The sequence below is a fragment of the Perognathus longimembris genome, chromosome 1 (assembly GCF_023159225.1).
Source record: "Perognathus longimembris pacificus isolate PPM17 chromosome 1, ASM2315922v1, whole genome shotgun sequence".
Classification (NCBI taxonomy): Eukaryota; Metazoa; Chordata; class Mammalia; order Rodentia; family Heteromyidae; genus Perognathus; species Perognathus longimembris.
This window is the reverse complement of record NC_063161.1, coordinates 20,681,663-20,753,400: the sequence shown is the minus strand read 5'-3', so window position 1 is coordinate 20,753,400 and position 71,738 is coordinate 20,681,663. Positions and strand designations below refer to the sequence as shown.

General features: G+C 42.2%; 2 protein-coding genes and 1 non-coding gene across 4 annotated transcripts; 2 read left to right on the top strand and 1 right to left on the bottom strand.

The window, feature by feature from the left end:
* Window positions 1-21,726: 21,726 nt before the first annotated feature.
* LOC125347458 (formin-like protein 5) lies at window positions 21,727-53,524 on the bottom strand. Its single transcript, XM_048340567.1, has 2 exons — window positions 52,945-53,524; window positions 21,727-21,971 (listed from the first exon to the last, which is right to left on the bottom strand). The coding sequence occupies exons 1-2, from the start codon at window positions 53,522-53,524 to the stop codon at window positions 21,964-21,966; spliced, it is 588 nt and encodes a 195-aa protein (XP_048196524.1). The 3' UTR covers window positions 21,727-21,963.
* Window positions 41,934-42,040, top strand: LOC125341967. The gene has a single exon (XR_007209117.1). It is a non-coding gene; the product is annotated as a U6 spliceosomal RNA (small nuclear RNA).
* On the top strand, window positions 53,311-65,081 carry Nudt4 (nudix hydrolase 4). Of its 2 annotated transcripts, none has more exons than XM_048358335.1 (5): window positions 53,311-53,730; window positions 62,124-62,234; window positions 62,479-62,523; window positions 63,971-64,055; window positions 64,538-65,081. In XM_048358335.1, the coding sequence occupies exons 1-5, from the start codon at window positions 53,632-53,634 to the stop codon at window positions 64,738-64,740; spliced, it is 543 nt and encodes a 180-aa protein (XP_048214292.1). In that variant the 5' UTR covers window positions 53,311-53,631; the 3' UTR covers window positions 64,741-65,081. The 2 variants fall into 2 exon arrangements, with proteins under 2 accessions (XP_048214292.1, XP_048214287.1); XM_048358330.1 differs by having other exon boundaries at window positions 63,968-64,055.
* Window positions 65,082-71,738: the final 6,657 nt, after the last annotated feature.

The window sequence follows — 71,738 nt, the reverse complement described above, 5'->3', positions numbered from 1 at the left end:
CACGTTTTTATAGCTCAAGAAATAGAGTGGTTTTGACTTAAACTTGTGCCCAGTAATCTACTCAAAACCTAGTTAGAATTGCTAGAGTAAAAGTTCAAATTGAAGTGTGGAAGATTCCAGAGCCTAGACTCCAATCAGCCTGTGGTGACCTTCAATCAGATTTATGGCAGAGGAAAACAAATATAAGCTAAAGCCCAAGCCAAGGCCAACACCTACATTTGTTCACTAGCAACCCTTGGTCCTCACCTTTGCCCACTAAAATGGCCAATCCCAAGGCAGCCTGGAGTGAAGAGGGCGGGGCCTTTGATTGGGGGAGCCACAGAAATGGGTCAAACAAACTCCCCTAGGGTTTGAATGGGATTGTTTACCACTCAGGAATAACACTGAAGGCCACTACAGCCAAAGACAGGAGAGCTCGCAGCTTTCTAAGCAAATATTTCAGATCTGCACTGCATTCAAAGGCTGCCAGGCTGGCCTACCTCTCCATGCACTGCTGGCCATAGCCCTCAGGCAACAAATTTCCCAAAGTCCAAAATTTCCCCTTGGAGGGAAAGAATGTCAGTGACTGACCCATTTAGGCCATTCCAGGAAGAAACTCCCCAGGGGGTGAGTGAGCATTAGAAGCTGGATCTGGCTCATGACATCTTTATGACTCCTCTTTGACATTTTTGTCTCATACTCTGAACTCCAAGTGCCATCTTCAAGACAATCTGGGAGTCCAGCCAGTTACCAAAATGGAAGATAGGAGACCATTAGAATGTGCATACCAGAGCACCACTGGTAAATTTCCTAGGGGAATAACTATTGATTTCATGACACATTGCTCAATAAGCTGACTTTAAACTGTAAACAAAGTCATTAGACTCATCTCTGATACACTTGTCATTGAATATTATATATGGTATCTTGAAAAAGAAGTGGTGGGTTTTTTCTTTTTCTTTTATTCTTTTGCCAGTCCTGAGGCTTGGACTCAGGGCCTGGGCACTATCTCTGAGCTTCTTTTGCTCAAGGCTAGCTCTCTACCACTCAAGCCACAACACCACTTCCAGCTTTTTCAGTTCATGTGGTACAAAGGAATTGAACCCAAGGCTTTTTTTTTTTCAATTTTCTGTGCATTGACAAGTCAATTACTATAACTTTATTGTTACTGTTGTTTTGCCCAGGCTGATCTCAAACTAGCAATCTCCTACCTTAGCAATCCTCCTGCCTTAGTCTCTCATGATAATGTAACTATGCTTCACCATGCCCAGCTTTGTAACTGTAATAATAAAGGAACGTAGAGTTAAAGAGGGAAAAGAAAGAAAAAACTCCCCTTAATATGGGAAAAATACTTGCAACGAGTCATTCCACTAACCCCTGAGGTTGGCACAGTAATATACTGAGGATTTGGGCCCAGTCCAGAAGGATGTAGAATCAGCTCCCTCAGTCCTAAGTGACCTTGGGCAGGTTTTATGAGCTGCCTTCTTTTGTCTGCAAAATGAAGATAAGAATATCCATTTCTGAAAAGACAAAATAGTACATGGCAAGAGGCTAATATTATGTACAGCTCAGTCTTGACAAAAAAATACTTTCTTTTCTTTCTTCTGAACTCCATCTCCTCTTAGATATCTGCCTCCAAGACAGAATCAGTTACTCACCTTCACCCCCATCTCTACCCGCTGCAGATTTGTTTAGAGTTTAGTCCATGGTATGTGCTTGGTAAACATCTGTTCTTTTGGAGCTCCCCGAGACAGGAACCATGCCATCCATGTCCGCACAGTGCCTGGTACCTAGCCTATCCTGGGTAGTGTTACTAGCCTGTGTTTGTTTTCCTCTGTTACAAATCTGATTGAAGGTCACCACACTAACACTAATGGTAGTGCTACCCTCAACCATTGTGCAAGGTATCCCCCACATATATTTGGCATCAGCAGTCAGGCAGGTAACACAAATTGGCTGGATTACAGCAACAATTATGGTAAGATCTGTGACAAACTGCAGAGTATCCACTTATAAGGCAATCCTATGCAACTAAACAAACCATAGTTTTCTAGCCAAATAAAACAACTTGCCCATAGGATCTGCCTCTCTAGCCATAAATTTGTCACCATAAACAAAGGTATGTGCTTCACAATGCTTTTTTAAATATATTATCTCATTTGATATTGCAGCAGTCCTCTGGAGAAAGGACTGCTGAACTCATTTTACACACATCTGACAGACAAATAAACTGAGGCTCACCTGGCACCAGTGGCTCACATTTATAATCCTAGTGACTTAGAAGACTGAGACCTGAAAGTTTGAAGCCAGATGGGACAGAAAATGTGTGTAAGACTCCATCTCCAATTAACCAGCAAAAGACCAGGCTGGAGGTATGGTTCAAGTGGAAAAGTACCAGCTGTGAGGGGGGAAAATGCCAAGTGAAAACTCAAGGGCCCTGAGTTCAAGCCCTTGTACCATTAAAAGAAAAACAGGAAGGAAGGAAGGAAGGGAGGGAGAGAGGGAGGGAGGGAGGGAGGGAGGGAGGGAGGGAGGGAGGGAGGGAGGGAGGGAGGGAGGGAGGGAGGGGAGGGGAGGAACTAATAAGGCTGGGATAAAATGTTTGTCCAAACTTAAACAGAGGCAGTTAGTGGATTTAAACTGTTCACAACGCTGAGGCAAGAGGATGATGTGAGCCCAGAAGTTCAGGGCCAGTTTGGGCAACAGAAAAAGATCCTGTCTCTTTAAAAAAAAAAAAAAAAAAAAAAAACTTCTAAGTCTATGTCCAGTTTACACTCCAATGAGTGTCATGGGTCAGAATCTATCCAGTGCACTCTAGTACAAGTGAGACAAGTGTCCTCAGCAGCGACAGTGCCTTCTTTGCAACTAGAGGCACGTTTCACCTGAGCCACTAACCTGGGGAGTTAGGGCAGAGAAGTTCTAGGCAGCATGATGAACTCTGCACCCCAACAATGAGGAAACGAACTCCCAATATCAAGACAAAGAATCTCTAAAGGAACTTGAGTTTATTGAGATCAAGAAAAACAAGATTAGAATCTTAGCAACTGGAGTAAACAAACATCGGATTTTCTTATGCCATTGTTATTTAGTAAAAATTAAATGAGAGCTGTATAGCTGTAAATGTTCTCGGAGTCCCATTAATGTGAAAAAAAATGTTTAACATGCAGTACATTTCAGCATGTAATCAATTTAAAAATGCATTCATGGCTGGTTCCAGTGGCTGGCACCTGTATGTAATTCTACCTATAGAGGACGTGGTGATCAAGGTTCAAAGCCAGCCCGAGCAGGAAAGTCCACCAGACTATTATTTCCAAGTAACCACTAAAAGGGCAGAAGTGGAACTGTGTCTCAAGTGGTGGAGTACCAGCCTTGAACAAAAATGCTAAAGGGCAATGTATACACCCTGAGGTCAAGCCTCAGTAATGGCACACACAAAAAAAATTAATGAGCTATTTTATACCTTTTTTCATACAAAGTCTGAAATTCAAAGGGTATTTTTACCTACAACTCAACTCTGTTGCACAGACCACATTTCAAATGCTCAGCCATTCACTACATGTGGTGGTGAATGGCTACCATCTTGGCCAATGCAGATCTCTCATAAATCTGCTAATGGTTTCTATTTCCAGCCTAGTGGAACCAAGTGATGTGGTGCTCCTCAAGGTCACCGAGAGCCCTCCTCTCCAACTCTACTAGTCCACTTTCAAGACTTGCTCTCTGGGGCCAACTTCAAACTTGGCTACCCCCTGGGGCAACTATGTCACTTTCCAGCCAGTAACTCTTTGAAGCCAATCCCACGCCATTGTATTTGGCTCCCTGTGTTTGCCTTTCAGGAGTGCAGTCCTCAGCACGTTCCCTTTCAAACACTGATTATTCTGGGGTTGATTATTCTGTTGTCTTCAGTACTGCCATGACTGGCAGTGATTAGGGTAACATTTTTTTATGTGCCTGAGTTCAGCAGGCAAATTACATGGTGTGAGCGGCATGGTGATTAATGGCTATGTGTAAAGACTAAAATCGCTACATTTGCATGTCTCTGAATAATGAGATTCTTATCTCCATTAAATGGCAATGAGGTAGAAATTGATAGCATTATTAACTGTTTACACAGTAAGCACAATTTTCTATTCTCTCTCTCTTTCTCTCTCTCTCTCCCTCCACCCTTTTCTCTCTCCCTCTCTTTCCTCACTGGTTTCAAAGAAGCCACAAGCTACTCCAACAACTTTCCTAACCCAAAAAGCTGAATTCATATTATCCATATAACATATATAGATAATTTTTATACTATCTATAGATCCAATATTATCTATGAATATTACCTATAATATATTTTTGTTATTTCTGAATCTAATCTAACCTCTTGGTTCCATAGGGAAGAATCTGCAATTGTAGATAGGTAAGGTTTGTCCAAGGTCACATAGATAGAAAAGGGGATAGAAGACAGGACACTGGACAAAATACATTTTTCCTCTGATTCTTATCTTCTGGCACCTGGTTGAATCTTTGGAAAGATTGAGCCCATCTCCCAGTTTAATTACAAACTGTGCATTCTGATCACATACCCATTTTTTTTTTCCTGCTGCAAAGATGAAGAAACCAGCTGGAAATTATGATAGAATTTGCCAAACACAAAGGCCTTTTCAGTTGAGGGTAGAAATGAGCCCTAACTAAACAGTGAACCAACAAACACCAATTTTTGCAGCAATAAAGTAGATATGTGGAAAGATAGTCACAGTGATGGTGGGTTATAAAACAGGGAGACAGAAAACTGTAATTAAGTGTTTATGTGGCTCTGCTCCTAGCAATGAAGCATTCATCCATCGCCATGTAGCAGTGACAGTTTTGATCCAAGGGCAAGAACAAGGAAATTAATATCTAAAGAGGCCCTTAGAAAATAGATCATCAGTGCAGCAAACCAAAAATATATACCAAGGAAGGTCTCACTAGAAATACTGCAGCGTAGGGAGAGAAATTCTCTTCAATTAAATTCTAACACATCAGTGCTTTAGTGCTGTAGTAAACAACCATGACAGCATGAAGGTTAACTGTCTCTGTAAAAAGAGGAGACTGAATGAGAGGATTTGTTGTGTAGATGATGGCATAAGCTTAACATTTATGGGAGTTAAATACATGCCTGACTAGCTGCAATGCTGATGTTCATTAATAAATACGATGGTGAAATGGCCCAGAGTAGAGCATTACTATTTATTATGAACTAAAATGGACTGTTTGTGATGTATCTTAAAAGCACCAAGTGCCTTATAATAGCTGAAAGAGTGCATTATCATTAATAATCAAAGGTCTTGTCCTAGGCATGGAAGTTGTAGGAGCTTCTGGGAAGCATAATGCACATGAATTTGGATCATTTTCACCAGTGAGATGAAAGACAGAAATCCACTAGGTGTCTCCAATCAAACTTCAAGCTTTCCCCTGAATCCAATCAACCCTAACTCCTTAGCTAAGTTACTGCACTTGGACATATAACAGGAGCACTTAGTATTTGAGTTCTTCAAGATAGGAAACTCAATAGGACAGGTGCCCAGCTGCCTAGCACCTGCTAGGAAGGTACATCAGGCTAGATGCACACATTCCAACAGAGAACAGGATGATTCTGCCATCCTGTAACTGCTTTTAGATAATAGCATGTGCTTTACATGCATATACAGCATATATGTGTGGAAATGTCACAATGAAACTCCCCTTGTATAACTGATGAAACCTTAGACAGAGAGGCTGAGAATGTGGCTTAGTGGTAGAGTACTTGCTTAGCATGCATGAAGCCCTGGGTTCAATTCCTCAGTACCACATAAACAGAAAAAGCCAGAAGTGGTACTGTGGCTCAAGTGGTAGTGTGTTATCCTTGAGCACAGTGAGGCTCAGGGAAAGAGATGAAGCCCTGAGTTCAAGCCCCAAAACTGACAGCAAAAAAAAAAAAAAGAAAAAGGAGGGGGAGCAGACAGACAGACAAGATAGGCAGACAGATACTCCAGGCAGCTGGTGAAGTAAATGGAAAGGCTTCAGGTGGAGAACAAGTAGCTATGGCTGGAAAGCTATTGAATGGGCAGGAAGAGCAGGCCAGCGAGGCACAGTAGGGCTGGACCATGCACCTACATGGAGACTACTCAGCAAATACCTGTTGAGTGAATGGATCGATGGGCACATGTCATCTAAAAGGGCTGGTGGCATGTCATTTTTGCTGTCTTTTGCAAGAGTACAGGTGACCTGAATACAAATGTAGATGCTAGAAACTTGAAGCTTCAAGTGAACTAGGACTCACAGACTATGACAGTGGGCAATTCAAGACAACTTATAATAAACCCCAAGTGTTGCAAAGGAATGTAAAGGAATGTTGCAAAGGGGTGAGGAGCTAAATGCAGGCTGACATTATTTAGGGTAGGCTCAGAAGGCCGGATGTAGATGAGGCCCTGAATCATGCACAGGAATGCATTAGGGAGAACTGGGAAGGAAGAGCACTCTAGGAAAACTGGTAGGGATCATGTTAATCCAGTGGAACTACTGTATTTATTTCTAGAACATTATGTAAATCCATGCTTGTCCATACAAGCAAGACAGGGGAGGATTCAATCACATAACAGAGCACAGAAACTGGGTCAAAATGTCTTTACTGTCAGTTCAAGCTGTCTCCTTGAATAAGGAACTAGCTACTTTTAGCTAACTTTATACTGGAATTGACAAGAGCCGGATCTATGAGGCATGCTCTAATTCTCTCACTTTCTGGAAGCTTACTAGCTTGCTATTCTGGTTGTGGTGGTTTCGTTCCTTTTTGGTATTATGTTAATTAAAACCTTTTGGAAGCTGTCCAAGAGAATTCAACCTCCTATTATAAGGTTTGTAAGCTATGAGTCACAGCCTCACCACCCACCCAACAGCCCAGCCAGGAACCAGGTTGTCATTGTCACTCATTATCTTTTCCTCTCGTTATCCTCACCTTTGGCGCGATCCATGAAATTGGTCAACGCTAACTTAATTTCCTCAAAAATCTGTCTTTTCTGATTCTTGCTCATTACCATGGCATTCTGCAGCCCCTTGTCTTTTCTTGTCTGAGTCCCACTCCTTATGACACATTTCCTTCTTCCTCTCTCTTCTCTATTTATCTATGGCTTTACTTATTTTTGTGCTAGTACTGCAGTGTGAACTCAGAACCTGGGTGCAATCTCTTAGGTTTTTGTGTTCAAAGTTAGTGCTCTATCACTTGAGCCACAGCTTTACTTCTGGCTTTTGGGTGGTGAATTGGAGACAGAGAGACTCATGGACTTTCCTGCCAGGCTGGCTTCAAACTGTGATCTTTAGAATTCAGCTTCCTGAGTAGCTAGGATTATAGGTATAAGCCACTAGCCCCAGGATCTATCGACCATCTATCTATCTATCTATCTATCTATCTATCTATCTATCTATCTATCTACCAATCACACTGCTGGAGATCAAATCCAGGGACTCTGACATTCTGGGCAAGAGCTATGCCAATGAGTTAGATGCCCTGCTCATCATCAGTTCTTTTTTTCTTTCTTTTTTTTGCGGTCCTGGGACTTGAACTTGGGGCCTGAGCACTGTCCCTGAGCTTCTTTTGCTCAAGGCTAGCATTCTACCATTTGAGCCACAGAGCCAATTCTGGCTCTTTCTGTTTATGTAGTACTGAGGAATTGAACCCAGGGCTTCATGCATGCTAGGCAAGCACTCTACCACTGAGCCACATTCCCAGCCATCAACCAGTTCTTTTTAAACATCCATTTCCAGTCCCCATAGCCTCTCTGACCAAAGATACATCCTTTACAATTTGTCTTCCTGCTCTTCCAGCCTCATCTCTCTTCATGCTTCCTAAACTTTACGAGTTCCTATAAACAGATCAGGTCCAAATCTCCTAAGGTCCTATGTGTTGGAGGCCTCCATTCCTTTGGGGAAGAGTTCTCATGCTCAGAATATCCCTGCCCAGTCCTCTACAGACCCCTCTCATTCATCCATTAAGACTCAGCTCAGGGTTGGAGGTGTGGCTCAGGTGGGAGTCATGTGCATAAAAAGCTGAGAGCATGGGGCTGGGGATATGGCCTAGTGGCAAAGAGTGCTTACCTCGTATACATGAAGCTCTGGGTTCAATTCTCCAGCACCACATATACAGAAAATGGCCAGAAGTGGCGCTGTGGAGCCCCAGAACTGGAAAAAAAAAAAAAAGCTGAGAGCACAAGGCCAAGTCAATCCCTGTTATCTTAACACAGCATTAAGGGCTGGGAATATGGCCTAGTGGCGAGAGCTTGCCTCATATACATGAAGCCCTGGGTTCGATTCCCCAGCACCACATATACAGAAAATGGCCAGAAGTGGCGCTATGACTCAAGTGGCAGAGTGCTAGTCTTGAGCAAAAGGAAGCCAGGGACAGTGCTCAATACCTGAGTTCAAGGCCCAGTACTGGCCAAAAAAAAAAAACACCACAGCATCAGTAAATATATGTCAACCACAGTGACTCTGCCTCATCCGTGGCTTCAATTTCTGTCTTCAACCAGCTAGTCACCTTTTGCTTGAAAATATTAAACAAAAAATTCCAGAGGAGCTGGGGATATGGCCTAGTGGCAAGAGTGCTTGCCTTGTATACATGAGGCCCTGGGTTCGATTCCCCAGCACCACATATACAGAAAATGGCCAGAAGTGGCGCTGTGGCTCAAGTGGCAGAGTGCTAGCCTTGAGCAAGAAGAAGCCAGGGACAGTGCTTAGGCCCTGAGTCCAAGCCCCAGGACTGGCCAAAAAAAAAAATTCCAGAAATCGGGCTGGGAATGTGGCTTAGCAATAGAGTGCTTACCTAGCATGCACGAAGTCCTGGGTTCGATTCCTCAGCACCACATAAACAGAAAAGGCTGGAAGTGGCGCTGTGGCTCAAGAGTTAGAGTGTGAGCCTTGGGCAAAAAGAAGCCAGGGACATTGCTCAGGCCCTGAGTCCAAGCCCCAGGACAGGGAAAATAACAACAATTCCAGAAATCATGTTTTAAATAACTTTTATTATATTACATTGTGATGTTTGTTCTATTTGATTATTTGTTATTATTAATCCCTTACTGAACCCAATTTATAAATTAAATGTTACTATAGGTATGGTGGCATAGGGGAAAAGGCATTGGATATAATATATGGCTATTTCAGTATCCAGAGAACATTTTGAAACATATTCCCCTGAGTTAAGGGGGAGGACTATATTGACTAAATTCATAAACTGTTTTTGTATTTTGGGTTAATTTTTTTTCTTTTGCCAGTCCTGGGGCTTGCACTCAGGGCCTGACACTGTCCCTGGCTTTCTTTTTCTCAAGGCTAGCACTCTACCACTTGAGCCACAGTGACACTTCCGGCTTTTTCTGTTTATGTGGTGCTGAGGAATCGAACCCAGGGCTTCATGGATATACTAGGCAAGCACTCTACCGCTAAGCCACATTCCCAGCTCCTGTTTTTATATTTTAAGATAATATTATGAGTATATATGTATATGGTTAGCTTTCCAGGAAAGAAAATAAAACTGGACAGAGAAGTCATTGGCCCAACTTCCTACTGAGATGCCATAAAACCTGAGGTTCCTTTGCAACCTTTGCCCCTTGTTTAACAGGGCAAAGCCAGACACAATGGCCCAGCTTCCTTAGCTGTCTTTGGCAATGAGTGCATGGCCATAGGATATTTTCTATGCATGACTATCCCAGCTTCCTTGGTCACTGACCAACAGGAAGTTCCCTGTGGTAGTCTGGACATATATACCACTCTGTGACTCATAAACATCCAGACACTTGGCTCAAAGCACTGTGGCATAACAAGAGGCAAGAGACCACAATCCAAAGCATGAGACATAAAGCAATGAGAACAAGTTCTTACTGTTATTTTGAAACCCAGGATTCCAAGTGTGAGGGACAAGACATTCTCAACATCCTAAACTACTCTAGAATGAAAGGATACTAGTGATTTTGTAGGATGGGCTTTGCCCTAAGTATTTTGTGAGTAGCTAGACTTTATGTGAACTGACCATGTGGCAAGTATTATTCTAGAGCATTTCATGTATAATACCTTAGTTTGTTCTCACAATCCGACTTCATCTATTACCACTACCACCGCGTGCTCTTTCAGCCTCACTTCTGTCCCCTGCATCCAAACTGAGTGTGTCTCTCTGCCATCAGCAGCTATAGGCCTTATACACACATCCTCCAGGATGCGGCTCCCCTCCTACTTTCCCTACAGCCAACATCTGTTCCTCTTTCAGACCCCAGCTTTGGCCTTGTGCTCTCTGGAAAAGGGAAGCTCTTTGACTAATCTGCCTGCGTTGAGTGCCCTTCTCTGTATAAGCTCTCAGAATATACTCCAGCTTCTCTATCACAGACCTATTGCACATAGAAAAATCATTTACAGGGTAGACTGTCTCCATAAACTCCATGTAGTCATGATAGTTATCTTTCACCTAGAAAAATATCTGATAAATGTTATAACTAAACATGTGATGGAAGCTGGAATTTTAAAACAAACAAGTTGAATACATGATTTTCATTGTTCCTAGACTGGCTACTTTGAAGAAAAGGTCAAAAGCATTTCTAAAATGTCACCAAAAACCAGCTATGACATCTCCCCTAGCTATGATAAGAGGCCCGAAGACCAAATACCAATGCTTTATGAACTTATTCTTCCTAATATTTTTAGTTCTGAACCTAAGTATCAGTTATCAGACAATACTTGAGATGCCGTTGATCATAGGTCAGGCTCAGAGGGGAACTTAGTCTTGATGTATTTTCCAAAATGTACAGGTGTGGTCCTGCTTTGGGCTCACTAACATGTTAATTTTCATCTTATTTGCATAAAGAATCCTCCATCATTGCTGAACTAGGCAAACAAGCTTTTCATGATTCTTGATGAGTCCTCTCTTATTCTAGCATAAGACATCTCCCAGAAGGATAAATATGAAAAGAAAACTTTCCTAGAAAGTTGAAATTCTGAGAAACATGCTTTGTGTAATGTTACACATCTTCCTGGAGAAAAAAGGTAGGAAGTACAGTACATGACATTTTAGGGTAGCAATTCTTAATATTCTATGAGCCTATAAGGCCATGAAGGAAGTGTGTAAATATACAAGTATCAAACAAATGTTAGGGTGGGAAAATGGTTGAAAAAAATCAAAAGAAGAGGGCTGGGGATATGGCCTAGTGGCAAGACTGCTTGCCTCCTATATATTAGGCCCTGGGTTCAATTCCCCAGCACCACATATACAGAAAGTGGCCAGAAGTGGCGCTGTGGATCAAGTGGCAGAGTGTTAGCCTTGAGCAAAAAGAAGCCAGGGACAGTGCTCAGGCCCTGAGTCCAAGCCCCAGGACTGGCAAAAAAAAATTAAAAAAAAATGAAAAGACAGAAAATTATATAAATTTAAAATGTCACTGTCTATAAATAATGGGTTCTTTTTTGTTGTTTTGGTCAGTCCTGGAGCTTGAATTCAGTTATTGGGTGGTGTTTCTGAGTTTTTTTGCTCAAGGTCAGTGCTCTACCACTTTGAGCCACAGCAACACTTCCTGTTTTTGAATGATTAATTGGAGACAAGAGTCTCATGGACTTTCCTTTCAGGGCTAGTATCAAACTGTGATCCTCAAATCTCAGCCTGAGTAGCTACGATTACAGGTGTGAATCACCAGTGCTCAGCTTGGGGGTTTGTTTGTTTTTTGTTTGTGTGTGTGTGTGTATGTGTGTGTGTGTTGGTTTTTGTTTTGCTTTTTTTTGTTGTTTTGTTTTGTTTTGTTTTTGTTGCCAGTCCTGGGGCGTGGACTCAGGGCCTGAGCACTGTCCCTGGCTTCTTAAGGCTAGCACTCTACCACTTGAGCCACAGCGTCACTTCGGGCTTTTTTCTATATATGTGGTGCTAAGGACTAGAACCCAGGGCTTCATGTATACAAGGCGCACACTTTACCACTAGGCCATATTCCCAGCCCCACTTTTTTTTTTTTTTTTGAGGCAGGATCTCATTACATTACCTAGGCTAACTTTGAACTCTCAATCTTACCTCCCAAGTGCTAGGCTTACATATGACACAGTGCCTAGTGACAAATATTTATTAGGACAGTCACACTCATCACTGAGATACCACCTCTGGTGCTTTTATCCTACAATTGTGGAGTTGAGTGGTGTAACAGACACTGTCTTGCTCATAGAGGTTAAGCTTATCAGAAAAAGGTTATGAGGACTGGAAGCATGGCTCAAGTGGTGGAACACTCATCTAGCAAGTGCAAGACATGAGTTCAACTTCTAGTACTAAAAGAAAAAACAAAAGGTTTCTGGGCGCCAGTGACTCATGTCTGTAATCCTTGCTACTCTGGAGGCTGAGATCTGAGGCTCACAGTTCAAAGTCAGCTGGGCAGAAAAATCCATGAGACTCTTATCTCCAATTAACCACCGGGAAACCAGAAGTAGTGCTGTGGCTCAGAGTGGCAGAGCACTAGCCATGAGCTGAAGAGCTCAGGCACAGTGCCTAGGCCCAGAGTTCAAGCCCCACAACCAACAACAACAAGGCTATAATATTCACAACTGAACTATCTTTATTCTTCAGATTACATAGTATGATAAGTACTAACTGTCCAATTCGTTGGCAAAGATAAAGATAGAGCAAGTGGCATATATGCAAAATGTGTACTATACACCACTGCCTCAATAATAAGGTAAATACAGAAAATGAGAGTAAGTCTTAGAAACTAGAATATCGGTGGGATAATTTTATATCCATCTAATACTTAGAAAACAAGGTTTGTCTTTTATGTCTTTGACCATCTCCCCAGCCCCTGATAATACCATGCCTAAAAGGCAGTAAGCTTCTCCAAGTCCCTGGGGAGGCTGAGGATCAGGAGTTCAAGGCCATCCTGGACTATATAGTAAGTTATAACCTTAGAAAAAAAATCTAAAAGAAAACAATGTCCACAAACTAAGTTTCCAGCAGGAATTATAGATATTAATGCTACAAAGGAAGTTACAGACTCAAAAGCATATAGTAGCTAAGTAGGTCATATAGTAGAGAACAGACAGTCTTCTAGGGCTTGACAAGAACAGCAAAGGACAAGTTAATCAAAAGAGAAGTAACGCCGTACATAGCTAAATAAAAGACTCCTAAAAAAAGAGAGAGAGAGAGAAGACACTCAGTACAAGCTGGCTGTCCAAAAGGTATATGTGGCCTGGTATGCCTCATTGGTTCTTCGTTTTTGTTTGGCTTTGTTTTGTTTTGAGACAGGATCTCACAATATATCCCACTCAGGCCTTGAAATTGCAATCCTTATCTGAATGCTGGGATTATAGGTATACACCACTATGCCATAGCAGGTACACTTTTATACTACCATCAACAATACCCCCAGGGTTCTATCTTTTCTATATCCTTTCTGACACTTGTTATTTGCCATTCATTTGAGAGTAGGTATCCTAACACGAGCTGGTGCCCCATTGTGAGGTTTTGTTTTTGGTGATAGTGGTGGTGGTTGATTGGTTGTCATAGTTTGTTTGGGAGGTTGTTTGTTTGGGGGAGGATTAAGACTTGAGTCTTACTATGTTATCCAAGCTAGCCTCAAATTCTCTATGTAGCCCAGGCTAGCCTCAAACATATTTTTCCTGCTCAAGCCTCTCAAGTCCTGGGATTATTACTGCCTTGTTGTGGTTCTGATTTGCCCAACTACAGTAGTTCACCATTGGTGTATCTTCTATGGAGGAGTATATATTTATACCCTTTTTGATTCAGTTGTGTGCTTTATTGCTGTTGAATCCACTTTAAAATAACAGGCCTTAACTCAAATTTTACAAAACATATGATTCTAAGCAAACAAAGTATATCATGCCCAATATGCTGACATACATCCGTAACTGTAGCACTCAGGAGGCTGAAGTAGAAGGATCATGAGTTTGAGGCCAGTCTAGGATACATAGTGAGTAATTTAAGATCATTGTTAAATTAAAATCACAGTACATGCAATACAAGTAGTCTATGGCCCAGAGACTCCCAGTAAGTGACAGGATCTGGGTGGAATACCATCACCTTGAAGGCAAATAAATGGAAACCTAGATCATAAAGTCATCACATCACAGTTGTGCATGCAGTCTGGAACAGTGTTTGCCTCTAAGTCAGGGGCTAGTGGCACACATGTTAGAACACATAGCACATCCAACACCTCAGACGTGTAAGAAGTGCCAGCTTACCAAAACTTTGTCTAGAGGTAGAAATGGACAGCCAGGATCCATTCACTGTCAGTTAACAATGGACAAAGAGAAGCCTGTCTGCTCTGCTAGTCATTGCTTGGAGGTCCTGGCCTTCCACTACTCCCTACCCCCAAAGCCATTTCCCTTTGATGCTATTTATGAGCTGGAATGTGACTGTTGGCTAGGAAGGGCCGAGGGCATGGAGAGGACAAGACTAGGATATTATAGCTGTATTTCTGCCTGGTCCTGGCCAGCATGTGGAAAATATATGGCAAAGAGAACTTGGTAAAGTTGTTATCTGGGGAGACAAAGAGAAACTTTCTTGAGAAGAAATGGCGAATGTCAAGCTATCTGGTTTAGAAAAGGGGATGGGCTTTCTCCTTCTGGGAGAGATTCACAAGACTCTGTGATCACTCAAGGAAAGAAGTATTTCTAGCCCTAACTTTGCTGTGTGCCTTTAGGCAAAACTTCTGGACTTCTACCCTAGTTTGTCATTTCTTAATGTTGGGGGAAATTACACAGAGTGGGTTTCTTTTCCTTCTGGCTGTGGCATTTAATCATTCTATGAATCGCATATCTATGTATACCTGTTTGCTCTGCTTCAATTTTGGCCAATTGGTGCGCACAGGAACTGAGAGTCTGGGGATCATTTGAGTAGAGCAGCCACAGTCAGGAAACACATTTATTTATTTCACAGGACCAGCTTGAAATTTCTGGTCACCTGGAATAAACCAACAGCTGGTAAGAGCAAGCTCAGGGCCTGTGTTCTATCACTTGAGCCAAGCCTTTAGGCCTTCTGCTGGGTCTTGTTTTTGTTTTGTTGAGTTTCATTTTGTTTGAGATAGGGTCCCTTTGATAGTCAAAGCTGGCCCAGATTAACTTCAAACTCTGAATTCTCCTGTCTCACCCTAACAAGTGTTGGGATTACAAGAGTGAGCTACCATTCCAGGTATTCAGGCATGTGACTAGCTTTGAAAAATGTTTAATGTAACAAGTAAATGGTCCAGGGAGAAGCACCATTAGGGCTGAGGGTGTGACTCGGTGGTAGAAGCAACCATAGATGACATGGGGGTCTGGGAATGTGGCTTAGAGGTAGAGTTCTTGCATAGCATGCATGAAGCACTGGGTTCGAATCCTCAGTACCACATAAACAGAAAAGGCTAGAGGTGATGCTGTGGCTCAAGCAGTAGAGTGCTAGCGTTGAGCAAAAGGAAGCCAGTGACAGTGCTCAGGCCAGGAGTTCAAGCCCCAGGGCTGACAAAAAAAAAAAAAGTCACACATACCATAAATGAGGCCTTGAGTTTGATGCCCAGTACCATGGGGGAGGGAGGGAGGCTAAATTTTTTGTGAATTTCATTTTATTATTAAAAATGATGACATCTATTTGTGCATCCTGCTTTTTTTTTTTTTTTTGGCCAGTCCTGGGCCTTGGACTCAGGGCCTGAGCACTGTCCCTGGCTTCTTCCCGCTCAAGGCTAGCACTCTGCCACTTGAGCCACAGCGCCGCTTCTGGCCGTTTTCTGTATATGTGGTGCTGGGGAATCGAACCTAGGGCCTCGGGTATCCGAGGCAGGCACTCTTGCCACTAGGCTATATCCCCAGCCCCTGTGCATCCTGCTTTTAATATAACTCTAGGTATTAAAATGGTGTAATGGCTTCTATAGTCATGCTGACTGCAACAGAGAACACAGAACGTGCCTGCAAACATAAGAGGCCTAACTAGGAAAGAAGGAACCACATTAAGGTGCAGCGGGGGACATTTAGGCTGGTCCCTAATGGCTTCAGAGCTGTTTTGGGAAGAGGGTAGCTTTTGTTGTTGCCGCTGCTGTTGGTTGTGCGGTTTGAACTCAGGTCCTGGGTGCTGACCCTGAGCGTTTTCCACTCAAGGCTAGCACTCTAACACTTGAAGGGACACTTGCAATTTTCTGGTGGTTAATTATAGCTAAGAGTCTCACAGACCTTCCCTGCACCGGCTGACTTAGAACTACAATCCTCATATCTCAGTCTCCTGAGTACCTAGGATTACAATTGTGAGCAACAGTGCCCAGCTGAAAATGATAGCTTTTTAACTTACAAATTTATGTTGGCAGATATACTATCAAAATTTAGCCTGAAGTAAGACTTTAACCTCCTAGTTTAGGGCAAAGGCCAGGTCCCACTCATCTTTGGCTTGCCTGTGTCCATCTAAAGTCCAGCCTGCAGCAATGCTTCTGGGCCCTGAATTCACTCCTAATGGCGCTCATTTGAATGCTGATGGAACACAATGCCATCACAGTGTGTCCTGGAAGTAGGGGACATCACTAGGTCCTTGCCCTCAGGAAATGCATGGCCTTAGAACCTTCACCCCTTGCTGGAATCCTTCCTTTGCCCCATTCCCTCTTGGAAAGGACCATGCATCTATCCCCAAATCCATACTTACCACAGGGCAAGTTCTCAAGTCACCAAGTCAACACTTAGCACAGGATGCCTTCATTACCCAGTCCACATTTACAACAAGGTGTTCTATTCCCCTATTCACACTTAGAATAGCATACTCTTGAGTCCAGAGCTCAGAAGGTGTTTCTTAAATGCTTATGAATCAACAAGTGCATACCTCCTCTCATTTCCACTAAGGCAAGCCCTAGAGACTCAGAATCCAGTGTGAAGTGTGGCTTGTTGCATCTACTCTCAGGCAAATTGCCCATTTACTAACCTGTTTTACAAAGCTACAAGTCTCCTGAGAACAAGAGCTGCACATTATTGGACTGTAGTACCCCAGCACACGGCAACAGTAGGCGTTCCATAGAAGTTTGCTAGATAGTGAACAAAGAAGTGAACCATGAATAAAACATTTTTTTAATTTTTATTGTCAAACTGATGTACAGAGAGGTTACAGTTTCATACATTAGACATTGGATACATTTCTTGTATTATTTGTTACCTCCTCCCTCATTCCCCCCTTCCCCCTCCCGAATAAAACACTCTTAAGTAAAAAATACAATACCCAAATACAATGATCAAGTCTTAATAGCGATATAAAGTCATTCTGCTATATTGCTCTGTGGTTAGAGAGACAGTGATAGTACTTCTGACTTAGAGTGCAACCAACCATACCAGAGAACAGACAGAAATCTGTCAACAGTGCAACTAAATGGTTTCTAGTATCCAGTCATGACTTGATCACACTTCACCCAATCTTCTCTCAGTTAGTGGGTCTGCCTGTACTGTAAAACACACTGATTTGCCACCAGATTCCCAATGAGGGGTGTGTGTTTCTGTTCCATGGGTGAGCTGCAAGCTTACAGAGACGTAACTGAAATTGTTCCCACTCCCACACACGTACTTTGTACTTGTTATAATCTTGAAATTTAATTAAATATTATATAAACTGAAGAAATCAGAATGTACTGCAAGGACTACTCTTTCTATAGAAACTAAGTTGAATAGTTTGGGAAAAGTTGAAAAAATCATTAATAAAACTGCAAAATTAGTTGTGAACTAGAAAATTCTCAGTGTCTATGGGAGAAAAACAATCTACTGTGATTCCATATTTAAAATTGGAAAACGGCTGGGCATGGTGGTATCTACATGCAAACACTGCTACTCAGGAGATGGAGGCAGGATGGTCATAGGTTTAGGAAAGCCCAGGTAAAAATCTGCCAGACCTTAGCTCAAAAACAAAAGGTCTAGCAACATTACTTGATAAACTGAAGTGTTAAGCCCTGGGTTCAGAAAGAAAGGAAGGAAGAAGGAAGGAAGGAAGGAAGGAAGGAAGGAAGGAAGGAAGGAAGGAAGGAAGGAAGGAAGGAAGGAAGGAAGGAAGGAAGGAAGGAAGGAAGGAAGGAAGGAAGGAAGGAAGGAAGGAGAGAAAGAAAGAAAGAAAGAAAGAAAGAAAGAAAGAAAGAAAGAAAGAAAGAAAGAAAGAAAGGAAAGAAGGAAGGAAGGAAGGAAGGAAGGAAGGAAGGAAGGAAGGAAGGAAGGAGAGACAGAGAAAGAGAGGAAAAGAAAGAAAGAGAAGAAAGAGAGAGGAGGGAGGGAGGGAAAAGGAAATGTGAACAATGCTTAATTAAAACAGTTTGTACAAAAGAGACAGTAGAACCTGAATGAGCAAGCCTACATAGAAAGAAACAAACATTGAGGCCCAAACTTAAACTGGGCAATGAATTTTATATTATATGCCCTGAACTGTGTACAAATATTTAAGGCCTAGGAGCTCTGCCCATGTGAGGCTCTGGGTTTAGTTATCAGCATATATGCATGTGGGGAGGGGAGGCTGTAGGTTTCACAACATTCCTTATGAATATAATCTTTCGCAGAGGTTTTTGTTTGTTTCAATTTACTAGTTCCTGGTCTATGGACTAGGCAGGGTTTTTTTTTACTATTTATGCAGTGTGTGTGTGTGTGTGTGTGTGTGTGTGTGTGTGTGTGTGTGTGTTCTTTTGGCCAGTCATGGGGCTTGAACTCAGGGCCTGGGTACTGTCCCTGGCTTCTTTTTGCTCAAGGTTAGCACTCTACCACTTGACCACAGGGCCCCTTCCATCTTTTTGCATTTATGTGGTGCTAAGGAATCGAACCCAGGGCTTCATGCAAGTTGGGCAAGCACTCGACCACTAAGCCACATTCCCAGCCCTGGAATACCTTTTTTAACCCACTTTTCTAGAAAGAATCTACTTAGAGCTCTGAAGCCTGGTCTCTCCTCCTAATGACCAGAGATGCAGGATGATTCCAGCCCCTTTTCCATCGTGCCATTTTCTTTCACATTCTGAGTAACGTAGGGATGGCTAACCAAACGCGAAGCACCCAGATATCGCCTAGCACATCTGTCTCAAAGGAAGTTTTACTCTAACATTGCAATGAAAACAAAAAACTGAGTTTCCTCCCCTCTCTAGACAACATATTTCCAGAAAGTGAAAATGGGGAACTGACTGCCTGAGAACCTTCTAAGGTGCCTGAGAACCTTCTCTGCCTGAGAACCTTTTCCTATCTAATCTAGCTGTAAGCTGCAGCTCAATGCCCCCACTTTGTAGATGAGAAAACTAAGCTACTAAGTCCCAAAATTACCTCTGATCATTTGGCCTTTCAAAGCTGATATTTTTCCCCCCTCAGAAGTAGATTTGTATTATGGCTTTCCAAGGTACTTCAACCACTTCAAAAGTACTTTTGTTGTTATTGTTGTTTTGTTTGTTTCATTAAGGCACATATCCAACCTAAGAGACTCCACTGAGTTCCTTCAATATTGGCTGATGCTGCAGAGCTCCTATAAAAAGCCCCTGTGCTCTCCTATACTGTATCATGGGTCCTAGCTGTTCTAGAAATTCTCCAGGCCTCTCACTATTTCTCCTCTCCTCTCCTCTCCTCTTCTCTCTCTCTCTCTCTCTCTCTCTCTCTCTCTCTCTCTCTCTCTCTCTCTCTCTCTCTCTCTCTCTCTCTTCTCTCATGGGTTGAATTGTGACTCCCTAGAGATATAGAAATCTGTGATTGTAACCCTATTTGGAAATAAGGTCTTTATAAACAGTGATGTGAACTCATTTTGGTTAGCCCTAATTCAATGGAATAGTCACTGGAGAAAGAGAAGGGGCCAGAGGACCAGGGTGATCCCTGGATAAAGAGAAGAGAAATCCTCATCTCAGTTTCCCAATTTCCATGTATATCACAGCAACTTGAAATCCACAATGAAAAGCATTCCAAAGGGTTTCACACAAAAAAAAGATAAATTCACCAGGTGGAAGTTTAGCAAGGATCTCCTCAGTAAAGCAGGGAGAAATGGAAAAGGAGAAGGTAGAAACAACCTTCTGATATACAGGAAGTGTGAGTAGGAGGCTCAAAATGGCAGTCTCCATCCCAGGTATATTTATATCTTCTAAATTCTTTAACACAAACATGCAGACAATGGGTTTAGGGTAGCTCTATAATTTGTTTTGATTATTACCCAAACATGGAGACCATGGCTTTAGGATGTAGTTCTACAAGCAAGAGTTTTGAGACATGAGCCTCTTCTCGTCTCTGGCCAAAGACGCCAAAGACTTACTTTGCTATTCTTAGACTAAATTACTTATCTAGAAAGACTATAAGTCACCATCAAAAGAAAGGGGTGTGGTGGATATTTAGGTTTGGGGGATTTTTTTTAGATTAATTTCAGTTTTAAACCCAAGGACTGGCAAAAAAAAAAAAAGATTTCCATTACCAAGAACAACTCTCCATGGAGTGAGTGGTTACTATTATAGGATGATGTTTTATTCTTATGTAAAATATTCAAATCTCTTAGCGATTAATTTTAGTCTTTGTTCCTGACTGGCTTGCTTTTAGATGTTCTCTGGTTTCCCCATCATCTTGTCCTATCTATCCTGCCTTCAGAAATTTGGACATGCAGACTGACACAGTGTGAAGCCACAGGGAAGATACTGTCCTGGAGCCAAAGGCATCAGAAGCTGAGTCGGCGCTTCTCCCTCACAGAACTCAGAAGGAACCACCTTGATTTCAGACTTCCACCTCCAGAACTGTCAGGCAATGCTTTTCTGTTACTTAAGCCACCCAGTCTGTGGTACTTTTGATACAGCAGCCTTCGACCCCCCTAATTATCTCCCTGTCATCCTTTTTCCCTTCTAGTCTGAATCCAATAGTTTTTTAGACTTGCTTTACTACTCGGGTTCTCTTGGCCAGGTTTTGGTGCCCATTAGACATGGGATCTCTCAACCTACTCTCCTTGAAGTGCAATCACTTGGGGAAACCAGCAAGCCACAGTCTCAGCACAACCAAGTGTGACTCTAGTCCAGCCACCCAAGTTCCCATGGGGAAGAGCAGGACCAGGGCAAGGGGAAGGAAAACTGGATAGTATTAGGACAATCATGCAGTGTTTGATTTTGTCTTCATTGACTTGTTTTCAATTCACTAAATAGAATTGCAATATGAGGCAGACATGCTATCTAGAATGCCCCTTTCTCACACAGCTAAGGCTCTTATCAAAGCTGTTCCCCGGGGCTGGGGATATGGCCTAGTGGCAAGAGTGCTTGCCTTGTATACATGAGGCCCTGGGTTCGATTCCCCAGCACCACACATACAGAAAACGGCCAGAAGTGGCGCTGTGGCTCAAGTGGCAGAGTGCTAGCCTTGAGCAAAAAGAAGCCAGGGACAGTGCTCAGGCCCTGAGTTCAAGGCCCAGGACTGGCCAAAAAAAAGCTGTTCCTCACTGACCTAAGATCTGTTTGTGTCCTCTACCTCCTTATGGTCAGGACCCAACAAATCTTTCCCTGAAATTGCCAGAATCAAAAAATTAATCCAAAGCTGCAAATAACAGGTGTTAATCACAAAATTCTCCAGTGTCATTGGACCACATATCTGACATTCTAATGTCAGTTCAAAGTGAGCCATGAATCACTGTCAACGTGTCGCAAAAACTGGGGTTTAGTATTAATCATTTATCATTTGACTAAAGGAGAATAATTTTAATGAATTTTTAAGCATATCAAATTTCCTTGGCTTAGCTCTTTTTTTAATTATTACTAACATAAACTGCACAAAGGGGGTTATTGTGATATTTACAACATGTGCATGATATACTTTGATCAAATTTACCCCATTCATCCTTAGTTCTTTTAAATGAGACCATATAGTTCTAGTTCTTTCAGTTAACCAAAACTTTATTGTATATCTCAACTTGTTCATTTATTTATTATACATTTTTTGAGATAAGTTCTTACCATGTAGTTTAGACTGGCCTTGAACTCACGTAGATTCATGATCCTTCTGCCTCTGCTTCCTGAGTGCTAAGACTACAGGTGTGCACCACCACAGAAGGTTCCAGCCAACCAACATTAATCAAGTACCTGCAAAGTAGCAAACACTGTTCTAGAGACAGTGGCAAATAAAGTTAAGTCTCTCTCTACCTAGAACTTATTTTAGTCTAAGAGATGTAGACACTAAACAAAAGCATATATAATTGAATTTCCAGTCACAATGAGTACAACTGGGAGAAAATAAAGCTATAATACCTGTCTTTTCTTTAGGTAGCAATCTCACAGTCATGACAGGTCACATGTCTGCCTCATAGTAGTTATTTGATAAAGGCTATAGGATGGATGCATGCATGGATAAGCAAATGGACTGATGGATCTTAATAGGCACCTATGGCTCATTTCTGTAATCCTGGCTACTCAAGGGGCTGAGATCTAAGGATCACAGTTCAAAACCAGTCAGAGAAGAAAAGTCCATGAAAGTCTTATCTATAGTTAACCAGCCAAAAGGTGGAAGTAGAACTGTGACTCAAGTAATAGAGACCAGCCTTGAGTGTAAAAGCTCAGCAATAGTACCAATCAGGCCCTGAGTTCAAGTACCAGGACTGCCACTAAAAAAAAAAAAAAATCATTCCACATTCCTGTCTTTCAATGAAAATTCTTTGGTTCAGGACTGAGGATATGGCCTAGTGGCAAGAGTGCTTGCCTCGTATACATGAAGCCCTGGGTTCGATTCCCCAGCACCACATATATAGAAAACGGCCAGAAGTGGCGCTGTGGCTCAAGTGGCAGAGTGCTAGCCTTGAGCAAAAAGGAAGCCAGGGACAGTGCTCAGGCCCTGAGTCCAAGGCCCAGGACTGGCAAAAAAAAAAAAAAGAAAGAAAATTCTTTGGTTCAAATAGACTTGGCCTCCATTATGTGTCAGACATAGTGATAGACTCTGGGAAGATGAGTAAAAGAATCCTGGACCTCAGGGAGTTCATATGTATATTTCTAAAGAAATCATGACCCTCTCATAGAAGTGTACATTCTTACTGTGTGCTTAGTTGGTGGTAAGGAGTTGGCACAAGAATATAGCCCCACAAAAAGTTAAAATATGGGCTGACTCTTGAAAAACTTGCCTGGTCCATTAAAGATGTGGCTGAAAAGAGAAAGAATCTAGGCTCAAGACTGAAGACACAGAAAGCTAGAGAACACCAAGACATCTAGACTTCTTAATCTTTCTTTAAGTTAGCGTGCTGTTCAAGCTAGCCTCAGTCTTCCAAGTAGCAGGGACTACAGACATACACAATATCTGGTTTACCAAGACACTGTTTTGCTACACAAAATAGGAGGTGCACAGATAGGAAGAATGAGATGAGATAAAAAATAAGGCAGCAGCCAAATGCTGACCCACCTCATCTGCACATATTACCTCTGTCACTGGGGAATCTGATGAGCTGTCTCAGACTATTTTTTTTATTTTTATTTTATTTTTTATTTATTGCCAGTCCTGGGTCTTGAACTCAGGGCCTGAGCACTGTCCCTGACTTCCTTTTTTGCTCAAGGCTAGCACTCTGCCACTTGAGCCACAGCGCCACTTCTGGCCGTTTTCTATATATGTGGTGCTGAGGAATGGAACCCAGGGCTTCGTGTATACAAGGCAAGCACTCTTGCCACTTCAGAGTATTTTTTAAAGGTTGTGGAAGCTGAATGATGAGGGACTCTGGAAGTAGTTAAATAAGTTGTTGCTTAGAAACCTTGTTTGGCACAAAAGTGTCCTTTTCCACCCCTGGCTTTGTTTCTGCTCTGCGGTGTCTAGTTGCCTGTCCTGCGGTGACTGAGAACCTAAAAAGACTGTACATGAAGCTGTGTCATGTGCAGTGCTTGTCAGTTTGTCTGTCCACAATGTGCTAATCCCAGGTTTACATCTCCTGTGCTTCCACACACTTTTACAAACCTGCTCTGCTGGTTTCTGCTGGCTTCTTCCAGAAACTCTCCCTGTCAGACTGAGGACAGGGTTCTTCCTGTCTATTGTGCTGCCCACAAAATGCAGTGTGTCCTTGGCTCCCTGTCCCTCACCATTCCTCTTGTGAATGATAAGGTTCAAGGAAGATTTTTGACTGGAGAGCGTCCAGATTTAATTATGACCCACATTTATAAACAAGACTACTTTTTCCAACCTAAAAGATATATATATGCCCTGTAGAAACTATGGAAATTAGAGAATATACAACAAATAAGACTCAAATGACTAAACCATGTAAAGAACATTATTATTATATTTTCCTTCCAGTCGTGTGTGTGTGTGTGTGTATACGTGCCAATTCAGGGTCTTAAACTCAGGACGTAGATGCTGTCTTTAGCTTTTACCACTCAAGGCTGGTGTCCTACCACTTGAGCCACAGCTCCACTTCCAGCTTTTTTTTTTTTTTGGTAGTTAATTGATGTAAGTCTCATGGACTTTGCTGCCCAGGCTTGGCTTCAAACTGCAATCCTCACATCTCAGCTAAGATTATAGGCTTGAGCCGCCAGATACATGCTCGGTCTGGGTTTTCAAACCCAAGGTCTCACACATACTTGGTGAGTGTTCTACAACTGAGCTATACTTTCAACCCAAGAATAGACTTTAAAAAATTGTATTAGCATCTATTAATTGTACAAAGGGGTTTCATTATATCCCATATATACATGTATATGCTATCAAACTCACCCCATCAAACTCACCTATCTCTTCCTTCCTCCCTTCTCCAATCTCTCTCCTCTCTCTTCCCTTCTCTCCTCTTTCTTTTCTTTCTCTTCTCTCTCTCTCTCTCTCTCTCTCTCTCTCTCTCTCTCTCTTTTCATGTATATATACCCCTTTTCTTTTTTATGGCATATTAGGCATGTTAGGGATCGACCACATGGCCTTGCATTTGTTCTGATTACTTGTTTAATTGGGATTCTACCACTTGAACCATATCTCCAGCCCTGCTTTTAGCTGGTTATTTTAGAGCTACAGTTTCAAGACTTTTCTTGCCTCGCTGGCCTCATACCATAATCCTCTGGATCTCAGCTTCATGAGTAGCTAAAGTTACAGAAGTGAGCTGCCAGCACACAGCTTGATTGGTTGTTTTTTAAGTAGGATCTCCCTTTATGCCCAGGCCAACCTGGACCTTGACTTTCCCACTTGTGCTGTCCCATGTTACTGGGTTACTGGAGATGACAAGCCCAAACTGCAACCATTGGTTGAGATGGACTCCTGTGAACTTTTATACTGGGGCCAGCGCTGAACCACAATCCCCTGATCTCCATTTCTCAAGCAGAGTTAGACGCTTAAGCCATTCTACCTGGCAGCTGCTGTGTTTTGTTTGGCTTTGCTTTGTTTTGCTGAGTGTTGAGGTCCACCCTAGGACTGTCCATGTACCAGGCAAGCACTCTCCCACTGAGCTGTAACCACAGCCTCATTTTATAATGATTAAATTCCTGCCTTACATAATTCAGGTTCATTGCTATGACGTCTTTGCCCAAATGCCACTTCCTGGGAAGCTTTTCTATGACATTCTATTTACCTTGGCAGCTCTCATTTGGCTATTTTGTTCAAGGCTGTCTATCATTTGAGCTACATCTCCACTTTCAGCTTTTTCTAATGAATTGGAAATAAGAGTCTCAGAGGCTTATCTGCCCAGGCTGGCTTCAAACCTTGATCTTCAAATCTCAGCCTAATGATTAGCTAGGATTACAGGCATAAGCCACCATTAATTCTTTTTCTTAGCATTCTTTTTCATAGAATATCACCACCTCACTTTAAAATTTTACTAATCCTACTAGAAACCTAACCATGACAGAGTTGTTCCTTCCTTTTTTCCTTCCTTCATTCATTCGGTCATCCAATATGAACAAACACACCTCCAGGTGTCTAGGATTATACTTAGCCTGAAGTAGAGAACTACATAAAACTATGAGACTGCCCTCCAGGACTTCCATTAGAACTAAAAACATCAAAGAGTAAAGCAAACCTATAGAGCAGAGTATAATTTTTAACACTAAAGTAAATGAGGCAGCATGAAATAGGTGTGTTCCTGAGGAAAGGAAGTTAACAGACTGTCTCCAGTGAGGGTAAAGCAGTAAGAAGTGAATGAGGTTTAAAGGCAGGCCAGAACTTGATGGAAGAATTCAAGGTAGAAACGTTTGGCTCATTTCTAAGCAGTGCAGATTTCTGAGCAAGAGCATGGAAAGATTTTTTTAAGCGATTTTAAAATTATAAAAACAAACCAAAAAAGCAATTTATGAAGATTAGTCTGGTGGACAAAAAGAAAACATGACATACTGATAACAAGTAAGACAAATGGAACCCTGCTACACTGACCTGAGAGGCTGCTGGGCCTAAGATGAGGACAAACCACGGGGAGGGACAAAGGAGGATGTATGGGAAAGGGAGATGAAGGGGAGCAAAACAAAAAAACAAACCAACAAAAAAACACTGGCTCAGAACCAAAGTCTTAGCCTCAAACCCAGCAGTTCTCAGTTCTCAAAACAAAATGCTTAAGATCACCCAGAATTAAAGAGGAACTGCTACATGGGTCACTGGAGACTTAGAAGTTTGCTGCCTAAACTGGGGAGTGGGAGAGAGGCACAGAAAGCCTAGGGTATCTTTGGTTAGGAGCTCCATTCAAAGTTAGACAATTTAAAGAACCAACTAAAGAGGAATAAGAATGACAGGAAGAAAATGGGAATTGCTATTTTAGATAAATCCCATATGGCTTGGGCTCTTAATTTACTTAAAGCAGATGGTTGGGCCCAGGACCGACTCATTTATTACCATCCTGCCATTCAGAGCCTGAGCCTTCCTTAGGTTCCTAGGCAACTGTGAAGGGAAATGTCAGTCTGCATGGAATTTCCTGACTAGATCACGCAAGCCATGGACATCCCACTGAAAATGCTTCCTCAAATGATTCCTGAAAATCATATATTCTCCATCCCAGCTGCTAGCTCTGCTCTCCAGAGCTGGTGGCAGATGCTTGGGCCCTCCCCTTGCTGGCCGGCAGTATAGCAAGAGTTTGAGGAATTAGAAGGACCAAAATAAAAGAACTGGGGAAGATTTAGCAGAAAGCTTTAAATTTTTATATGTCAGATTCCTTCTCTCTTTGCTATGTACTTCCCAAATTTTTCTCTAAAGAAAGGAAAGTAGCTAAGCATTGTAAAAAGAAGCATTTAAACTCCTAGGAGGATTCAGCAGCAGCTTCTGAGTTACCAAGCTCCATCTAGCAAAGTGAATAATGCCTGAGATAACAGGAGAGGATTGAAAATAAAATAAAACAGGAGAGGACTGGAATTCATTGAGAGAATCAGGAGTAGACTGCCAGATGCTCTAGAGATGGAAGTGTAGGGATGTAAGGAAGGCAATCAGTAGCCATTTGTGAGGAGAAGCCATGTAGGACCTATCTCTCCCCCACCCCTCCACCATCCTTGTCTCATAGATAGGTAAGTAGCACTGCTAGAGATCAGTTTGTATGTCTATCACAATGTAAGAAAGTGATTTATTAAAAAAAAATCTGAATAGGGCTGGACACCTCCTGGCTCATGTCTGTAATACTAGCTACTCAGGAGGCTGAGATCTGAGGGTGGCAGGTCAAAGGATGCCTGGGCAAGACTCTCCATGAGATTCTTATCTCGAATTAACCACCAGAAAAAAAGTGGCGCTGTGACTCAAAGTGGTAGAGCACTAGACTTATGCAAAAGAGTTCAGGAACAGCGCCCAGGTCCCAAGTTCATGACCAGGGGAAACAAAACAAAACATAACACTATTAACCAACCAACAAACTGGGTGTGGTGGTTGGTGGTATGTGCCTGTGATTTCAGCTATGTGGGAAGCACAAGTAGGAAGATCAAAGTCCTAGGCCAATCTAGGCAAAAAGTGAGAGCTTACCTGAAAATTTCAATTACAGGGGGAAAAAAAGGCTGGAGGTGTGGCTCAAGTAGCACAATGCTTGCCTAGCAAGCAAATAAGTAGCCCTGAGTTCAAGTCCTGGTACTAGGAGTGTTGGGGACTGTTTTGGCCAAGAGCCAGACACTGCCCTTCCCCCAGCCCTGGGACATGTGGGAGGGAGCCCCTCCCACCTTTCAGCCTCAACCGGAAAAGAAGCCCCCCCCCCCCCCCCCGCCCCTTGGGAGGCGAATATGTGCATGCCACCATGATAGTTGCCCAGCCCAGAAAGGAAGTTCCAGGATCACTTGAGTGGCAGCACAGTCAGCCAATCAGTCAGTCACCCCAAGTCCTTCCCCTTCCGCCTGTGTCATCGTAATAAATTTCTCTGGCCCGCCCTCGGCAGCTGAGATGCATCCCACCGCATCCCACCATCGCAGCGTGTCCCTGATGCCCTTTCTGCCCCCCACTCCTGGTAACATGTGAGGGGACTTGGGGGAGGGGAGGCTTCAGCAACCTTTCCTCAACTTAGCACAAGTCCACGAGAGTACGCCTTGGCCTTCTGCCGGCGGAAGGCAAGGCCGAGTGCTCTTTCATAGATTTTAGGGTCCAAGCATTCTCCCCAGGAGATCGGGGAGAAAGGGATCGTTCAGATCCCAACAAGGAGTGCCAAAAAGGTTTTTAAGTATAGTGACTCAGTGATAGAGCACCTGACTAGCAAGCATGAGGCCCTGAATTCAAACCTTAGTACTACAAGATGGAAGGGAAGGAGGGAAAGAGGAAAGAGGGAGTAATGAGAGTTGAAAGAAGGAAAAAAGGAGAAAGGGGGGAAGGAGGAAAAAAATCAAAAGAATAACAGGCCTGTATCTGAACACAAGTACCAAATATAAACAAGAGGTACAATGAGGGAAACTGATAACTCCCAGGAACTAGGGGGACAAAATCCAGATTTTCTTTGGGATTTGATAACTACAGCTCTAGACCAGACAACTTCCATAATGGGTATATAGGGCTCATGGAAAGGACAAATCATACAGATGGCCTTCTATTGACACCCTGAAAAAAAGGGGTTTGGATGGGAAGGCTGATGGAAGCTCATCGACTTTCAATTCAACACTAAAAACCTTGATTTAGCACTTCTTTAGGGTCAGCATAGACCAAGTACTAGGGAAAGATTAAAAATTGAAAAGACAGCCAGGGACTGGTGGTTCACGCCTGTAATCTTAGCTACTGAGGAGGCTGAGATCTGAGCATTAAAGTTCAAAGCCAGCCCAGGAAGTCCGTGAGACTCTCATCTCCAATTAATCACAGAAAAAGTCAGAAGTGAAACTGTGACTCAAGTGGTAGAGTGCCAACCTCAAACAAAAAAGCTCAGGGACAGTACCTTGAGTTCAAGTACCTGAGTTCAAGTCCTAGGACAAAAGTTCAAAAGATAAAACAATTGCTACTTTCAGTGAGTTTCCACCTAGTAGTGTATTCCAACAGAAAATGAGGCCAATGTGGGCTAGTGAGCCTCCCACACCTCATAGTGCTCCTACCACTACAACTCTGCAGTCCAGGCAGTAAGAACCATAGCAATAATTAACCTGTGCCAAAGGTCCAGGCTGACATGAGGTATCTATTAAGACGTCTAGCCCAGCAATAAGCCCATTTCCTTTTCCTTTCTTCCTCAGAGACAGGGAGAGAGAGAGACAGAGAGACAGAAAGAGAGAGAAAGAGAGAGACAGAGAGACAGAAAGAGCGAGAGACAGAGAGACAGAGAGATCCCTGACTCACATCAGCATTCATCCAACTCTTTTTTTTTTTTTCTGAGCCCACTAACGACTTCACATATACTAGGAAGCCTTCTGCTCTGAGTTCCATTCCCAGTCCCAGCTCTTCATTTTACACTGGCCTCAACTGTCAAGCAGAAAAGCTAAAAGAAGGGCTGGGGATATGGCCTAGTGGCAAGAGTGCCTGCCTCGTATACATGAGGCCCTGGGTTCAATTCCCCAGCACCACATATACAGAAAACGGCCAGAAGTGGCGCTGTGGCTCAAGTGGCAGAGTGCTAGCTTTGAGCAAAAAGAAGCCAGGGACAGTGCTCAGGCCTTGAGTCCAAGCCCCAGGACTGGCCAAAAAAAAAAAAAGAAAGAAAAAAGAAAAGCTAAAAGAAGTCCTCTGTTGGTCTGTCTGACTTGAGCCTAGCATCCCACACCAGTGCTTTACCACTTGACCATGCCCCCTAGCCCTGTGTTCTGTTTTTGAGATAATAATCTCCTTAACTGTACCCAATATAGCCTCAAACACACTGTCCTGCTGCCCCCACTGGGATTGCAAACATGTGCTATCACTTCCTACCCAGATCCTCACCACTTTGTATCTTACCCACCTTCTACCCCAACCTCAACCCAAAGAACAGAATTCTGAAATCTAATTCACATGTTACTCTTATAAAGCTGTTTCAACCCTGAAAAGGTAAGTCAAAGTCCTCTTCTAACCCATCTGCCCAGATTCAGAGCCACTTCTTATACTCACAAAAGCAAGCACTGCAGTGGCCTGCCCCTCCCACCCCACACCTGCCAAAAAATGTGCCACTCTTGCATTTTTTCATCTAAAACAACAACAAAAACCTGAAGGTCTGGATTCAGAATTCATTCATTTTTTTCCCCAACAAATATTTACTCAGCCCCTACTGTGTGCTCTGGAACATTTTCTTCTCCCTGGATGCCTGGGCTACCTTGAGAATCTCTAATTCCTCCCTTGCTGAGCCTATAGGTTTCCGGTGTGTCATCTATTTACTGCTCCTCAGCCAGGGGCCCACCTCTGTTGTGCAGGGTTGCCAACCTGCTCCTCCAGAATGAACTGTTCTGTTCCCTCCAGCCTTTCTCTTCCTTTCTCCCTGTCCCTTCATTGTCCAGCTACTCTTGCTGCTTTTCCCCAACATCCTGTCAACAGTGTCTGATACTGGCTAACCCATGCAACAGCCCCTGAACAGAAAGAGTGGGGCAGAATTTATTCACTGAGGGAATCCAACTAGTGACCAGCACAATTCACCAAGCCCTATGAAATAGTCATAAGAACAGTAATAGGTATCACTTAAAATTGAGATTATGAACCCACTGCAGCAATTAGGAATGATTGCATCATGATAGGGGGCTGGGAATGGCTCTTGGTGGTAGAATATGCACAATCATAGGTAAGACCATCTTCAGCACCACAACACAAAAAAGAAAGTCAAGTTGAGTGCTGGTGGCTCATGCCCATAAATCCTAGCTACTCAGGAGGCTGAGATCTGAAGATCATGGTTCAAAGCCAGCCCAGGCAGGCAAGTCTGTGAGACTTTCATTGCAAATAAACTACTCAGAAAAGGCCAGAAATAGTACTGTAGCTCAAGTGGTAGAGTGCTAGCCTTGAGCAGAAGAAGCTGGACCAGCAAAGAGAGAGAGAGAGAGAGAGAGAGAGAGAGAGAGAGAGAGAGAGAGAGAGAGAGAGATCTACAAGGATAAAAACAGTCATCATGATGGAGGATGGTAGAGGCCATATGGGTAAGAGAAATCTGGAGCTAAAATCTTCAGGGGATGAGGGTGTGTGATGGTAAAGGTGGTAAAACCTAGTAGGGACCACCTGGTAACAGAAGATGAGGCATGGGAGGGAAGCACTCCAAAGGGGCCAGTGTTCCTGCAGGAGCAAGTCTCTGTTGTAGCAAGTAGAGAACACTCAAAGCCCCAAGTTACAGTGAGGATGCTGCTGAGGTCACTGTGGAAAGGTTTCAGAAGTTAGGAAGGTGGAACATGGGATCAGAAAAGGGGATATTTGGGCGGGAAGGTAGGTTAGTGGTAGAGTGCTTGCCTAGCATGCATGAACTCCTAGGTTCAATTCCGTAGTACCACATACACAGAAAAAGCCAGAAGTGGAGCTGTGGCTCAAGTAGCAGAGTGCCAGCCTTGAGCAAAAGAAGCTCAGAGACAGTGCCCAGGGACTAGGACTGGCAAAAAAAAAAAAAAAAAGTGGGGGGAGGGAATGAGTGGGAATATTCAAGGCCATGTTGGAGTCAGAATCTTAAGAATAGGAGATAAATAACCTGGAAGAGCAGCAGGACTGACCCAGCAGGAGAAAAGACTTGGTGGGATTAGGCCTGAGACTATTAGAGTCAGAAACGAGATTTATGTTATCATTATGAATAGTATTCTCACTTTTCGTGTGCTGGTCCAGGGGTTGAACTCAGGGTCTAGGCACTGCTCCTGAGCTTTTTTACTCATGGCTAGTACTTTACTGCTTGAGCTACAGCCCCACTTCTGGATTGTACTTTATTGGAGATAAGAGTCTCATGGACTTTTCTGTCCAGGCTGACCTAAAACTATATCCCTCAGATCTGAGCCTCCTGAGTAGCTAGGATTACAGGCATGAGCCAACGGCACCTGGTTTGTATAATACTCTTGAATTAGGTCCCCTATAAACACATTGTCCTTTTATTGGCATACAAAAGCTGTACAAAAGGGTTCCGTTGTGATATCTTTATACATGCATATAATATACTTGGATCCTATCCATCCTTTGTATTACTCTAAAATTATAAACTCGTATGCTTTAATCCTGTTGAGTAAAATAATACAATTCCTAATTGCAGTTCAATCAAACTAAATTTTGTTCATAGTATATTCATGTTAAAATGAAACCAAATAGGACCCATAAAATATGTGGTTACATACTGACATTGTCATAGACTTACCACACCCAGCATCTAGCCAAGAACCTGGCACAAAGTAACCACCAAACAGTTGCTGAATGCAGGAGTGAATGAATTCCATAAACATGTAATGTTCCTCTATTATCTTCCTAGAGGAATATTGTTTCTTTCCCTCCCACTTGCCCACTCCTGTTCTTCATATGACTGCACTTGTCGCTTCTTCCCAGTGGCTCCTGTGATTCTGAATCTATATGCATTAAAAGCTACAATAGTGAGATTCCAAGATCTATGTTCAGGAATTGCCTGTAAGTTATCCTATTGTTTCCTATGATTTTAGGGAGTAGCTGCCAGGTGACAAAAATTATAGCAAACAATTAAAACTTAAAGAAAAACTGGTCATTTCCCATAGCCATGGCTTTAGAGCTGAACTTGTATTTCTCCTAGTTCCTTTAATGGTCACTTTATCCAAGTCATAGTTCTCTATCATCTCCCACAACCTGATTCCATGCACTATTTGCAAAATGATGTGGTACAAAGGTTTGCTGCTTGAAAACAAGGACATATTTACTTTCCTCAAATTCATCTCATTCAGTGGCTGGGAATGTGGCTTAGTGGTAGAGTGATTGCCTAACATACATGAAGTCCTGGGTTCAATTCTTCAGTACCACATAAACAGAAAAGGGCAGAAGTGGTGCTGTGGCTCAAGTGGTAGAGTGCTATCCTTAAGCAAAAAGGAGCTCAGGGACAGCACCCAGACCTTGAGTTCATCAAGACCCAGGAGCAGCAAAAAAACAAAAAACAAAAAACAAAAAAAAAACCATTATCCAGGTCTAAACACCCAAACACTGACCAAAGGACATGGGAAACTTCAGAGTGAACCTAAACTGCATCTCATATAATCTTTCTTTTTTGTTTGTGTTTTATTTTTTGCCAGTCTTGGGGCTTGAACTCAGGGCGTGAACACTGTCCCTGGCTTCTTTTTGCTCAAGGTTAGCACTCTACCACTTGAGACACAGCGCCACTTCCGACTTTTTCTATATATGTGGTGGTGGGGAATTGAACCCAGGGCTTCATGTATACCAGGCAAGCACTTTACCACTAGGCCATATTCCCAGCCCCATATAATCTTTATTAATGTCTTACAGCAGAGTTCCTGTGGTTTTGAAAACTCAGTCCTAAAGGATGAGAAACACAATTATGTCTCCTAATTTCAGTAAGACTTACTTTGGAAGTAGCTAGAAATAAACTAAAAATAAGATTGCAAGCCAATTTCTGCTGTTTTAAAAAAAAAATGTAGCCTCTAATCAAAGCAGAGATTGGTTTCAAAAGAAATGTCATTCTCCTTCATTGAATCTCATTTAAAAGAATCACTAAGATACACCCACTGGAGAACACAGAACAGGAGTTAGGGTCTAACTAAATGAAAGAATCTATAAGAAACACAATAAATAGCACACCTGAAACTAGTTTTCACCTTCTGCTTTGTGTGAAATTCAATTACAGAGCAAGCAAACAAGTGGAGCAAACAATGAAAATGACACATGGGGTTTTTCTCAACCACTAGAAATTGCACTCTCTTAAACAAAAAGACCTTGACACAGCAATTGCCTTTAGTCATGTTTATTGTTCTTCCAGAGCGGTTCAGATCTTAAAAATGCTTTCTCTGGGAGCCTCACATCACTGAACCCAGTCTTTTAACTCTGTTATTTAAAAAAATAATCTCTCCTCATTAATGCAAAGTGAAATAATATTCTTGCTCTTAAGACTTGCCTGTCAAAAAATTTTAACTTTGACAATGCTTAAGAAAGCAAGACAGTATTTACATGTTTTAGAAATAATTTTGAGATAGAGAATAGATAGGGGATAGATGATAGATAGCTCATAGATAGAGCACTTAGCTAGCATGGGGAAGACCCTGGGATTGACTCCCAGCCCAGTAAAATAACAAAAAAATAAAGATTTTATTCAGCCTGCTGTGATCTTCTAAAGCAAAACAAAAACAAAAACATATGATGTCTTATTGCTTTAACATAACTACCAATATACTGCTTTAGGAAAACAACACATACTACAACACAAAGGAATAAACCTCATATAAATACAAAACATTAACAAAATGAATACCAGGAAGCAGAAACATGTTGGGGGAGGGGGGCAGGGGCAATGAGGGAGGATACATGAATGGAGTAAGCAAATGCAGTCATTATATGGAATGTACAGTCTGTAAAAGCGGAACTATGTAACTTCAGGGTAGGAGGCCATGGTAGAACAAAGCAACCCATCTCATCACAGCCAGGAAGTGAAAGAGAGGGAAAGGAAGTGTTCAGAGTCCCATTATTCCCTTCAAGAGCATTCCTCTGTGACCCGACACCCTCCCACACCTTCCCACTGTGGCTCTCCTCTTAAAGGTGCTAAGCTTGGTACCAAATTTTAATACCTGATCCTTTTGGAGATATTTAATATCTAAATTATAGCAGGTGTGTAATGCAGAAATGACTTGCCACAGAGGGTCTCTAAATTCAATTGTTTCAACAGAGAACAATCTCTTGAGCAAAAAGAACATCAAGAACAAAGTGGTGGTGGGCTGCGAATGTGGCTTAGTGGTAGAGTACTTGCCTAGGATGCATGAAGCCCTGGGTTCAATTCCTCAGCACCAGAAAAAGAAGTACCGTGGCTCAAGTGGTAGAGTGCTAGCCTTGAACAAAAAGAAGCCAAGGACAGTGGTCAGGCTCTGAGTTCAAGTCCCAGGACTGGCAAAAAAAAAAAAAGAAGACCAAAGTGGTGGTGATGCTTAAAGGTCTTTGATACTCAAAGCACTCTACTAGGCAGGCACCAGTGGCTCACATGTATAATCCTTGCTATTCAGAGGGTTGAGATTTGAATATCAAGGTTTCCAGCCAGCCCAGGCAGAGAAATCCAAGAGATTATCTTCAATTAACCACCAAAAAAGCTGGAACTGGAGACATGGCTCAAGTGGTGGAATGTCAGACTTACCACAAAGAAGCTGAGCAACATTATGAGGCACTGAGTGGAAGGCACAGTACCAGCACAAAAAGGAAAAGTAAACAAACCACCCTGCCTATTCCTCAAAACAGCACTACTTAATTGTGATTGTTTTGGAGTTCTACCTTGAGCAATGGTACAACCACCGGCTCCCAGCCCTCTTTCTGGAGACAATACAGTACAGGATGTTTGAGTTAAAGAAGCCTGGAATTCAATGTATTTGCTTAGGTTCTCATTTGTAAAACAAAATAAATTTTAAAATAAAATAAATTTATACTAGCTTCCAGGACTGTAGTAAAGACTGCTGGTTAGCCTGTCTAGGCCCAAGGTAGAATGCATGGTAGAAAGGCACAAAGGAAAGGTCTAATGGGGAGAGGAGAGCAGGTTCTAAAGTTTAAAGGAGTGAAACTAAGTATTTGTAGACTCTCTAAGCATCACTGTTCAGGACAGAAACTGTTTGTTTATACATTCCTTTGGCCATTAGGTACATGTAGAATGCTGAGGTTTTCCTACAGGATAGTCAAGGAGACAGATCACATAGCACTGACTCCTGCTCTTAGAGAAGAACAAAGAGAAGGCTGGAAACTTTATTTATCCAGGTGCTGTGCTAGAAGTAGCCTTCAGGTGGAGTCACCTATACTCAGAGAGATTAGGACAGAGCCACACAAGATTCAGGATGATCTCTCTAGGAGCACACAGTGAGGAGCAATCGTTTTGCTCCCAGGGGAGATGGCAGATGGTGAGCTCCATGGCCATTGTAAGTGGGACTGACAAGGGTAGTGCTCTGGGAAGTGGATGCATTTAGACCATGAGGAGTTCTAGACCTTCCAGGCCAGATGGGCCACCATAAGGTGAATGGCTTTAAACACCAGCAATTTGAGAGAGCAGATGAGTTAGAAGAAAGTATTATCCTCTTACATGGAATGAGAAAGTCAGATTCTTTGTATATTTGAAAACATGAAGAACCGGATTCAAAGTTTCTAACCTAAAACAAGGTAGAAAATGAGTCATAGAGTGGTGGTTTCTTCCATTACATCCTATACTTTGCTGGTTGTGTTATGGATAATAACCATAATAATAGCTACCCAGTCTGGTAGTCAATATAATACACAAAAATCTTTTTTTTTTTTTGCCAGTCCTGGGGCTTGAACTCAGGACCTGAGCACTGTCCCTGGCTTCTTTTTGCTCAAGGCTAGCACTCTGCCAACTTGAGCCACAGTGCCACTTCTGGCCTTTTCTATATATGTGGTGCTGAGGAATCAAACCTAGGGCATCATGTATAGGAGGCGAGCACTCTTGCCACTAGGCCATATTCCCTGCCCCTTTCATTTATTTTTTAAATAACCTACAAGATGGACAGTGTCATTACCATCACTTTACAATCCAGGAAACACACTGAGAGGTTAAATAACTAGCTGAAAGCCAAACAAGACTAAGGTGCTAGATTTAAGACTTAGAATGGTCTACAACTCCAGAAATGGAATTCTATCCTGTTTTCTATGTGCTTGAATCTCTAAGAAGTTCTATGGACATTTGAATAGGACAATTTCTTAATTAACATTATGATATGAAAAATAGTGCCCTAATGATTTAGAAAGTTAGTTTCCTACCATGCTGTAGTATTTTAGATTTTTTTTCCTGTGGTTCTATTAAGGCTTTTTTTGCCAGTCCTGGGGTTTGAACTCAGAGCCTGGGCACTGTCCCTGAGCTTATTTTGCTCAAGGCTAACACTCTACCACTTGAGCCACAGAGCCAGTTCTGGCTCTTTCTGTTTTTTGTGGTACTGAGGAGTCAAACCCAGGGCTTCGTGCATGCTAGGCAAGCACTCTACCACTAAGCCACATTCCTAGCCTCTATTAAGTTTTAATTTTATGCTTTCAAAGCACTTGTTAAGTTTATAAAAATGTTTCTTGATAAAAGAATTTTATCACTAAAACAATATTACTAACTTTTTGTTTAACGACAAACTTTTCTTTTTTTTTTTTTGGCAGTACTGGGATTTAGCTCCACAGCCTGGAACTCTCAATCCTCTGTCTTGTCCTCCCAAAGGCTGTCTTAAGTCATGCACCATCACCCCTGATTCTGTCAAGACTTTTAATTAATTCCCACAATTCTACAAATAAGAAACTGAGCTACCCCAAGTCCAACTGACCTGTAACTAAAACACTAATGGCTTCTTATTTCTTCTAAATCAATTAATAATGCTAGAAACTCCAGCTACTCAAAAGAAAGGATCTTGTTCCAAATACAGGTGAGCAAAAGCATGAGACCCTATCAGAAAAAGAAACTAACATACAATGGACATGGTCCCTGGCTCAAGTGCTATATAGCCTTTGCCTAGCAAGCATGAGGCCTTAAGCACAATCCCTAGTGACACCAAAATAATAAAGTCAGACAAAAGAGAGAAATAAAAAAGGAAATGAATTGAAAGAATAGTATCAGCCTATGCAGGGACTCAACACAAATGAGGATGCTTTCAAGGCTCACTAATTTTATTTCTAGGTAACATGGACAGAAGTAAGTGACTGCCTGACACTGGCTATCTGGCTTTCCCTAGATTAGTCATAAAATATCAAAGGTGTATCCCAATTTAAAGATATCCTTCATAGAGTTATTTCATGTACAAAATTCCAGCACTAGGGAAGCTGAGGCAGGAGGATCTCAAGCTCAAGACCAGTGGGGCAACATAGCAAGATTCTGTCTCAAAAAATAAAATAGCTGGGCGCCAGTGACTCAAGCCTGCAATCCTAGCTACTCAGGAAGCTGATATCTGAGGATTGCGGTTGAAAGCCAGACCAGGCAGGAAAGTCACTGAGACTCTTATCTCCAATTAACTACCAGACAATTGGAAGTGGTGCTAAGGCTCAAAATGGGGTTGAGTGCTAGCCTTGAGTGAAAGAACTCAGGGACTGAGCCTAGGCCCTAAATTCAAGCCCCACAACTAACAAAAAAAAAAGTGCCAGACATGTGAACCCCATTTTAGAATCGAACCCTGACCCAATCAGATTTGTACCTGTGTCCTAATCTTGCTTGCACACCTGATTGTTGTAACCTTATTCTTTGCCTTTATAAGCCCTGTGTAATCACAGCTCGGGGCTCCCTCCTAACCTCCGCTGTGTCGGTGGGTAGGACGAGGCCCGAGTTGGCAGCTCGTTAAATAAAGCCTTGCCTTGCTTTTGCATTTCGGAGTGTCTGAATCTCGGTGGTCTTCTTGGGGGTGGTCTTGCGACTTGGCACAACAGTGCTCAGGCCCTGAGTCTAAGCCCCAGGACTGGCCAAAAGAAAAAAAAAGAAAAGAAAAAGAAAAGGCCAGAGGTGGCGCTGTGGCTCAAGTTGGCAGAGAGCTAGCCTTGAGCAATAAGAAGCCAGAAACAGTGCTCAGTCCCTGAGTTCAAGCCCCAGGACTGGCAAAAATAAAATAAAAAATAAATTACTTATGACATGCCCATAATGTTCTTAGATAAAATTCATGTTTGTTTATTTCTGAGACAGTCTTACCATGTAGTTCAGGCCGGCCTCAAACACAGAATTCTTTTGCCTTGACCTGCAAAGTGCTGAGCCTAAAATGATATTAATAAAAGTACTATTTTCAGTAAAAAGAAAGAAAGGAGAGTATAGAAAGGAAGAAATAAGAAGGAAATAACTACCAATAGGAACTAGTTAACAAATAATGAGAAGAAAATTTTTCCACCGAGTGATGTCATGGATAAATATTGAAATAGAGCTTGTTCACATTTATTATTAGGTTTAAAACTCAGATTATAGTTGGGCACCAGTGTCTCACACCTGTAATTCTAGCTATTCAGAAGGTCAAGATCTGGAAGAATGTGATTACAGTCCATCCCGGACAGAAAAGTTCACTAGACTCCATCAATAACCAGTGAAAAGCAGGGCTGGGGCATGTTTCAGGTAGTAGAACATCAGCAGAACAAAAAAGCTGAGCAAGTGTGAAGTCCTGAGTTCAAACCTGGTACCATACACACACAAGAATAAAAACAAAAACCTAATTAAAGATTATGAGGTACAACTCAATGGTAAAGCACTTGCCTAGTATATGAAGGATCTTAGTTTACTTCCTGATATCTCCCCCTTTAAAAAAAAATTTACTTCATCAAAATATCTGCTTAACTGCTTTGCATTCCACTTTACATAAATTGTATCTCAATGTCTCTGGGGAGGAGGTTGTACTGGGTTCTAACTCATGACAAGACCTTGTGCTTAAAGCACTTTGTCCTGGAGATTTTATCTTCTAAGTTTTTTTTTTTTAGCCTTTGATTGTGCCAGTCAACAGACACCAGCTCCATTTTACACCTTGCTGACCAACGTTTCTGAATTGCAAATCCCATCATTTAATGGGCTTATTCACATCTTGCCTTAGCTCTCCAATAGCTATGCAGGGTATCTTGAGACAATTTCTAATGCCCACATGACCAGCCGGATGAGTGCGCAAAGTCATCAAGTCTTGTCCAGCAAAGTAGGAGGATGGAGGGAGATGAAGAAGACTGGTCCTACTGATTCAATTCTAACATTAAATTCTGAAAATACCGAGTAAAATTTTCTGAAGTCACATTTTAATACTAAGGTCCAAAGTGCATAGCCTGCAGATGTATGTGGTGTAGCTATTCCCCACCTGGCTTTCATTTTCCTGAGCCTTCTCTTTCACACAGAGGTGCATGTGAACTTGATCTTCCCTGCCTCATTTCAACACCTCTGCCCCTTTACAGTGCCCTGAGGGGATCTGTACCTTGAATATACATCTGTCATTGCTCTTCTTTCTCAGCTTGCAAATACTTATTTTTTCCCCTACAATTAGTCCTAAGGAGGTTTGTCTTCTGATGGAACAAACTGTAAATTAAACAACAACAACAACAAAAAACCAGAATACTGAATTTTCTGTAAACCATTTTAAGTAAGACTGTAAGACCATTGTTTACATTACAAAATGTGTGTGTGTGTGTGTGTGTGTGTGTGTGTGTGTGTGTGTGTGTCTGTCCCTGGACAACTAACATCTAGAATCACCTCCACATGCCACACTGGCACTTCGCCTATTAAAATTACTGGGAATCCATGGCAATGATCTTATGCCAAAAGAACTGCTTTAAACCTTGATCAAGTTGACAAGTGGTTAATGAAGTAATACTAATCATTATAAAGTTTCAGTTGTCAAATAAAAAGAGAGAAAAAGGAAGAAAGAAGCTTTTATATATGCTCATGCTCCAGTGCCTTAAAAAAAATTCCATGAAATAAAAGAGAGTAAGTGACTCTACTCTTCTAACTGGGTCACCATTTCCATGGCTGAAGTGGTTGAGTGCAGAGCGACATGAAATAGTTCTGCTTCTCACAACTTGTCTGAGGGACCTCTACCTGCAGAGAGGGGAGTAAAGAAAAAAGAATCTTTCCTCTGCCTTTAAGTTTGACCTGTCCCATTGGTTCCTTCCTTCTTGTTCATTGAATTAGGTCATCAGGAAGGTAGAGAAATGAAATAGGAAGTTGAGAAGAGAGTGAAGGATGAAGGAGAAGGTATTTGTGGGGCCTTTCAAGCCTTATCTAAGCCTGCCCAGAGGGGAAGGCACATGAATGAGACCACAAAACTGCAGTCACCACACCACTTCCTACATGGTTCACTAGACGCTGAATACTAGGTCTAACTTCAAGTTCAGTGGGCTGAAGTGAAGTCATTCATTATATACCAGTTCTTTTCCAGGATAGTATAGTTTTTGTTATCATTGCTAGCATTAGAAGTGACTTCATCCTTAGAAATATAGAGGCAACTTATTCAATATCTCACTGGGGTAAAACACACACACAAATAAGACTGTATTCTAACAAAAAAGAGGGTATGTTTAGGATTGAAAATTTTGAAAAATATGGGGGAAAATATACCACTATACCCCCAAAGGAAATATTATTGGATAGAATTATCAGTTTGTTTGTTTTTTTGCTAGCCCTGGGGCTTGAACTCAGGGCCTGAGCACTGTCCCTGGCTTCTTTTTGTTCAAGGCTAGCACTCTACCTACCACTTGAGCCACAGCGCCACTTCTGACATTTTTTATATATATATGGTGCCGAGGACTCAAACCCAGGGCTTCATGTATACAAGGCAAGCACTTTACCACAAGGCCATATTCCCAGCCCTATCAGTTCTTATATTAGGATTTTCACGATTGTTGTTGTAGTTACAATTTGACATACTTAAAAAACTACTATTGTAATGATCTTTTGGCTTGTTTTTAGAAACTAAGCATTTCTATAGCCATATAATACTCTCTTAAGTAGAAATGTAATTTTTCTATTTTTCTGCTAATATGTATTTAGCTTTTTAGAATAATGAAGATTTTTAAACTTTTGAAAGCTCTCAGCACCAGCAGTGAATAAATAAAAACTCGATATAGGCAGTGATATTTCTTGGTTTACTTCTAAGGTAAACATATACCATATCACTGAATAATGGACAAAAACAGATAATACCCTGAAATTTCCTCAAAAATAAAATATTCCTGTGCTCGCTTCGGCAGCACATATACTAAAATTGGAACGATACAGAGAAGATTAGCATGGCCCCTGCGCAAGGATGACACGCAAATTCGTGAAGCATTCCATATTTTCTTAAAAAAAGGAAAAAAGAAGAATAAAATATTCCTCAAGCTTTGCTGCCTTGAACATTGGACTCATTTTAGAAAGGAGAAAAGATTGTTAACTAAGAAGCATACATGCATGCGAGGTGGTACAGCCAGGCACTGGTGGCTCACACCTGTAGTCCTAGCTACTCAAGAGGCTGAGATCTGAGGATTGTGGTTCAAAGTCAGCCCTGGCAGGAAAGTTCATGGACTTTCATCTCCAATAAACTACTCAGAAAAGGATGGAAGTAGTGCTGTGGCTCAAGTAGTAGAGAGCTAGCCTTGAGCAGAAGGAGCCCAGGGACAGCATCAAGGCCCAGAGTTCAAACCATCAAAAGGGGGGGGGGGTACAAAGGCAAGAAGATAAAGAAGAAAAAAAAAGATCCTATCAAAGGCACCTGCCATTTTTCTCCCATTTGATGGCACTGGACTCTGATAGGCTTGCTGTAAATCCTTACCCTCCTGGTAGAATGCTTTCTCTTAAAACTAATGGAAACAACCATTTGCTGATGGTGATCTTCTGCCTGTTTTTTGTCTTTCCACCAAATAATTCATCTTGATCTTGTTTTGGAGAACTGGCACCGCTAGCTTTAACTCAGGAGGAATCCTTGTAAAGTGACAGTGGATTCACAGTCTTCCTGAAACCCCATTTCCTGGGACTTATGCAGTAATCTCAGGGGAAACAGAAAGCTCTCTCATTATACTTCATTTCATTTGCCCTTTACTAATTTTTCTTCTTAAAAATTTATTTTTAAAATTTCAGTTCCTTCCATGTGTGCTGGCCAAAGTGTTTCCAATGATCTCTCATCGCAGTTGGTCTTCACTGAACCCGGGGCCATGGGAAGGGCAGAAATTATTACCTCCAGCTCGGAGAGAAGAAAATAGATGAAGAGAGTAATGTCACTGCTGCCAGATGCTAGGTGTCCTGCCTTTTGGCCCAGTGTGCCTTCCCCTGCCATATTAGACTCTGTGGTTTTGACAGATGGCATTGCTAGAGGGTCTGTGGACACATGGCTGGTGCTGCTGTGACCAGCTGTCTCAAAATAGCCCTTGCTTCAGTTTCACACTTGGCATAGGAACTCTTGAGTATGACTCTCAAGCACATATCAATGAAGTTTATCTTAAAGCATCTCCAGGTTTCACTATATGTGGATTAACATTTTGTATCTAACTTAAGTCCACCTAGAAATAGGAACAAAACAAAGTTTTATCATTTACTTCCCAAGTATTTTTGAACTTTACATAAAATAACATTTAAAAAAAAACTATGAATGTGGCTGGGAATGTGGCTTATTGGTAGAGTGCTTGCCTCACATACACAAAGCCCTGGGTTCGATTCCTCAGCACCACTAAGCAGAAAAACCCAGAAGTGGTGCAGTGGCTCAAGTGGTAGAGTGCTAGCCTTGAGCAAAAGAAGCTCAGGGACAGTGCCTAAGCCCTGAGTTCAAGCCCAGGATGGGCAAAACAACAACAAAAAACACTATGAATGTGCCTGAAATGATAAACAAATGAGAAATGCAAATGCCTCGCAAATGTGGACAAAGCTATACTTTGTTTGGTTTAAATTAAACATCTTAGCCTTACTATATTTTGTCAAATAAGGGAAGGTGATTTTTTTTAAATATAACTAGATATAAAATGGCTCAGTACAAAAAACTTACCTGTACAAAATGCACATGCATAGGGTATTTTCCTCTTTAAGTAAGTTGACATTCTTGCTAAGCTGGAATGTTGGAAAACTCCTGGTGTTTTCAACAACTGTACATACAACTGAAAAAGATGTCCACTGCATTATCATACTTTATTATATTACTGACTTCTTTCCTCCTGGCTCTTTTATTTGATGGTATGAGGAATGAACTCAGTACCTCCTTCTTAAGAGTTCTAACACTTGGGCTGGGAATATGGCCTAGTGGTAAGTGCTTGCCTTGTATACATGAAGCCCTGGGTTCGATTCCTCAGAACCACATATATAGAAAAAAGCCGGAAATGGTGCTGTGGCTCAAGTGGTACAGTGCTAGCCTTGAGCAAAAAAAGAAGCCAGGGACAGTGCTCAGGCCCTGAGTCCACGCCCCAGGACTGGCAACAAAAACAAACAAACAAAAAGAGCTCTAACACTTGATCCACAGCTTGTTTTGCTCTGGGTGGCCTTGGCTGGCCTTGGGTCCTCCTACCTCCAACTCCTGATTAGCTGAAATTGTAGGTATATGTTGCCACAAGTCTCCCCTTTCTAAAGTACAGCCTAGACTATTCTTGAACTAGACTGGTCCTGATTTTGCTCTTAAGATGGAAAAAAAAAAAGTGATATTGAAAGCTGTGGATGAGTGTGGTGTATGAGTGTGGTGTCTGTATGTGCTATTGTTGAAGAGCAGTTTCCAAGAACACTCAACCAACCTACTAATGTGCTTACAATGAGCAACTGACCCAGTCAATTTCCTACTTTAGTTGATGCAACTATGTTGCCTTGTATTATATTTCCCCAAAAGAATATACCTTTTGAGGGACTTCTGTGAGTAATAACCTATAGGGAAGAAAAAGAGACAAAGAAAAAGAAAAAAGAAACCTATAAAAATATCCATACTGGGGCTGGGGATATGGCCTAGTGGCAAGAGTGCTTGCCTCATATACATGAGGCCCTAGGTTCGATTCCCCAGCACCACCACATATATAGAAAATGGCCAGAAGTGGCGCTGTGGCTCAGGTGGCAGAGTGCTAGCCTTGAGCAAAAAAGAAGCCAGGGACAGGGCTCAGGCCCTGAGTCCAAGGCCCAGGACTGGCCAAAAATAAATAAATAAATAAATAAATAAATAAATAAAATCCATACTGGGGCTGGGAATATGGCCTAGTGGCAACAGTGCCTCATATACATGAAGCCCTGGGTTCAATTCCCCAGCACCACATATATAGAAAACGGCCAGAAGTGGTGGTGTGGCTCAAGTGGCAGAGTGCTAGCCTTGAGCAAAGAGAAGCCAGGGACAGTGGTCATACTCTGAGTCCAAGGCCCAGGACTGGCAAAAAAAAAAAAAAAAAAATCCATATTATCTAGGATTAAGAATAATCTGGGAGCTGGGAATGTGGCTTAGTGGTAGAGTACTTGCTTAGCACACATGAAGCCCTGGGTTCAATTCCTCACCACCACATATATTAAAAAATCCAGAAGTGGCTCTGTGGCTCAAGTTGAAGAATGCTAGTCTTGAGCAAAAATAAGCCAAGGACAGTGCTCAGGCCTTAAGCTGAAGTCCAGGACTGGCCAAAAAAAAAAAAAAAAAGAATAATTTTTATGCCTGCCAAGAAAGACCTTCCCTTCAGTTATGTGTGTGTGTGTGTGTGTGTGTGTGTGTGTGTGTGTGTCTGTCTGTCTGTCTGTCTGTCTGTCTGTCCATATTGGGTGCTGTCCCTGAGCTTTTTTGCTCAAGGCTAGCACTGTTACCATTTGAACCACAAGTCCACTTCTGGCATTTTGGTGGTTAGTTGGAGATACAAGTCTCATGGACTTTGCTGCTTTGGCTAGCTTTGAACTGCAATCCAGATCTCAACATCCTGAATAGCCAGCCAAGATTATAGCTTGAGCCACCAGTGCCTGACCCCTTCAGCTTCTAGATAGAAGGGAGAAAGAAATGCAGAACCAAACTAGGTATGGTTCTTTTCTATTTCTTTTTTTTTTTTTTTTGGCCAGTCCTGGGCCTTGGACTCAGGGCCTGAGCACTGTCCCTGGCTTCTTCCCGCTCAAGGCTAGCACTCTGCCACTTGAGCCACAGCGCCGCTTCTGGCCATTTTCTGTATATGTGGTGCTGGGGAATCGAACCTAGGGCCTCGTGTATCCGAGGCAGGCACTCTTGCCACTAGGCTATATCCCCAGCCCTCTTTTCTATTTCTAATCTAATAAATACATTTCTGACTTGGCCATTCAGAGTCTGATACTTTTGAGTGTACAGACTTGCATTCTAACCATGTGAGAAGATTCATTTTCATGCCTAAATGAAATCTAGAACACTTATTATTTCTCCTTCCTCTTGCTGACTTTTCTAATGATTCCAACTTAATTTTTAAAATATTTTTTGGTTTTTTGTTTTTGTTTTTTTGCCAGTCCTGGGACTTGAACTCAGGGCCTGAACAATGTCCCTGGCTTCTTTTTGCTCAAGGCTAGGACTCTGCCACTTGAGCCACAGAGCCACTTCTGGCCTTTTCTGTTTATGTGGTGCTGAGGAATCAAACCCAGGGCTTCTTGCATGCTAGGCAAGCACTCTACCACTAAGCCACATTACCAGCCCTCTTAAAATATTTTAATAAAAAGAAATTTCTAACATTTTCAGAGTATACACGCATTCTCATGTACATACCCTGTTTCTCAACTTCAATAATGCGTCCCACGGGCAATTGAGCTTCCTCTACACACTTGTCTGTTTTTCCTGTCCCCAACAACCTACATTATTTTGAAGGAAATCAAAGACAACATAGGACTCCAGCTACAAATATTTTTAGTACACATCCCTTGAAGATAAAGACTTCCCCGTTTTAAGTGTCACCTCCAAGCAGCAATATCCTCAAATACGGGCTGAAAATGTGGCTTAGTGGTAGACTGCTCGCATGAGGTCCTGGGATTGATTCCTTGGTACCATATAAACAGAAAATAAACAAAATTATATACATACATATATATACACATATCCTAAAATATTCCATCAGTGATATTTAGAACCATATGAATGTTCTCATATATTTTTTGGTTTATCAGAAAGTAAATTAAAACAAGGTGCAGAGATTTCAATTGGTTAATCTCTCAGGGGTATTTTTTTTTTTTTGCCTTTATTGTCAAATGAAAAAAAATGAAGAAATGTTACAGTCAAACTTCCTTCTCCAAATGACACAGCAGTTCAACACACAGGCCTGAAGAAGCCAGCAAAAATGTGGAGTCATGCCTCTGCCAGGAGATAACTCCTTGCCCTCTACCTTTCCCTAAATGATAAAGAAGAAAAGGAGAGCCACGCTTCTCGGTAAACATCTTCAGCAACTCAGAGAACTGCTTGTAAAAACCATGCTTGAGAAATGTAATGTTCTACAGCAAATTGGAACCGAGAACATAGGAAATACTTTGTAAATATTAAAAATTTATTTATTCCAACAAATAGTGCTACTAAACAGTGAAACCATAAGTCTGAACCTAAGTTGAAATGCCAGTTGGACTGCATCCTTTTTTAAAGAATCCTAGAATTTTAATCCTAGAATTTCAATTTAAGATCTTTCATTCTCAAAGCATATCTATTTTCACCTGTGTTTCTGTAAATGAAAAGTAAAATAAAAAGATGCTTTAGAGTAAATAGAATTGTAATCCAGACTTGCCCTTCCATTTTCCTCTTCAAGAGCTTCTCCACAGAAATCTCTACCAAGTTCCTTTTTTCATTTTAAAATGAAAAGAAACCCCTGAGTTAGAATGTAACACATGCAAACAGTTACCAACAGAAGGCTACTCACAATAACCCAGTGCAGGGTTTAAAATTTTGAGCTGCAGAGAGGTGTGCTGGGGTGTATCTAACCTATACAATGGGGATGGTTAAAAAAAAAAAATAGGGCTGGGGATATAGCCTAGTGGCAAGAGTGCCTGCCTCGGATACACGAGGCCCTAGGTTCGATTCCCCAGCACCACATATACAGAAAACGGCCAGAAGCGGCGCTGTGGCTCAAGTGGCGGAGTGCTAGCCTTGAGCGGAAGAAGCCAGGGACAGTGCTCAGGCCCTGAGTCCAAGGCCCAGGACTGGCCAAAAAAAAAAAAAAAAAAAAAAAAAAATAGCGTTGCTGGGCCAATGGCTCATGCCTGTAATTCGAGTTACTCAGGAGGATGAGAACCATAGTTCAAAGCCAGTCCTATGCAGGAAAGTCTGTGAGACTCACCTAAAAGTTGGAAGTAGAGCTGTGGCTCAGTGGTAGAGCACTCTAGCAAAAGACTCAGGGACAGTGCCTAAGGCCCTGAGTTCAAGCCCCATAACCAACCAAAAAGAAAAAAGAAAAGTAAGCAGGATGCATGTGGTTCACACCTGTAATTCTAGATACTCGGGAAGCTGAGATCTGAGGATCTTGGTTCAAAGCCAGCCTGGGCAGGAAAGTCCCTTAGACTCTAATCTTCAATTAACCACCAGAAAACCAGAAGTGGTGCTATGGCTCAAGTGGTAGAGTGCTAGTTGTTATGGGGTTCGAGGGAGGGGATACCCTGTCCCTCCAAGAGTCCACCACTCAGAGACAGTCTCAAGCAAAGAGATGGATTTAGTGGGCTGGGGATATAGCTTAGTGGCAAGAGTGCCTGCCTCGGATACACGAGGCCCTAGGTTCGATTCCCCAGCACCACATATACAGAAAACAGCCACAAACAGCCACAAGCGGCGCTGTGGCTCAAGTGGCAGAGTGCTAGCCTTGAGCGGGAAGAAGCCAGGGACAGTGCTCAGGCCCTGAGTCCAAGGCCAAAAAAAAAAAAAAAGAGAGAGATGGATTTATTGGGGAAGCAGAAAGCAAACTGACCAGCCAAGGACGTAGCACAGACTCGGGAGCTGAACTGTGACGTTGAAAAGTGGGCTGACCCACCAGGGACACAGTATAGCTGCCACCGTGACCCCGAGCAGGCCTCAAATTGGGGTTTATAAAGGTAAGTGTTAAGGTTTTTAAAGTAGGTAGCCGGTAAAGGAGAACGCCACGCGCTATTCAGGCAGGAAAGAAAGTTTATTACCAAACTGCTGGCCTGTGGCCAAGATGATCCATGGCCAGAGGGGAGAGAGAGAGCGCGACCCCCACCCAGCCCTGCCTTATGTCTAGGGCAGGGGCAAGGGGTGTGGCCAGGTGGATTAGGATGTGATCTCAGGGAAAGGGGAGGTAACTGCCTCCAGGTCTGCAGGTTACCCAGGTAACTGGGTGGAGACTTAATGAGGTGGGGGCATCTACATGGAGCCCTCAGGGAGAGGACCTAACAGTAAGAACGTAGCACAGATGTGGAGTTTGACGCAGGGGGTAGAGCATGCAATAAGTTCACAGATGTAGGAGGTTGATGCAGGAGGGAGAGCCTGCAACAAAGCAAGAGTGGCATAGATGTAGGAAGTTGACACAGGGTAGAGCAAATAACAAGTTAAGCAAGCCACAGAAGCAGAGTTTTGGGGTCAGGTTGACCTAATAATCAAGATGGAGTCAGTTCTATTCCCCCCAACATTTCCTACCACGTTTCCCTAATCAAGATGGAGTCAGCTCTACAACATTAGTGTAGAGCTGACAAGCTCAAGGACAGAGCCCAGGTCCTGAGTTCAAGCACCACGACCAACAAAAAAGAAAAAAAAATTATCTGCTTGCTTTCTTGCCTCTGGCAATACAGGCCTGTATCCCAGCACGAGGCAGGCTGAGATAGGATCTCTAGTTTAAGGCCAGTCTGGATTACCAGTGTCAAAAAACCCATAACAACAAAAAAGCAGCTGGTTCTTAGAGCCCTTGCCAGGATCATTCAAATGACATCACATGAAGCACTCAGCACTGTCTTATCATTAGAAAGCCATAGGAAATGGATCATTTGTCATTATCACAGTTATCACATGATCACTAGGAAAAGGAATTTTGTTTAGGGTAACCCTCTGACAGAGGGGAGGCAGAGAGCCTCTGCACCCCAAAGGCTCACATCTGTAAGAAAGTCTGCCACATTGTTAAAAGGACCGTTGAGGACCCTACTCTTTCCCTTTTGGAAAGGTCAGAAAATTTGAAAAGAGTGTAAGAAATGGTTCTGTGAATACCAAGTTCCTGGTAAGAAAATCCAACAGTAAATGAGCTAAACAGATTAATCTGAAACTGAACTCTAATCTTCAAGTGAACCAGCTGGTGGAGCCCAGTCCTAACTGGTCCTGCTGAGGAAAAACAAGCCTGGATCTGTCTCCACTGTGATCTGGTTGGGATAGGATCTAAGCTCTGAACAGCGCCTAACCTCATAATATGTACCAGATAATCCAGAGCAGGGACTTTTGAGCTGAGGCCACACCGGATGGATACTTGGGAAATTGTCACTGGAAAAGGAAAACAATCATTGTAATGGGCTTTGTTCTATTCTCTCATTTTAGACAAGCTTCCTTTTCTACTAGGTTTCTCTCAAATAATTACGAAATGCGGGAGGAGGGGAATATAAGCAAGGAAGGTGGGAGGGAAAGAGTATGGGTCCAGTGAAATGATTATTTCTACTAAAGCATTCTTCAAAGCATTCTTCAACTTTTCATTCATTGCAACATTTCTTTTAAATTTAGACCCCCTGTATCCACAATGCTAAAATCCAGAGCCTTCTCCAAAACCTCTCCATTTTACTTATATTTATTTTTAGTCTTTGAGTAAAAGAAAGGCTAGATGTCTCAAGAAAATTCTCTTGCAGGAGGACCTAGTGATACTTGAAAGGATGTGTCCCAGCAATCCCAGGGGACAGTGGGGAGATAGTCACAGACAGGAGAAGGTTTATGAAGAGGTTTATTAGTGGGGCCATATCTCCCACAGGAGAGGGAGCAACATAGCGGCTAGCTTCTGCACCTCATCCAGGTGGCAGCTTATCTGTGGGGCTAAAGGGGAAGGAAGTAGGTCTTAATGGTGGGAGTGGCCCATTATAGTTCCAGGGCAGGGCCTTTAGGTATGGGTGGATCTGGGGACTAGTGGGAGGACCTAAGGGGGGGGGGGAGGAATGCTAACTACTTGCCTGTAATCCCAGGTGGCCGGAGACTGAGCTGTGTATTGGTCATTCAAAACTAGTTTGAACTACATAGCAAGTTCCTGTCTGCTCCCCACCTCACCCCCCCAAATAAAACCCAAACAACAAAAAAGAAATTCCTTATTAATACTATGCTGTATTTAGTTTCAAAGTACTTTGCTGAACTCTTAATTAAGCCTTGTGCAAGTTGTTATAAATTATACTCCTTTGCGATGTATGAAAAGCTGAAGCTCAGAGATGAACACACTGGTACATGGCAGAGCAAGAGGCTTCCTGTTCACTCACACCAGTGGTGTTTGTACGGCTGCTTTTTCATTCTTAAGCAGTTTGGGAACAGTCATCTTCCCCTTTCCTACTCTATTAATTCTGATTAATGACTTGAGTGAAGCAACATTCATTCAGCTCCTATTTACTAAGGCAGATCTTTGAAGGATTTAAACTGAGTCTTCTTTGTCCATTTAAGATTTTAAAAAATCACAGTGAGGGCTGGGAATAGGGCCTAGTGGCAAGAGTGCTTGCCTCGCATACATGAAGCCCTGAGTTCGATTCCCCAGCACCACATATATAGAAAACGGCCAGAATTGGCACTGTGGCTCAAGTGGCAGAGTGCTAACCTTGAGCAAAAAGAAGCCAGGGACAGTGGTCAGGCCCTGAGTCCCAGCCCAGGACTGGCAAAAAAAAAAAATCACAGTGAAATTATGTTATCAATACAAACCAATTATCTAAAAATAGCCATCCTGTAGTTCCTAAATCTCTAGGAACCAGATAGCCGCCTATATTTTGTTGTGTTTTTTTTGTTTTAACTTTGGAAATAGCTGTCAAATGGTTTCGATAAGAAAAGGTTAGAAAATGACTCTGTACAGACTTGATTTCTAATTGTGGTGAAGTGTCACCCTTAAACCACTAATTCAACACATTAACTCATGCTACAAACTTGCATGTGCTAACTCCAGTGGAGAGATGAGCTCGATGCAGCTGTCTCACAGAGAAAGGAGCGGCCACAGCAAAGACTCAGACATAGCTTTGAGGGTTCCCCTGCCCTCTGGGGTCTGGCCTCACATCCCAGCTCACCCCTAGTCGCAATCAATTTCCTATCTCCACTACAGCCACAAGGACTTTTGTTCTTCTATTCCTAGAGTGGTCTCACTCCCGCCCACCTCCGGACTTTGCATAAATTCCAGTTCCCTTTGCCTTCAAAGGTAGCTCTGTTCTACTAAACTCCTTCTCCTGAGGCCACAACTCTCGGGCCCTGTAGCCTCCGGGAGCCTTTTCCAACTCAGATCCAGCCAGATCCCCTGGAAGTCCAAGATCCCCTAAAGACTCGTGGCATTCGTCATTTTCCGTGGACCCATGTGACTGATTAGTTTGCATGGTCTACTTACTCCCAGGCCGCTGGGCTCCTGACCCGCGGGAGATGATTGATTTTAGTAGATGCCAAAGCCTGGCCAATGGGAGGCTTTTCAGGAATGAGAAGCAAACTGATGGGTGCTCCAGGCTCAAGCAGCCTGAGGCTGGGTGGGAGGGCAGATGTTCTGGATTGGAGGCTCTCTAGAGTACCCTCGCTCTGGGCCTCAGAACTTGTACCCAGCGATTCTGTGACACTGAGAGGTGTCACATTGTCCCAAATCCCCAAGAGACTATGCTTTGGGATGGCAAAAACGTCCATTTTAATTAGTGGTGTGGCCCCAACACTCACTGTGCCTATTACTGGGCCTGAGATTCTATCTCTCTCTCTCTCCAAAATGGGGACCATCTCAAAGACATTTTTAACCTTGAGCTGACTCTTTAAGAAAACACAAGCCATTTCCAACCAAAGATGAGAAGAAAAGGAGAAAGAAAAAAGAGAGGAGGAAAAGATGGAAGGAAGGAGAAAGTGAGGGAAAGAAGGAAGGAAAGAGAAGGAGAGGGGGGGAAGAGAAGGAGGGAGAGAATTCTTTCAAGTCTCCTTCCAGGGAAACAAAGAAAAAACAAAACAAAGCCCGTCAGTAAGCTTAACTTCCCAGGCCTTCACTCCCGGGTGTCCTCGAGCTGGGGGTGGGGGGAAGGGAGGGCCCCGGGGCGTCTGCACCACCTCCGGCACTTTTTGACCAGGGTGCAACTTTGTAGGGTCTGGGTGTAGAGAGACACCCCCCACCCCGGCCGCGGGAGGATATTGAGGTGCACTTGGGAAAGGTCGCGGGACTTACACGGAGGGAGGAGACGCGGCCTCCCCTCAGGAATCGACATTTTTACCCAGGGCCGGTCACTCCACGCTCGCTCGAGCACCAGCCTCGAGGCCCAGCCGAACCCGCGCCGAGGGCGCGGGGCTCCGCCCCCTGGGCGGCCGGAGCCCCGCCCCCTCCTCCCCGCCTCGTCGCAACGGTCCGGGCACGCAGGCGCGGTGGCGCGCGCCGGGGCCCGACTTAAGCCAGCGGCGGTGGAGGGGGCGGCGCACATCCGCCGCGGCTCGGCTGCTCGGCCTGCGCGGTCTCCACAACTGCCTTGGCGTGGCGCGAGCGTCGGTCCCGGCTCTTCCCGCGGCGGCGGCGGCGGCGGCGGCGGCGGCGGCGGCGGCAGTGGTAGTAGGGAGCGGCGGCCAGTGGCGGCGGGCTCCATGGAGAGCGGCGGGCGCCCGGGTAGAGGCGGCGCTTCCATCTCGGCCCTCGGGCTCTGGTGACCCGCCCTCGAGTCCTGCACCGCATCGGAGCGGCCATCGACCCCGAGACTGACCCGGCTTCGCTGCCTCTTCCCGCGCCGCCGCCTCGCCCACCCCCCCGCCTCCCGCATCCCTCCGGAGCCCCGATTCGCTTTCGCCCCGACTCCTCGGCGGGGTGGCGGCGGCCGGGCCCCCACGGCGTCGGTCGGAGCTGTCGCGGCCCCCGGAACACGCCTCTATGATGAAGTTCAAGCCCAACCAGACGCGGACTTACGACCGCGAGGGCTTCAAGAAGCGGGCGGCGTGCCTGTGCTTCCGGAGCGAGCAGGAGGACGAGGTGAGACGGCGGGCGCGCACGCCGGCTCCACGGGGCTCGAGGCCGCGGGATGCCGGGGCCCTTCACCCCGACCCGGGGGCCCGCAGCTGGGCGGGGAGTCGCCCCGTCCCTGATCCCCCCCCCCCTTTTTTTAATCTCACTCTCCGCCCTCATTCCTTCCTTCCTTTGCCTGGATTGATAAAGGAGACAAAGGAGCTCGCCCGGTGGAGCGAGATGTCCGTGGGGTCCCGGCGGAGGACGGCGCCCGAGACGCCTCGTGGTCCCCGGGAAGGTCCCGGGGCGTTTAGGGTTGGCCTAGCGGGAGTCGTCCCCATCTTGACTCACGAGGGGAAGTCTGAAGCCCGGTAGAGCTGGGTTGCTAACCGAGGGCAGAAATGGCGAGAGCCGCGGTCGAGCCCCTGCTGCCTCGTTTGCCTTTTCCTGCCATATTGGAGCACTTTGCGGTTTGGGATGATTAAACGCAAAATGGGGGGGAAAAATAAAGACCCTCTTCCATCTAGTTTGGGTAGTTTGCCTTGTAAGTGGCTCCATTAACACACAAGCCGTTGGTGCAATAATTTGATTCGTTAGAAGAAAAAAAAGGCCTACCTCTTGGAAAGTTTTCTGACCACCAAAAGATGCGGGGTGACAGCCTAGGGACCAGATGGGCTAGCCTTGGACATTGCCGTCAGTCATCTCTGGTTCTCAGCGTATTTATGGAGGCTTCTGGGCTGCTTGGCTTGGCATCTGGAAAGCCAACAGCCTTTGTTCGAAGAGGAAGCAGTCAGCCCTCTATAATATTGGGTCGATAAGCCGTAGAGGTTTTTCTCTGGACAATGATTTTTTTTCCTTGTTTCGGTACGGTTTATTCAACTTTTTTTAAAATTTGCTGAGGGCAGAAGTACGTCATTCGGTCGCTGATGAAAAGTCTTTTTATCAATTGCTACTGCTAAAATAGGCGGGGGGGGGGGGGAGTTAACATTCAGAGTTCTTCTGTAACCAATAATGTCCAATAAAATACCAGGCCGGAGCTGGAGAATGGGAGTTTAATGGCTTCCTCATAGCTGATCCCCCCTCTAGTTTTGATAAGCATGACATAGGTTATCTTTGAGATGGATCTATTTATGAGCTAACAAAGGGGAAATTTTCGTTTTGTTGAACATTTGTAGAGTGAAATAGACATTAAATGCATTCAGCTAAAGGGTGGGACCTTTGGAGGAACAGCAGTGTTCTTGCAACGCGAACGTGGAGTGTAGAAGCATAGCCCCCAGTGATCTAGATAGATCCGGATCTTGTCAGACTAGCTCACCGTTGTATAATGCAATCAGGAATTCCCAGTGTGTCTAGGCTCAGCTAGAGGAAAGTTTGATTCATTTGATCCTTTCAAGCACTTAAGAGGTAGTGCTGGTTTTTCCTGTTTTATAAGTGAGGAGACCTTGCAAAGCACTTTGACCAAATGACACAGGAAAGTGGTGGAATCGGGATTTCAGGGTCTGGTCCCCACACCATGTGCTGGGCTCTTAGCAGAGAGCCTGGCCCAGAGCACATAGCAAGTGGAGAATGTGCTGTGGTGAGTGAGTGAATTGGGGAAACGAGACCTCAAAAGCCTTTCTGGAAGTTTTATATTCAAAGTCTTGTCATATTGTGAACTTGGAAGTTTGGGCTATGTGAAAAATGTTAGTCCCTAGGGAAAAAGGGGCTTGGTAGCTGGAATGATCCCTATTGTGGGTGTGGCAAAAGTCTGACAAGAGTTTCAGAAGTAGTTAGCAGGTAGCATTTGTGCTTGGAAATGGTTTCTACTGGGGGGGGGGGCGCAGTACTTAGTATATCTGAGTTAGAAGGTGGGCACCAAGAAATTGGAGGTTTTGAGTTGGGGAGAGACCAGGAAATTGGGCCTGCTATAAAATAATTATTAAATTCATAGCCCCTGGTTGAGTCTGAAAACTAGTGTCCTTACATAAAGTGAAGAAAGAAGTAAGGTTTGGGGGGGAGGGGTCAGAGAAATCCATTATGTAAAACTATAAATCTCATAACCCTCTAGGTTGAGGAGCCAAGTAAATCCGCTTGTTAGAGGATGTGCTCAGAGGGAAGGTTCTGGAATTCTAAGTGAAATGTGCAGCCAGCTTTTCGAAAAACATCTGGTTTAGCTCTTCAGAATCTTCTTTCTGTGGGTGTGTAGAGTTGAGCCTCTTTTTATTACATGATAATTACAGAATAAACTTAGCAAAGCAGTAAGATGTCCAGGAAGGCATGAATTTGCTTTCCATGCTGAAAGTTCTGTTGCTAGCTTTACATATAGGATAAAAATGTTTCTACTGGATTAAGAGCACCTAGGCCCTGGCTAGGACATAAAATATGTTTTGATGTTACCACTTTTTGCCTAGTGAGGTATTTATTTTGTTTTTTATATTTGTAGAATAAGATATTAGGGAGCCTGGCATGGTACCTGTGCACACCCTGTATTCCAGCATTTGAGGTTGAGGCTATCCTAGGCTACCATAGTGAGACTGGCAAAAATTAAAATAACAAATTAGTTAACAAGAGTAACTTGTTTCACTAGGCAAACTGTAACCCTGTAATCTAGCTATTTAAGAGGCTGAGATCTTGGATCATAATTGGAAATAGCCTGGGCAGGAAGGTCCATGAGATTCTTTTATCTCCAGTCAAACACCAAAAAGCTGTAAGTGGATCTGTGGCTCAAGTGATAGAGTACTAGCTTTGAGGACAAAAGCTCAGGAACAGGATCAAGTCCCTGAGTTCAAGCCCCAGGACTGGTACCAAAAAAAAAAAAAAAAAAACAATAACTTGTCCCCAGGTGACAGGCAGGCAGATCTTTTTTTGTTATTGTTTCTAAGCTTAATGTATGTTTGACCAGCCTTTCTTTCAAGATAGTTATTTCTATGGAGCCCAAGGAATTTCCAGACAAGCCCACAAACAATTGTCCTATAGAATAGCTGAACCCCGGCCGGGGTTCTTTTATAAATAGGTAACCAAAAGTGAGTTCCATTGAACACATTTGCATAAATATTTGAGCAGTGGTGGAGGCAAAGATGAAGCTTTTTAGCTAAGTAATACATTCTGTAGTGGGAGGTTTGACAAATGATTAATTTAAAAAGGACATGCAGTGAGCTAGAAGTATATCTCAAGTGGAAGGCAAGAAAAGGGACTCTGGTTCAAGCATTTCCATTTTAGAGGCCTTCAATCATAGCAGTGATCTGACAGCAAAGTAGGGGGTCAAATGCTAGGGAAGATATAGTAAATGACTAGATCTTACAAGTAGAATGTAGGTGCAGTTACATGTCTGTGTCATAGGTGTGTTGCACTAATTAGCTTTCAACCTTTTGGAGCCCAGGGCTGCATCTTCTCCCCATAGTCTGCTTTAGGGGGTGGATTTATTGGGAAAGTCCAAGCTGTACAGAATCTTACATTAAAACAAGACTTGGTGGGAAAGTGTCTCAAAACATAACTAGAGCTGCCCAATATAGTAACCACCCCAGTCAGAAATATTAGTAGTACAAACTCCATGTAGTGTATTTATACTTAAAATTATGTGTATTTGTACTTCCCTGATATTTAAGTGTTGAGGATATTTGCTTCAAATGGAGACCATTTTGTCAAAAGTACTAGCCTTTTTTAGTTTGTGCCTTTTTAAAGAGTTTTCCCCCTCCTTGGGCTGGAACTCAAACCCTGGACTTTGTAAATGCTAGCAAGTGTCTGCCACTGAGATACCCAGCTCAAAGCAGACAGTGTTCTCACTGTGTTATCCCCACTGGCCTCAAATGTGAAATTCTCCTGCCTCAAGCCTGAGTGCTGGGGTTTGAAACATAGGGAAAGGCCACTAATCTGGGGCACAGCTCTTCTAGAACTCAGGAAGGACTTTTTTAGGCCACTAAACAAGCCACTTGAAGGGAAACCACTTCTATAGGATTGGCATCTTGCCCCCCCCCCCCCTTTTGGGGTTTTAGTATATCATTGAGGCTTTCCCTAATTGTAAAAAGGCTTACCCCATCATTTCAGAACATGAGTGTGCTAGGAGAAACTTCAACCAATGCATCAATCACATCCTGCTTTGACTTAAGCAAATCTTGGTAGTAGGAACATTTTTTTTTATCTTCAGTGTCTCTATAGTCTAAAAAGATAATGCTAATTTGCCTACTGATAGCTATTTATATGTATGTGTTACAATATGTGTGTATTACATATTCGTGTGTGTGTACTGATAAAACCATTGTATAACCTGTAGTCTTTTTCCCCCCTCTTTGGCAGTGCTGGATTTGAACTCAGGGTTTCAAGTTCAAGTAAGGTCCAGCTTGTTAAGATGGGAGTACCACTTACCTTTCCCATGCTGGCCTCAAGCTGAGGTCTGCTCCCTCTGCCCTGTAGCTGGAGTTTCAGGTGTGAGCCATCCACTCGCTCCGAACCTGCATGCAGTCTTTTCAAATGGCAGTTTGCAGATGTTCCTGGTTTGCTGCTGGCCTACTTTTGAGTAAATTCTTCTGAAATAGCCATAGGGACAAGTAAGTTAACTCATAGTTTTAACCGTTCATGATATCCTGATTCACTATAATGTGGGAAGAAGGAACAGTAACCCCAGGTTGTTTTCTCTGAGTAGTTTCAATTCATAAAATAATCTCTTGGATTACCTGGACTCCTCCTTACCCTTGAACAGAAATGTCCATATGTAGTGGCTGTTTCTAGAGGCTGACAATGACCATTAGTGTTTTTATTTTATTTTTTTATTTTTTGGCCAGTCCTGGGGCTTGGACTCAGGGCCTGAGCACTGTCCCTGGCTTTTTGCTGCCACAGCGCCACTTCTGGCTGTTCTCTGTATATGTGGTGCTGGGGAATTGAACCCAGGGCCTCATGTATACAAGGCAAGCACTCTTGCCACTAGGCCATATCCCTAGCCCCCATTAGTGTTTTTAGAGGTGAAAGTTGAAGCAAAAGTGGAGAGTATAACTACAAACCTGGATCCTGAGCAGCATTTTTTTAAACTCTGGCCAGGGTGCTGTCCCTGAGCTTATTGATGCTCAGGGCTAACACTCTACCACTTGAGCCATAGCACCACTTCCAGCTTTTTCTGGGTAGTTTATTGGAGATAAGAGTTTCACAGACTTTCCTCACTGGGCGTCTTTGAACCATGATTCTCATATCTTGGTCTAACATGGCTAGTAAACATTTATGCTAACTGATCTTCATTTTGGAAAGATAGGTTTGAAGCCACTGATTTGGACAACGTTTTGGAATGTCAGAAGACTCTTGAACAAACACTAAGTTATTGGCTTAGGCTACATCACATATCCAAGCTATGTATAGGTTTCTTGTCAGTATAGATTTACAGAGGTCTATATTTTCTTACCAGTTTCAGCCAAAAAAAATACTAGTCTTCTATATCACTTTCTCCCTCTACCCCATCTCCAAGGGTGTGAGTGCTTTGAGGAAAAATGTCTGTGTTCATAACCTATAACCATAACCTTGTTCAGAATCATAATTTGAACAGGAAGCAAAATCAGTGCTAAAGCTGAATTACTATCTGTTAGACAGAAGGTAGACTATACTCTATCTAAAGATTGTAAAGAAGTTTTATTTGGGATGTCTTGTGAGCCCGTTTTCATTATTCTTTGTTTCTAATGGGAAGAATCAAATTGTTTGAAGATTATAAGTGGATAACAGTCATGTTTGCCTCATCTGAGAAGGAAGTGCCTTTAAGATGCTGTTGATGTATGTAGTACTTGAAATATAACTAGATGAAACTGAACTTTATTTTTTCTTAATTTAAGTGCCCACATGATGCTGATGGCATGGTAAACATTCAGCTCTAGAGCTTCAAAAAGCCTGAGAAAGCTGCAGAGCTCAGGACACACTGGATTTAGTGGTAAAGAGAATGTAGGGATTCCATTTGCAGGTTTGCTTAATCAGATTTCAAATCTGTCACCACCAAATGATAAATACTAACAAATCTTCTTAGGCTAGTTTAGATGTTAATCTTGGTCTGTAACAAATAGTAATTATTAAAATTAATCAAGGGTTTTAAAGATAGCTTTGAGCTTCATTTGATCATATTTATTTTTGTTGTTAGTTTGGGGGCTTGAACTCAGGGCCTGGGTGTTAGCCCTAAGCTTTTTTGGCCACAGTTAGTGCTGTGCACTTGAACAACAGCTCTGCCTCTGACTTTTTGTTAGTAAATTCAAGCTAAGAGTCTCAGGGGCTTTCCCAGGCTGGTTTCTAAATCATGATTCTCAGATCTCAGCCTCCTAAGTAGCTAGGATTGTAGATAAGAGTTACTAGTGGCCCACCAAATTTATTTTAATGATAAATTCTTGAAATAGTGTAAGTTACCACCTAAAACCTATATAGAGCTGTCATATGGGGCTTTCTGTAATTTATGAAAGGAAGATGATGAACCATAAAGAGGTTCTCTGACTGACTTCTGGAAGAAAACTAATCATTTGTTGACGTCCTATGCAGATTTGGTTTTAAATCTGAGGCTTAAATGTTACTTCAGAAAAGCTGACACAGACTACAGTAATAGACTTTCCAGCATCATTAACCTTAATGTAATTTGGCTCTTAAAGCCTGTCTTGAGGAATTGAGATGTAATCATTGACCTCAGTCGAGTAACACTTAGAATTTCATATTTCAGAACTCATACTTTGAGTATGGATGATTTTGAAACTCCTTTACTAATAATAAATAAGGTTGTTCTTGTAGGTGGCTAGCCACCTGCACTATTCTGTTCTATTAAGGAAGATTCTTAAAGGGCACAGAATTATAAAGAATTTGATCCAGCCATATAACAAAGTCATCCCTAGCCCACACTGAAGTGACCAGAATAAATGGCTACTAGTGGTTAACATTAGAACTTCACTCCTCCCACCCCAATCTTTCACAGTGGTCTCACCCATACTGTTTTGAGTAGCCCACCTTTAGTGAATCTCTGTAGTCTATCAGTACTGGGGCTTGAACTCAGGGTCTCATGCTCTCACTTTGGCTTTTCACTCAAAGTTGGTACTCTACCACTTGAGCCACAGCTCTACTTTCAGCTTTTTAGTGGTTAATTATAGTTAAGTCTCATGGACTTTCTCCTGCCTTGGGCCAACTTTGAACCTCGATGCTCAGATTTGAGCCTCCTGAGTAGTGCCTTACAGTATGAGCCACCAATACCTGACTTCTGCAGTCTTTGTAATCTCTGTACTCGTGCTATCCCTTCTCATTGGTTATGAAACAAGTACAACTGGCACCATTTGGAACAACTCTTAATTCTTGGTAAGCTGATTGAACTCAATAGCTGGGAGAACAGAGCTGTTAATGGCCAGTAGTGACTGACTGTCTAAGCCAGGATCTAAGGTACTTAATCTTGTAAGGACAGTTATTTCTCTTTATAGACAAGGAAGCTGATACACTGAAAGGTCGCTTATAGCCCATCATTGTGGGTCATGTGCAAACTTTGTCCTCTGGTACTACTGAATTTGTTTAACTCTCACTCTAGTTTCTGGTTTTGATACTGATGTCCTATAACTGATGGAGTTGTGTGCCTCAATAGGTGTTCTTGGCTTCTAACGGCCTATTGAGGGTTTAGGAGGAAAGGTAGGAATTGTGGGACTACAGTCGGCCTGAAACTCTATGGTTGAGGAAAGTTGGGTTCCACTTAGGCAAGAGGAGAGACCTTTGCTGCCTATGAATTGTGGAGGTGTGGCAGCAACTCTGGTGGAAGGGAGCTGGGGAGATAGAACAGCTGGCATGCTTGTCAAGAATCACTGCCCACGCCGGGGATTATTAAACTGTGGGTATGTAGCTAGCTCAGTGGTAGTGCTCTACCACTTGAGCCACAGTGCCACTTCTGGACTTTCCTGCCCAAGCTGGTTTTGAACCAATATCCTCAGATCTCACTCAGTCTCTTGCGTAGCTAGGATTATAGGTATGAGCCACCAGCTACCCAGCTAGCTTTTTTATTTTCAACTTATGGTTCAACCTAACCTAGCCCATTTGCTATCTTCCACATATTCAACATTTATCAGTGACCTGCCTATAGCATCCATATGTCCTTATTTGGAAGAATAACTAGAGTCCCTGGCTAAAGAATTAACTGGTGTGACCAACTGTGTATTTAACTCTGCCTAATAAACCAAGCATCTGCTTTTATTGGAAAGTGTTATGACTTGACTCCAGTTGTTTAAACGATTTCATTAGGAACAGAATGAGTACTAATGTGAACCTGTCAGTGCTGAATTTTGACTTCAGCCTACACCATGCTTTCAGCCAGCTGCTTTTTTTTACACTTACTAATTTCAATATTTAACTATAGATTAATCTAGAATCGAGTTACTAACCTCACAAAGGTTTGGGAATTCTACTTGTACTCAGTGTTTCTCAAACCAGAAAGAAGACATGGTTAGTTACTATGGGTTTTGCAGGTGCTGCTGGTGAGTAGCAGTCGTTACCCAGACCAATGGATTGTCCCAGGAGGAGGGATGGAGCCAGAGGAGGAGCCCGGCGGTGCTGCTGTGAGGGAAGTTTATGAGGAGGTAAGATGCCTTTCACACACAGTTTTGGGGGGTTACCAGGCAGGTTTTCTGTTGCACAGAAAAGGTACTTACTAGGCAACCCTGAAAAAAAGATACAAAGACCAATCACAAGAATGTTCTCTCTACCTCAAAAAATAGACTAAAAATCAATGTAGGAGTTCCTAGAATTGTATTAACATGCAAGTTGTCACTGTTTACTATTATGAGAAGATAAGTATTTTATATCTCAATTTTTTTTTAATAGGCTGGAGTCAAAGGAAAATTAGGCAGACTCCTGGGCATATTTGAGGTGAGTTACAAAAGTAGTCTTCATTTTGCTACTAATAGAATTCATGATATCTTCCTAAGTAGTTAGTCTGTGGCAGCTTCCTAAAATGAACCATACATTTCTGTAAAACTATCAGTAGCAAGTTAGCATAAGGGTTAGAAAGGAGGACAATAAATACAGCATTTACATGGCTTGATAGTGCATGTACAATACTATCCCTAAAGGGCCTATGAAGCCACAAATGCAGTTTCATAGACTAGATGCTAAAATGATGGAATTCACTTCTGTATGATCTCATACTGACTAAGGCCAGATGGAATTTCTTGGGAGAGAATTTGAAAGTCCTGATACAACATGGAAAATGGGTAAGAGCAGGGCAGTCAGGTCTAGACCCAAGCTGTACTAGATGAACCGTTTGCGTTTTATTTTTAAGCCTTTAGGATATAAATCCTGTTTGTGCAGTACTTGTAGAATTGATGATGTTCATCAGAGAGTACAATAATTATCAAAGTATTTAAGGTGTCATTCAGAAATCTAGAATGCACTATTTGTTTTAAACAGCTCCACAGCACCATCTCCTGGTAAAACTGAAAAGCAGGGTTTGTTTTTTTCCTGTAATTTTAATGCCATGGTACAAGTATTTGTCAATATCCAGACAGGTCTTTGAAGAACATTTACATTATTTTATTGGAGGAAATTTTAATTGCCTTAAAAGTACCTTTCTATATGTGTATGCTTATTTCCATATACTGAAATTGTAACCAAATTAATAGTTCTCTTAACTTTTGTGTGTCGGTGTCGTGCCAGTACTGGGGCTTCTTGTTTTTCACTCAAGGCTCTCTATACTACCTGAGCCACACATTCACTCCCAAGTTTTTGGTAGTTAATTGGGTGAGAGTCTAACTTTACTGTCTGGACTGGCTTTGAACTTTGGTCCTCAGATTTCAGCCAACTGAGTGGCAAAGATTATAGGTGTATGCCACTGGCACCTGGCCTATTTTTTGTTTTGGAGGCAATCACTACCCTACGGCTTGTTTTGATGCAGATCCTGGAGGTTGAATTCAGGGCTATGAAGGGCATTGGGAGCTTTCCCTGAGGTTAGCACTGTCATTTGAGCCACAAGTCCACTTCTTGCTTTTTTTTTTTTTTTTTTGGTAGTTAAATCAGAGATAAAAGTCATAGACTTTGTTGTCCCGGCTGGCTTCAAACAACAATCCTCAGATCTCAGCTTCTTGAGTAGCTAGGATTGCATATTTGATCCACTGGCACCTGGCCCAGATTCTTTTTTGTCCTGGTCCTTTAAATGTTTTTTATAAATTCATTTTGCTAGATTCTGACTTAGTAGCCTGCACTGGGACATAGGCTTTGCTAGTCAACAGTATACTAATCAACACTGATTTCTCCTCTGAAAAGACACTTAATTCCTAACTGCTGTAATTAAAATGCTTTCCTTTTTCTATTCAAGCAGAACCAAGACCGAAAGCACAGAACGTATGTTTATGTTCTTACAGTAACTGAGATATTAGAAGATTGGGAAGACTCTGTTAATATAGGTGAGTTCCTGATCCTTTGGCTATTTCAATTCTCTTCATTCACTATGTACTTATATCCAGTTTCCATCTTGTTACTTTTGGGTTTTTTTGTTTTGTTTTTAGAGAAGGGACAATAACTATTTGCATATTAGTTATTGCTTTGAAATTCTTCCCTTATTTGCTTCTTAAAACATTACTTTGGGGGCTGTGGATATGGCCTAGTGGCAAGAGTGCTTGCCTTGTATACATGAGGCCCTGGGTTCGATTCCCCAGCACCACATATACAGAGAACAGCCAGAAGTGGCGCTGTGGCTCAAGTGGCAGAGTGCTAGCCTTGAGCAAAAAGAAGCCAGGGACAGTGCTCAGGCCCTGAGTTCAAGGCCCAGGACTGGCCAAAAAAAAACATTACTTTGGGGGTAAGGGTTAGTGAAGGGGACAATGTTGATTGGATGTAGCTTCTTAAAATTGGCTTTAATAGTAACCAATGTCATACTGTTCTCTAGGAAGGAAGAGAGAGTGGTTCAAAATAGAAGATGCAATCAAAGTTCTCCAGTGTCATAAACCTGTACATGCAGAGTACCTGGAAAAACTAAAGCTTGGCTGTTCCCCAACCAATGGAAACTCCGCAGTCCCTTCCCTTCCAGATAATAATGCCTTGCTTGTGACTGCTACACAGACCTCTGGGGTGCCACCTGGCATAAGATAGAGAGAATTTGGAGGCCCTCTCCACCACGTATAATCTCTTGGGGAGAGGCTTTTTCACTTTCTTTGGGAGACATCTGAATGACGCAAACTGTCTGAATTTGCCATGCAGGGATTTCAAACAAATTTGCATGTGTTTCAGATGCTTTCAAGTCTTTCAAAACAAAATAGTGTAAAAATATTTTAAGAAGCCAAAGCCATGTGGGACTTTTTTTTTTTAAGATGCCTTAACTGTGCCCCACCTGTTATTTTAGTTGCTGTTTTTCACATAAGTTTTTGTTTTGGTCATTGACATCAGTCTGGTTTATTAGTCAGATCAAATTGCTTATAGGTATATTTTCCCCCAAATTGGTGTCTTACTCATACACACCCAGTCTTGGTATTAAAGAAACATCCCTCCCCAAACTTCAGAAGATTTCAGGCATGAGCTATTTCTGTATGGTCCAATAAAAAGGATTTGATTCGCTATTTTCAGGAATTCACCACCTCCTGGGGCTGGATGCTCACAGCTAGTATTATTACATCACTACCAACCTAATAGTATAGCTATTTGCCCCGAAATACCATAGTAGTTTAACATGAAATGTAACTATGGAGTTATGTTTTAGGGAAATTATATATAAATATTTTTTGGCAAAATGCATGTAGAAAGTATGCCCTATCTTGAAAACTTATTCATGGAATCCATTTAGCATGCTCAGTTAATTGCCAGTTCTTTATAATTCCTCATTTATGCAGTACGTTTCCCTCAATTTAATTCTTAAAATGAATTTTCGGTCTTCTAATTTAGTGACACCTTCACACAATTCACATAATTGGGAATCTAATATTCAGTGCTAGTCAGTGATGACTGCATCAGTGAGTAAAATGGCTTTCCAGACTTTCAGCTGTTTCAGGCTGAAGATTTAAGAGTCTTCTTTTCTGGGTTGTCACTAAGTACTGTTTGTCACAGAACTTTTGGGGTAGTGGAACATACCCAAATTAAGAATTACTTCATCTTATACTTGTCTTATTCTCCCTCAAATCAGGCATCCCATAAAATACCTACGTCCCTGATCTGAATCTCATGTTCTTCCCCAATGGGATCAAAAACAAGGAGGAAGGAAAAGGACTTTGACTAAGATATAGATGAGGGAGAGTGAAAGGTCATTTTTATGTAGGCATTGTTAGCCATTTGTAAATATTGTAACTGGCAAGTATAAAATAGAAAAAGTATAGCTATTTGCTCTGTAAGTTGTTAACCTTTTAAATACATAATTGCTGCTAAAAATAGTCCTTACACTTAAGGAAAATTGGTGCCATTTTGAAAATGAGATCTTGTGCCATAAATGCAGCTGAACTAAATAAATATAAACATTAGTTCACAAACTAGTGCTGTCAATGAAATGAATAAAGTAGAAAACCCTAACCAATAATGTTCCATTCTGAACTATGTAGTGTAATAAACTTGGATCATCCAAGATTTTTGTATTTTTCTTTGTACAGACCTTACATATTCTGGTTGTTCTTTTTTTTTTTTTTAAATGAGACCTTTTAAATCTGACAAATTGATACTTTCTATCAATTACCAATGGACTAAGATTTTTTCTCTAATCTCTAACTTCTTTAAATTACATACCTAACACAACAGGAACTGGATTGTTTTTGTAAATAAGATTGCTTCCACCTGAAATGCTATCACATCTTAAGGAGGGATCCATCTTGTACATGATATTCTTAGAGGTAATAATGCATGAACTTATTTTATAAACCCTCGGGTTGTGTATTGTCATGTAAAATATGTACAGTATTAGTGTCAATCATCTTTTAGCCTATAAATATTGTTGTATAGTTTTCTTTGGTCAGAAACAGTCAGACAAACAGTGCACTTGTCAGGATTTTCTCCAGTACTATTTAGAAAACCATGGCCTTAGTCTGTGCAACTCAAAAAATTCACAACTCTTCTGGAACCCTAAGAAAAGCTCCAAGGAAAATTCTATTAAAAGCTGACATTCTCAGGCTAAACAGATGAATCTGTTCAAAGATAGCAATATCTGTCTTAGTCCTTCAGAGTTAGCAGATGAGGCCAACAGCCACGCTTATTTGTGGGTTTGTTGAGTAAAAATGGGCAGCTAAATTTCCATGTGCTTCATAAATTCAACAGGAAGTCGTTATTGTAAATTGGTCTACAAAGTAGAAACTGCCCTTGCATGTTCTTGTTGTTAGAGATGCAATTTCTCAAGTAAGCACATGCCATCCAATTTCCTGTCGTACCATTCATTGTATATGGCAGCAAAACTGAAGAGGAGAAATGATTGCTGTACACATTCTGAATTACTTTGCATGGCCTCATTTTGAGATGGTCTCATTCTGACTGGTGTAAGAATCTTGACTTTTCTACATTTGAAACATCAAATAAAAATTGGAACGTGATCTTTGTGGGGTTTTTGTTTTTAATACATCTGTGAAAAATCCAGTTTATTAGTGTAAAGGACACGCATGTAGTTACGCATTCCGGTGCAAAATGCATTGCTCAATGTGGGTTTAGTTCATAACAGTCCTCAACCCATTCAACTTAACCACAGCCCTTGTCCACACAAACCAGCATTATAACGATGAGATTACTGAGTTAAAAGAACCTACCTACCAATAAGGTGTGGCTGTGGCACACACCTGCATTAGCAGTCTTGAAAGAACCAACACCCTGCTACATTTTGAATTCTCCTGAGGTTGTGTCTGTTAAGGACTGTTAATTTGAGCAAAGAAGAATCTTAGTGCCTAGAGAATCCTATTTTAGGATTCTCTACTGGTCTCTTCAAACTAATCTGGTTAACCACAGTTACTTGCTACAGTGGTTGTGTAGTTTTATCGCAGATGATGCATTTTGCTCATGGCCTAGCACTGGGGACACTAAGCTAATGTTTAGCTTTACATATGAATTTATAAAATTCAAGAACTATTTCCATAAAACGTGTAACAGGTAATACAGAGCTATAATACAACAAAAGTCAAATTGCTACCCTGCATTCTGGGGCTGGACTGCACTTCATATTCAGATTAGCTGTAAGTACACATAGCAATGATCCAAATACTAGGAGCTGAATCTTAAATTTCTCTTAATACTTGAATCTATTCTTGAAACTATTTTGTAAGTGAACTACTCACTGGACATCATGACAAGCCCTCTTAACTTTTATTCCATAGCCAAATTACCGAGTTTAATCACATTTATTTAGCTATCAATGTGTACTAATCCTTAAAATATGCCTTTTGACGAAATAACATGTACAAGAATGTGGAGACAGATTTATGTACAAAAAGCACAAAAAAACATGAGAATAAATGTGCAGCAACAGAAGGGTAATAATGGTCAATCATCATTACATAGACATCAAAAGTGATACCAGGTGTGTGCTCTTTGGGATGTAATTAAGCAGTAACTATTAACTATATTTAAAACCCTTTCATCCAACATTAGCAATTCTGGCAATCTTGTCAACAAATAGACAAGTTATACAATCAAAATATAGTTAAAAGATGTGTTGCAGAACTTAAGAAACAAAATTGTTTCCATATACTGAAAAGTGTAAGAACGGGTTTCTCTATATAATTTTCAATGTTTTTTTTTCTCAAAAAAAAATTTTCTTAGCCTTGCCTTTTTACTATGCAGGGGGTCCTTACCACTTGAGCCATGCTACCAGCCCTTATTTACTTATTTTGAGTAGAATCTTTCTGCCGGAGCCAGCTGGGACTGCAATCCTGTTTCGCCACCACCCAGTTTTCCTGCCCAGGGTGGCTAGAAACCTAGATCTCCACAGCTCAGCCTCCTGATAAAGATTAAAAACAAAAGCAAAAAAAAAACACCCAGGTGTGAGCCACCACAGTTAGACTGAATTTCAAGTTTTTTTGGTGGGGGGGCAGGGGGGGTGATCCTAGGGCTTGTACTCTGGACCTAGGCTCTGTCCCGGGGCTGCTTTTGCTCAAGGCCAGCACGCTACCACTTGAGCCACAGGTCCACTTCCAGCTTTTTTTTAGTAGTTTATTGGAGATAGTCTCATGGACTTTTCCTGGCTTCAAACTGCAATCCTCAGATCTCAGCCTCCTGTATAGCTAGAATTACAGGCACAAGCCACCTGTGTCCAGCTTTTGTATCTTTTATATGAAAAAAAAAAATTAGTCTTGATAAATGCTCTGTAGGCAAAATACACAAATATTGACAGAAGAAAATAACAATTTAGTCCTTATCTGAGTAACAACAATGTGCCCGCATAACTGGAGAAAAGATACATTGGGCTCACAGTTATAAGAGATCAATGCCTAGCCTACAGCCAGACTTTCTAAGTTTGTGGGCTATACAGTACTTTAGGTGGGTGAAAAATTACTGAGAGGTCTGTTTACCAATTATCTATGAATGCTAAGTTAGCTACAGTGACTGAAATGTGTAGTTGAGACAGACTTGTTTTTCACAAAGCCCATATTTACTGTTTATTAGTTTAGATGTGGGAACTGCAAAAGCATGGCCTACTCCTATGGTTTAGCCACACGGTCTGACAAAACAGCTGGTACAGCCAGGGGGGAGAGAGAGAAGGGCCTACAGATCAGAAATGAGGCACATGAAAGGCACAGCACTGGATTCATCCCCAAGCATCACAAAAACTGGCACAACCAACATGTTTTCTGTTTGAGTTTTCAAAATGGGCTCTTGCTACATATAGCTGGCCTTTAAACTTGTAATCCTTTTACTTCTGCCTACCAAGTATTGGGATTACAGGTATCTGGTTATATTCATGAGTAGTTTACTCATGAATTTAAGCCAGACTTCTTGAGAACTACTGAAATTTAATCTAGACCACATTTCAAAAGCAAGCTCATGGTAGGCCAGAACAGACCCAGATATTAAAAGAGTTGTGCTAAATATTCTAGATGTTAAGCACAAAGTTATTAATCTCTGATTTCTGGCATTTTTGTTTCATACACAAATGGTTGACAGAAATGTTATAGCTCATTAGTACCCTAAAAGTGTACCTTTAAAATGTAATGAAACTAAGATCTAAACACTGTTCCGCAAGAAATTGAAAATTTTACAGAAACAATTCAACAGAAACTGGGTTTGGAACCAAGTCTTCATTATAAATGACACATCAACATGCACATGTGAAATGAGATCAGCTTAAGGGTGGCCATTACAAAATTGGAGGAAAGAACCCAAAAATGCCGAATGCCATATTTTAGATATTTTACAGCAAGTCTTTCATGTAGCAATGGTAACTTCCCCAATCCGTACCATACAAAGTTACAGCAAAGTCAACTTTTAGAACAAAACTTTCCCCAGACTCAGTGATACAATGGAAAATGAAGGAAAGAGTATACAGTTAGGAAACAAAGTGGTGGATTACAGATTTTTATTCTTTCAGATGATTACATCCATCTGCTTTTGCTATTTAAGTATAAATCCCAATATATTTCCTTAAGCATGCTAAATAATGTTGCTGCCATCCTCAATACATTATTGGATAAACTATCACATAAATTAGGTTCCCTATTGCTCATTATGTCGTTTTTTTGATGGCTACTGAACTTAAAAGTAAGTTATATTGTTTCCATGGCGCCATTTAATTCTACTTGCCTAAGTGGGTTTATTGAGGGGACAGGGGTGCTTGGGCTTGAACAGAGAGCCTGGGAGCTCTCCCTGAGCTTTTTCTCTCAATGCTGGTGCTCTACCACTTGAGCCACAGCTTCTTGGTGGTTAACTGGAGATGATTCTCATGGACTTTGCTGCCCAGGCTGGCTTTGAACCTTGATCCTCATATCTCAGCCCCCTGAGTAGCTAGGATTACAGGTGTAAAAACATCAGTGCTTAGTTTATAATAATGTTTTTGTGTAGGACACACAATCTTCCATACTTTGCTTTAAAAAAAAAACTCGTACCTGTGGCTTTCATATAATTATTTGTATTTAATCTTTAAATGCACCTGACATTTTACATGTACATTTCTGGTTTAGAATAAGGTTTAAATTCTGTGTACATTAGCTATAAGATCTTACTAGGTAGACTCTGATAGGACCAAAGGTAACTGGAAGCAAATCATGGCAAAGTAGACTATAACCTAACAAAACAAAAACTAAAATGCTCATATAAATACCCCAGCATCTCAGAAAAACTTGTACTGAAGTAATTTTCAAGAATCTATCAATAGGTACAGATCCTTGTTTCTCCCAGAGCTTTGTACGTGCTGTTCCCTCTGCCTGAAAGTGTTCATCTGGCTCCATCCAGAAGTAGCCTCTCTAAGTACTTTCCTTCTTCACAACAGAGCTGCAACTACTTGTAAAGGCCCCAGGCCCCCTGCCTACCTCAGATTATAAACAAAGTTCTCAAGGGAAAGCCTCTTGTCATTCACCATCCAGTAGTAGGCAAAACAGCTAGAGCTACAAAGTCAAGGGCATACAGGGAAACATGAGCACATTAAGGAACAAGTGGACCGACCAGAGGGAACATTAGCAAACTGGAGACCAAGAGAATGGCAATGTTCTTGAAGACTCCTCTCAGTCCCCCCTAGTAGGTGCCAGGCACAAAGGTGGATTAGTTCAACTAGTACTAGATTTTCAGATGATGTGAAAATTACTAATCCTATATTTTCATGTGAATTTCTAGTGTTAGAAGTACTAGCATCAAATTCAAACTGTTTTAGTCAACCACTCAGTTTAGGCCAAGAAAAATAGGTGCATAGGCCCAATACAGTTGCCAGGTTCCAATCTCTCCTTTGGCCACTTCTTGATTCCCTTAAGTTCTATGGAAAGTTCAGTCATAACACTGGCTCTTACTTATTCCTACTGGTTTGAAAAATAAATCTTGTAAAAACAATGGAGAATCTTACCCAAATTGCAAAAAGAAAAAAGTACTGTAAAATTAGGACTATGAATACACATTAAGTAAAAAGTGACAATTCCGTTTCTGTACTTTTTGGTCGGTTGTGGGGCTTGAACTCTGGGCCTGTGCACTATCCCTGAGCTCTACCACTTGAG

What these genes read in the sequence shown, in the direction of transcription:
- LOC125347458 (XM_048340567.1), bottom strand. Translation starts at nt 53,524, where the DNA reads ATGCGGGAGGCGGGGGGGTGGGCGAGGCGGCGGCGCGGGAAGAGGCAG.
- Nudt4 (XM_048358330.1), top strand. Translation starts at nt 53,632, where the DNA reads ATGATGAAGTTCAAGCCCAACCAGACGCGGACTTACGACCGCGAGGGC. An exon ending in GGAGCGAGCAGGAGGACGAG is followed by an intron (nt 53,731 to 62,123) that starts GTGAGACGGCGG and finishes TGGGTTTTGCAG; the next exon opens with GTGCTGCTGGTGAGTAGCAG. An exon ending in GGAAGACTCTGTTAATATAG is followed by an intron (nt 64,056 to 64,537) that starts GTGAGTTCCTGA and finishes ACTGTTCTCTAG; the next exon opens with GAAGGAAGAGAGAGTGGTTC.